Here is a 72,089-nt window from a genome sequence, read left to right on the forward strand (position 1 = left end):
TTGTTTAATAAATTTGCAAATTTCTACATTTGTTTTTCTTTCTGCCAAGATGGGGTGCAGAGTGTACATTAATGAGAAAAAAAGAACTTTTTTAAATTTACCAAATGGCTGTAATGAAACAAAGAGTGAAAATTTAAAGGGGTCTGAATACTTTCTGTACCCACTGTATATTGTAGTGCCCATACATTGTGCCTAGCTTGTGCTTTTGGAGACACACACAATAAATTAAGTGGGCTCTTTTCTCTATAGTACTGAGAAACATGTGGATGCTAACTACGGTTTAGGCACACTGTGAGACTCAGAAGGGAGTGCGGCACTTTGCATCTGAGACCGCAGATTTACTGGATTTCTTTTGGGGGTGGGAGGAAAAGAAGCCATGGAGATTTTCCAGAGCTGTTGTTCAAACTCTCCTATATTTACGTTAACAGTTGATAGACCTCAGTGGGGGTTGTTGATTTGGATTTTTTTTATAGGATGAGTTGAAGCTTTTATTGGGAACATTTTACATAACATTTTGGATCATATTTATCTTGTGCTATATTTAGATCGCTAAAAAAAAAAGGGGGGGGGGTTTGCACCACCATATTTTGAGAGCTATAATTTTTCTGCCAACAATATTGTGTGAGGGATGCACTGACATTTTTATTGGTACCATTTTTGGGTACATAACATTCATTGATCACTTTCTATTCCAAATTTTGGGAGGCAGAGTGAACAATAAGCAGCAATTCAGGGATTGTTATCCCATTCACTGCTTGGTAAACATGCTAAAACAGAGATGAAGAGATGACAATTTCAGATAGGTATATTTTTATTCACATTCGATTTTTTTGATTGTGCTTTATGCCACACTTGTTTGTCAATTTGCTGAAAAAGCAGTTTTTGTCACATTTTTATGGTGTCCATTAAAGGGATAACGTGATAGTTTTATATATTGAGTCGTTCTGGATGTGGTAATATCAAATATGTCTACTTTTTTTGTTTTATTCTTTTCATTTTTTATTTTGTTTTTGTATTTTTACAATTTGTAACTTTTTTAAATGAAATTGACAAAAATAATGAAAATCTTAGATGACATGATCGAACACGGAGTTCATGCGGTTATAACGTACACAACTGTTTGCAACCAGTCTGTGATTTAAGAACTTGACATCTCTATATCTTTAATGTAAATTTTTTCACATTATTATTCTTTAACCATGGCCAATATTTGGGCTTAGTTGCCTTTCCATTAACACAGTTCGCTATGCAGATAGGAAAAAAAATATATATGTATGCAGATATTTTATAGTACAATACTCTATATTTTCATGTTATTTTGCTTTTAATAATGTTGGTGACACTTTTTAAAGTGGTTGTCCACTACTATGACAATCCTCAGGATTCTCCCAGTAAAATAATACCACGTATTCTCACCTCCGATGCCTTTCCAGCAGTTTCACACTGACTATCCCTGCAGCCAAGCACTGGCTTCACGCTCTCCTCCAAACAAATCAGACATCCGGAGAAAGTGAGTGAGCAGCTGCAGCAGTCTTCTCATTAACACGTACTGCCACATTTCGCACCCTAGTTCCCATGTCCTTTGTGGATAGTTGAACAGACACTCTGCCTAATTCACATTAAAGGTATAGTTTTAGTTTGCAATTCTTCCATAAACACCACTTCTGGCCAAAATACTCTAAACAATAGATGGGTGTAGCAAGGTGTCCTAGTTGCTACCAGTTGTGAGCTAATGGACATCTTCCAATTTTGAAGTAAAGTATGAAGTCAGTTAACTAACTACTCAGTCTGCAGTCCTTAACATTGCCCATTTGTTGATGTTCTCAACACTGATAAGTACTGGCAGGTACTTATGCACCATTGAATACCATCCAGGAAGCATCTGATTAACTATATGTTCAGGGTCATTGTACGGCTGCAGAGTAAAGGCCCCGTCACACTAAGCAACATCGCTGCTGAGGCACGACTTTTGTTACGTAGCAGCGATGTTGCTAGTGATGTCGCTGTGTGTGACATCCAGCAACAACCTGGCCTCTGCTGTGACGTCGCTGGTTGTTGCTGAATGTCCTGGACCATTTTTTAATTGTTGCTCTCTCGCTGTCGCACACAGCGATGTGTGCTTCACAGCAGGAGAGCAACAACTGAATGTGCAGGCAGCAGGAGTCGGCTTCTGCGGACGCTGGTAACCACGGTAAACATCGGGTAACCAAGAAGCCCTTACCTTGGTTACCCGATATTTACCTTCGTTACCAGCGTCCGCCGCTCTCACGCTGCCAGTGCCGGCTCCCTGCACACGTAGCCGGAGTACACATCGGGTAAATAACCCGATGTGTTCTGTGGCTAGGAGTGCAGGGAACAGGGAGCCGGCACTGGCAGTGTGAGAGCGGGGGACGCTGGTAACGAAGGTAAATATCGGGTAACCAAGATAAGGGCTTCTTGGTTACCCAATGTTTACTGTGGTTTCCAGCGTCCGCAGAAGCCGGCTCCTGCTGCCTGCACACGTAGCAGAGGACACATCGGGTTAATTACATTACATTATTGTGGCTAGGTGTGCAGGGAGCCAGCGCTAAGCGGTGCGTGCTGGTAACCAAGGTAAATATCGGGTTGGTTACCCGATATTTACCTTAGTTACCAAGCGCAGCATCGCTTCCACGCGCCGCTGCTGGCTGGTCACTGGTGAGATCTGCCTGTGTGACAGCTCACCAGCAACCCATGTAGCGACGCTCCAGCGATCCCTGCCAGGTCAGGTTGCTGGTGGGATCGCTGGAGCGTCGCCTAGTGTGACGGTACCTTAAATTTGGAGCCAATGTCATTAAAAACCAGTTTCACCATAAAGAATAGAAAGGAGTCCTGGAAGTGATATGGCTCCATAGATCCCTGAGCTCATCATCAAGTATGTCTGTAATTTAATGAAAAAAAAGAATTTCCACAAGACTACATCCACTGAAGATTGTTGGTTAAAGGAGTTGCAAGGCTTATCACAAAAGTCTGCAGTCACTATACGTGACTACATACTTTGAATACTCACATCGCGTATGAGGATTCTCCAGGGCTGGCGACGTGACCGCAAGTATGTGATATGCATGCTACTGGCCACACTGACTAGGCGTGCACCTCCTTGTCAATTCACTTGTATTGAATGAGGCTGCGCACATCTAGTCAAAATGTGGCTTGGATTATGCACATCGCATACTTTCGGTCACATGACCACTCGGTCCCACTGCTAGCACCAGAGAAACCTTAAAGTGCGCGGTGTGAGAATTCACAAGTCTGCAATGACATAAAAGGGTTGTCCAGGCTTTTTACAAAAGTCTGCAGTCACTATAAGTTCATCAAGATGTTTAGCAAAACCTCCCTGCCGAGTTCTTTCAAAAGCTGTGCGCAAGTGTACCCAAATGAACCAATGCTTTGATGCTGTTTTGAAGGCAAATGATGACCTTACCAAATATTGACTTGATTTCTCATTTTTCTTTCCCGTTGCATCTTGCTAATAAACTATTAATACTTCTATTTTTCAAAGCATCAAAATTTTGTGGCTTTTTTTCTTCTCACTTTAGTGGTTAACAATTGCCCATACTGTACTCTGGCAATACATAAGAGTTGGGCTGCTTTCACATTGCGTTTTCACCTACGTTCACTGGTCCAGTCGGGGCATCCCGTCGGTTTTCCCTCCACAAAACTTGTTTCAGACGCATACGCCGACGGGGCCATTGACTATAATGGGCCAGTGAACGTAGGTAAACGCAATGTGAAAGTGGCCTTAACGTTTGACCAATCCCAAAACTATTTCAGTTTTACACCTGCTTAAAACCTCTAGGAAGTAGTGTGTGTCTCTATAATATGTATATATTAACCCCTTCACGACCGAACGATTTTTCGCTTTCCGTTTTTTTTTTCGCCATTCTTCTTCCGAGAGACATAACGTTTTTATTTTTCAGTCAATATGGTCATGTGAGGGCTCATTTATTTGGAGAACGAGCTGTACTTTTAAATGAAACCATAACGTTTACCATATAGTGTACTGGAAAACGGCAAAAAAATTCCAAATGCGGAAAAATTGCAAAAAAAGTGTGATGCACTATTGTTTGTGAGATATTTTATTCACTGTGTTCACTATATGGTAAAACTGATGTGTGGGTGTGATGCCTCAGGTCAGTGCGAGTTCGTACACACCAAACATGTATAGCTTTACTTTTATATAAGGGATTAAAAAATGGGAAGTTTGTTAGAAAAAAGTGGCACATGTTTTACGCTATATTCAGTGACCCGTAGTATTCTCATTTTTCGGAATCTGCCGCTCACTGAAGGCTTATTTTTTGCATCTCGAGCTGAAATTTTTAACGGTACCATTTTTGCGCAGATGCTACGTTTTTATCGCCTGTTATTGCATTTTGCGCAAAATGTGGCGACCAAAAAACGTAATTTTGGCGTTTGGAATTTTTTTGCCGTTACGCCGTTTACTGATCAGATTAAATTGATTTTATATTTTGATAGCTCGAGCGTTTCTCAACGCGGCGATACCAAATATGTGTTTATTTTTTTAACCCTTTAATTTTCAATGTGGCGAAAGGGGGGTGGGGGGGGGATTTGAACTTTTAGGATTTTGGGGGGTTTTTTTTAAACTCTTTTTTCTTACTTTACTAGTCCCCCTAGGGGGCTATATGGATCAACAATCCGATCGCACTGCCATATCTGCTGATCACAGCTATGCAGCTGTAAACAGCAGATATGCTCATTTTCTGCCTCACTCAGCTCTGGGCCGAGTGAAACCGAAAGGAATTCATGTGAGCTATAGGAGTCATCACATGACCTTGTGCTACCATGACAACCACCGGAAGTCACGTGATCACATCACGTGACTTCCGGTATCGGGCGGTAAGTAAATGTTTACCGCCGATGCCATTATAATGGAGCTGTCACATATTGACAGCGCCATTTAAGGGCTTAAACGGCACAAGCAGATAACGATTCTGCTCGTGCCTAGCAGGTACACATCTCAGCTGTGAAAACCAGCTGAGATGTGCGCCGATCGCGGAAAGCTGCCGGCAGCGCAGACCGCGGGCAGTAACACTATGACCTCTAGGACGTAATATTACTGCCTACGGTCGTTAAGGGGCTAAACCAATATACCCCCTTTTATGTTACCAGATACATTGCATATTACAAGATGTTAGTTTAGGTGGTTCTGAGATCTATTCCTGGGGGTTCTGTCATGCCGTGTGAATAGGCCTTTACTGCGGTTCCCTTGCACTATCACTTTAGGTAATTAAAGCCATTTATGCCATTCTTTTCTACTCTGATATTTGCCAACCTATAGCCTTTTAAATATGATTGTTTATATGTGGAGTGTTTTTTCCCTCCTCTTAATTTAGAACTCTATATATTACGCTGGGCTTAGCAATGGTTGGACACATATTATATATCCTTAATAGGGGACCCTGCCATTCTCCTTCCAACTATGTGACACTCCCCATGTCTCTAAGTAGCTGTTTTTAATGTTTTATCACGGTTTGTGATTTTTTTTTTTTTCAATAAACTTGTACCTTTTTGCACTAATACTCTGCTTCCTCTTGTTTTGATATTTCAGTTTTACACCTGCTTAAAACCTCTAGGAAGTGTGTGTGTGTCTACAATATGTATATATTATATATATTAAACCAATATACCCCCTTTCATGTTATCAGGTAAATTGCATATTACAAGATATTAGTTTATTAATATAGCCATACCACCAGGTCAGGTCATTTTTTTAGTGTTGATGTAGTTTGGATCAACATGAGTGTACATAAATCAGTGATATTTGTTAGCCAGAAATAAACTCATTCCGTAAGAAATTTACATGACATTTTACTAAAAGTTTTTCATTACAACAGTGATCAGGACATTGTAAAATTAACCAAATTCCTTCTAGATTATATTTTCACATTTTTATTTTATGTGAGTATACACGTTTTAATAAAATCTGAAAACTGTAATTAGTTGAAAAATACAAATTCTAAGTTGTTTATAGCAAGTGTCAAAGCTGCCACATAATCAGAACAAAGGAAACAATCATTTAAAGAAAAGTTAAAGCAATATGCTATTAGAAACGTTACAAAACAGAAAGCTGGTCAACTTCTGCAAATCTCTGCATAACGTCTACTATAAACTCTGCAATGTCTGTAATCACAGGAGGCAGACATGAGAATTTTTAATTCCTATAGCTGCCAACTCTTCGTCATTAGATAGCAGTGTTTCTATCTGCTCATCTACATATGTAATTGTAAAAAACATTCTGTGCAATGCATAGTCTAATACTTCATGAAATGTGTAGTTTCAAAATAGAGAGAATGGTAATAAATGTAATTTTACTGATACATATGAGCTAACCCAGTATAAAGGCATATCCAGGAATATTGTAAATTAAAGTACCTATGGAAAATGTTATAACAAAGCAAAGTTACTCAAGTGCTACCTAGAGCGATAGCCTTGTTGTCCCCTCCATTCTGTGGATACTTGCCTTGCACCAATAACGCTACTGCATATTAACATCAGTAAGCCTAGTTATTGCCTGCATTGGTGCATTTACGGCTTGTCCAGAAAAAAAAAAACAATCCGACCACTGATGCAGAGCTCAACTTCACACATCAGTAATGGCTGTGTTAGAATATTTTCTTCAGTTGCTTTCACTTATTCCGTGGACAATGCATTCTGGTTATCATGAATTAATTTGTTTTGTTTTTATTAAAGAAACCTAATGATATTTACCGTTGTAGTTCATATACACCCAGCTGTCTCTCAGTATTACCCTCAATATGGTAGAAACATAGATAATTACCATCTGACTGTATTACTGAGAACTATAGTGGAGTACTTCTTAAAGGAGTACTTCCATCCTACAATATTCCCAGGATAAATTACTCATGAATTCTATGTAGAGCAGACAGGAACATTTTTGGAGATCTGCTAAGGTTTCTGTGATTTTGATGCCACAAATAATGCTGTATAAGGAGCTGTTCTTGTAATCAAGAGACAGACTACCCAATGAGACTTCCAAATGAGGATATTAATAGAACGGTATTTACATCCTACACATTTATAGAATATCCTCAAGACAAATGACTGGTGCAAGTAGTAAGATTTCTATAAGGCTTCTTTCACACATCAATATTTTTGCACCAGTGTTTTGTCAGTATTTGGATGCAAATACCAGGAGTGTCTTCAAAACACAGAACAGGAGACAATCTTTCAATTATAGTTTTTTCTATGTAAATTTCACTCCTGGTTTTGGCATACAAATACTGATGAAACACTGATGCAAAAAATACTGATGAGTGGAAGTGGCCTAAATCTCAGATTTCAATAAAAGGCTGCAAGCACAATCACTTCAATTACGGTAAATGTAATGGGGAAGGCTGGCTCTTTAAATTGGCAGATGGACTCCTCCTGACAAGATGGGAAAGGTCCCTCGGGCATTTATGGCATATCCATTGTAGGACAGAAATAGGTCTTCACCATGAGACTTGGTCAGTCAATGACTATATTTAAAGTTGTACTTTTTAAGTGTCATTGGCTAGGTATGCTTAGTGTACAAAAGAGAAAAATAACTAGTAAGTAGTGAGGGAGTATACATTGTTATACGTTTTGTTATGTCAACATAGCATATTGCAAGCTACATTTGCATTTGGAAATTATGGTCACATTACAAACGTTGCTGTGCAGCTATCCATAGTGTTTGCACCAAATTTCAAAGTCATCACCTATCCATAAGATAGGTGATTACTTGCCGATTGCTGGTAGTCCCAATGCTGGCCTCAGCCATCTTGGGCAATCCCATACACCATGAATAGAGAGTGGTGATGCACAGGCTTTACCACGACACCATTCAAACAGGGACAACCCTATTCTCAAGATTGGTGGAGGTTCCAGCAGTGGAGCAACCAGTGAGCTAGGCCTAATGCATACAACTCTAGTGAAATTCAGAGATAAATATGGTTTTGTTTGTATCCAATTCATTGTGTAAGTCAGTATTTTTTTAAGCATTTCTAAGAGGTTTTTTTTATTTATTTTAGCTCTACTTTTCACTATTATAATATATATAGTTAGAGATGCAAATAATAAAATGTAACATGGATGTTATGCAAATGTAAAATATGCATCTGTGTAACTGATCCTATGGGTTGTTTTTAGATTCCATTCATTTATAGGGGGAGATGACAACAGTCATGGCATGCGGTCTATGGCATTCTGTGCACTAGGAAACCGCTGACATGAACATACAGATGTATGGATTTCCCCCTGGCCTAACTGGCTCTATACTATTTTGCAATATCTATTATTGTAAATATTATTACAAAAAGTGTATATTCACATATGGTAAACTTGATGCAGAAATTTGTGACTGTGCCATTCATCTTAAAATGGATGTGTAGAAATAATGCAGAAACAACCCCATTAAGAGTCATACAACTAATTTTCAATATAGCATGTGTGAACATAAACGTAACCTGCTTTGTTTTCAGCCAACCACATGTGGGAATAAGTATAAAAGGTAGGACTAATAATATATATTTTTTTTATTTTTACAAAAATGCACAAAAATATGAGTTTTCAGCAATTTGTGTTAGTGTTTAGATCTGTCAACCACTCACCTCCATGCTATTAAAAACAAACAACTGAAATAATTAAGATTGATGGACTACTGACTATATGTTATGATCTGCTCTGACCATTTTCTATTTTTTTTTTATTTTATTTTACCAGAAACTTACTACATTATTGATGGGTTTCCATGCTCTGTTACTCTTGCTGATGATCTCAAGGTGCCGCGAACTTAGCGGCTCGATTTTACAGGAGTCTGTGCATAGTACTGCTACTCCTTTTTCCATTCACGTGCATGATACTGACCAGCGTTACCAGGCACAGTCACACTTGTAAGTTCAGTACTATTCTTCTGTAAATAATGAAGGGGACACATTAATTGCAAACGTACTGCTGCTCCTTTATTTGCTGGTCTTCCAAAGGTCTAAAGATCACCGATCAAACATTGATAGCTTATTAATGTGTATGTCCAAAAGAAACACTTTGGCCCAGATTCATCAAGACTGGCGATTTTCTCATTGGTCTTGATGAGGGCGGTGTGATGGCATCAAACACTCCTTGATTTATGAAGAGGTACATACCTTTTCTTGAATCGGGAATGTCTGATGATTGATATGCGTAATGCACAAATGTTATTCTAGTCAGGGACTGAAGAGTGATTTCTGGCTTAGGCTAAGTTCACACATCCTGTGTTTTCAATCCGTCAGGTCCGTCAGCAACGGATCAGTCATTTTCAAGATGTCAACTGATGTGTTTTTCACAGGATTCCTTTCACAGGAATCCTGTGAAAAAACGGATCAGTTGCGTCCGTTACATCTGCTGTGCGTCCGTTTTTTGACGGATCAGTCATGATCCGTCTGTGTTTGGGACAGCCCAGTGGGCGTGCCAAGCATGCTGGGCATGCTCAGTAGAGCATGACGGAATCCTGCGCTGGATTCCGTTGTAAGACGGATTACGACGGAATCCAGCACCATAGACATGCATTACAAGCTTGACGGATGGCGACGGATTCCTGCGCGGCGCGTTAATTTTGACGGCCCGAAAAACGTTACATTCTGCGTTGCTCCCCGCTCGGCGGTCAGTCAAAAACGACGGACCGCGACGCAGCGGATGCAACGCAGGGTCATCAGTCGCAATCCGTCACTAATAGAAGTCTATGGGGAAATACAGGATTCCTGCAAAATATTTTGCAGGATTCCGTAATTCCTCAAGGCTACGGATTGTGACTGATGCAAAACACAGGATGTGTGAACTTAGCCTTAGGGAGCGCCACTGCTCGTCATGAATTAGAGAAGCTGTGGCGTTTGCGAAGCTGGGAGAAAATGAAGTGAAAATGCCAAAAGTTTCAACATGTTCAAAGCACTTTAAGCCAGAATTTTGGCGAAATTGCTTTGATAAATCTGGGCCTGTAACTTTTAGAGAAAGTAGACAATTTATGTGCGATAGTCCTTAGTAAGCAAAAAACTAAATTACACGTAAATAATAAATACAAAAATGTGTTCTAAAGTACATTATAGGTAGAACATAAAACTTTTTTTTTTTTTAATTCAAATAGACCATTTCTAAGAAAAATATGTTTGTAATCATTGCACTAGTCCTGAATTATAACAACTTCATCCTCATCCTCCTCTGCCAGATCATCTTCCTCTTCATCCAGACATACCTCCACTTCAACAGGTTCTTTACATTTGAAACAAAACCAATCTATTACCTCCTTTCGACTGAGACCAGATTTTCTTATAAGGGAATTTAAGTCTTCTTCTTGAACACAATGATGAGTTTCCCAGTATCTGTCTAGTATTTCATAGTTTTTTTGGGGAGTAGACGGCGTACGGTCCTGATAAAAATGCTCTGACTGTGGAGAAGCTATTACAGTAGAAGTTGATTTTAATTTGCTGTGTGCAGATATTGGTGTCCCTGAAGGAGTTGCATATCTATTAGCTTGTATTTCTGGAACTTTTTGCATAGTTTTTTCCTGAGCATGGTTCTGTTAATTTTATTACTGGACTACAGGCCATAGAATGTTCTGGTGTTTTTGATAACACTTTCACTGCAGGCTGATATTCTGATTCCAGTGCTCCCAAATCAGGAGCCAACGTTACAACTCCAGCTTGTTCTCCAGAGGTATGCTCACTGGGTCTTCCATTCTGAACATAATGTTGTGGTTCATCTAACCATTTGGGGCGTTCATTAGTACTATCACGGAACCATCTCAGCTGTCCATGTTTAAGTGCATAACGTGTATCTCCAAACCACTGGATTATGTCTGCCCTTGGCAGTCCAGTTATTTCCTCCAGTTGTTTGTAGTCTTCACGACGAGCCCACTGACACTGCAAAAAAAAGGATTTAAGTATTGCCAACTGTTCTTTGGTTTTTCGCTGTCGTCGTATAACTCGTGAGTAATAGTCTTCTCTGGGAGTCCCACCACTGTTTTCATTAGACCTATGAGCTTGCACTCCCTGGTAATCATCAATATTCCAAGATGAAGACAACATTTTTCCGACCTCTTCATGAATGGGAGAAGACACCGATGAGTTCATTTCAGGTTCATCTACTACATATACATGACTTGCTGCAGAATGCTTGACTCGGTTTTTAAGTACCTGATTTGGTTCAGGAGCCATGTCAGTAGCTGTTTTACAATGTCTATAAGTGCCTGGCGAGTCAGAGCTTGAGCTTTCCTTTTGTTCATTGGTGAGCTCTGGTGTCCTTTGTTCATGTCTCTCGGGTGTGTTGTCATTTAATTTCAATTTTTTGGCTTCTGGAGCCACATCACTTGAGGATGAACAAGGAGAGTGTGGAAGCATCGCTTGCACTGCATCATGCTTTGGTGAAGTAACTGGAGGTTTTCCTAAATTCCTGAAAACATTAGATTTTGTGGCTACTGCAATCAGAGGCTTGAAATGTAGCTGATCCTGATTGTAGAGTAAACGTGAACGTGCCTCTTCAATTTCCTCTGATGACCAGCTGATACCACAGCGAATGCGTTGTACCATAAACCAGGCTTTCACTTTTTCCATTTGTAGTCCATATCGTAAGCAAAGCAGAGCAATCTCTGGCATTGTAGGATAAGGAAAGTAACTAAAAGTATGGATAAGCTGTGGATGATCATCCAACTCATTAGTAAGCTCTGCCTGTGTCCAAATCAACTGAAGGTCATCGGAAATAGGAGGCAAGCACACAAGTCCTGGAGTGTCTTCTGGGTACACGCCAGAGGCATTAGTGGCTGTGGGAGACATGGTCCAATTAGAAGGGTGGAATCATAAGGCAGGTTGTGATTTTCATTAGAACTGAATCTTCACCAGATTGATTGCTCTTTGGATTTTCTACACAAGAAGAAGAGAGTATGTTATTAGATTGTAAAAACACAACCAACAGGCTATTTTATCATTTCCAACCAATCTTAAAAGGGAATCTATCAGCAAGTTTTTGCTACGTCATGAAGATGTAGGCAAGGACATTCGGACTCTAAGGCCTAAGCCACACGGCGAGAAAATCGGTGCGAGTGGAGTGCGATAAAACATCGCATTCCACTCGGACCAATTCTAGCCTGTGTGACAGCACACATGAGCGATTATTTTCTCAGCCCTAATCGGACCGAGAAAACAATCGCAGCATGCTGCGATTGTAATCCGAGACTCTTTCTCTCGCACCCATTCAAGTGAATGGGGCGAGAGAAAAATCGCACTGCACTCGCGGTACATCGGTGTACCGTGCGTGCAGAGCGAGAATGTCTATAGCCGGCTACACAGGCGAGAGGGAGAGAAATCCCTCCCTCCCCTCCTGAGTGCCGGCCCGCCCCCTGCAGCTGAGGTCTGCTCGCACGAACGGACCTCAGTTGCAAGGACACAAGCATGAGACTCGGCTCTGCTGTACTGCCAGCACGAGCCGAGTCTCATGCAAGGGGATCGCAGTAGTCCCCGTGTGGCCCCAGCCTTACAGTGTTTCACTTAGATTACTGGCTGCAGCCATTCTGACAGTCAGAATTTTTAGCTTTAGGCTATGTGCCCACGGGACAACATACCTGTGGATTTTGCTGCGGAAAACCTGCGGATTTATCTGGATTTTCTAGATAAATCTGCAGGTTCTAGCAAGTACAGACACTCCCCATGTTATCCTATGGGATTTGGGGAATACTGTATCAATGGTGCGGTATGTGCGGAATATGCTGCGGATTTCTCGCAGCTGCACGTAACTGCATGTCAATTATTCATGCGGAAATATCTGCGGATGTCCTGCCTCTCCACTATGGAGATAGAGGGCGGGAATTCCGCAGGTATTTCCGCACTTGTCCCGCAGGTTTACCGCAGCAAAAATGCTCGAATCCCACAGCAATGGATAGCTGCGGATTCCGGGGAGCAGCTGCGTGAAACCTGCGGACAACCCTGCGGAAATGTCCATGGGTACGTTGTCCCGTGGACACATAGCCTTAAGGCCCTGTCACACACAGAGATAAATCTGCGGCAGATCTGTGGTTGCAGTGAAATTGTGGACAATCAGTGCCAGGTTTGTGGCTGTGTACAAATGGAACAATATGTCCATGATTTCACTGCAACCACAGATCTGCCAAAGATTTATCTCTGTGTGTAAAGTGGCCTTTAGTCTTGTAGCAGAGTGCAGGGAGCTATCCCCGCCCACACCAGGCTCTCAATAGAGATTGTTCATTGACAGTGAGGTGTCAATCAGAGGAGGGGGCATGTTGGGCTTCTCTGCACCTAAGTGACACTTTAGAATAACATCATTCATCTTACCACACAATATCCTGAAAAATTGTAAAAAAAGAAAAAAAAAAAAAGAATGAAGAATTTAAAAAAAATAAAATGAAATCTGATACTGATTTTTGGGTTTTGATATTCCAGCGTGTTGTGTGGTAAAAATAACCTTGTCCAGATTTATTTTATTTCGCTTTTATTTTATTATTTTAGTGGTGAAAAAAAAAGTGTAAATTTGTATAAAAAAAAAAAAAAAAAAAAATTATTGGTGGCTTGTGTAGCCATTTTCCAGGACCCTTAACTTTTTTCTTTTTTTCTCTGTCAGTGGAGCTGTGTCACTGCTTGTTTATTGCAGAGCGAGCTGACATTTTTATTGATACCATTTTTAAATAAATAGTTAAGTTGCCTCCTATTGCAATTTTTTTTCGGTGACCCTCCCCCCTCCCAAAAGAATAAAAATCCTGCAATATTGTCGTTTGGTTAAAAATAATCAGATTAACTTTATACTTTGCTAGATCGTATTTTTTTTTATATTTTCAATTGGTTTGAAAAAAAAAAAAAAAAAAAAAAAAGTGTCTTTTTTTGTAATTCTGACTCCTCTTAAGGGACTTAGTCAAGCAAAAAAAAACCCAGTCTCCTTTCAAGCCCGGTGGAACACAGCACTGGCAGAAAGGGTGGTCTTCAAAACACCCCTGGCTGCCAAGGCAATCCATCGGTAGCCTGCAATAGCATCACAAGGAGGTAAAATGACAATATTTGACAGGCGCGTGGAACTGTCCGTTTGACTTAACCCCTTCAGCCCCCAGCCTGTTTTCACCTTAAAGACCCGGCCATTTTTTGCAATTCTGACCAGTGTCACTTTGACAGGTTATAACTCTGGAACGCTTCAACGGATCCTGGCGATTCTGAGATTGTTTTTTCGTGACATATTGTACTTCATGTCAATGGTAAATTTAGGCCGATATTTTTTGCGTTTATGTGTGAAAAGTTTGGAAATTTGGCGAACATTTTGAAAATTTCGCAATTTTCAAAATTTGAAATTTTATGCCCATAAATCTGTGAGATATGTCACACAAAATAGTTACTACGTAACATTTCCCACTTGTCTGCTTTACACCAGCGCAATTTTCGAAACAAAATTTTTTTCCGTTAGGAAGTTAGAAGGGGTCAAAGTTCATCAGCAATTTTTCATTTTTCCAACAAAATTTACAAAAAAAATATTTTAGGTACCACATCACATTTGGAGTGACTTTGAGAGGCCGAGGTGACAGAAAATACCCAAAAGTGACCCCATTCTAAAATCTGCACTCCTCACACTGCTCAAAACCACATCTAAGAAGTTTATTAACCGTTTAGGAGCTTTACAGCAACCAAAGCAATGTGGAAGGAAAAAATGAAAATTTTACTTTTTTACACAAAAATGTTACTTTAGCCATAAAATTTAGCATTTTCACAAGGGTATCAGGAAAAATGCACCATAAAATTAATTGTGCAATTTCTCCTGAGTACACCGATATCTCATATGTGGGGGAAATCAATTGTTTTGGCGCACGGCAAGGCTCGGAAGAGAAGGAGCATCATTTGAATTTTTGAAAGCAAAATTGTCTGGAATAATTAGCAGATGTGATGTTGCGTTTGGAGACCCCCTGAGGTTCCTAAACAATGGAGCTCCCCCACAAGTGACCCCATTTTGGAAACTAGACCCCTCATGGAATTTATCTAGATGTTTATTGAGCACTTTGAACCTCTGGGGGCTTCACAAAAGTTAATAACTTTGAGCAATGAAAATAAAAAAAAAAAAAAATTACCACGAAATTGTTACTTCAACCAGGTAGCTTTTTTTTTCACAAGGGTATCAGGAAAAATTGCAACATAAAATGTATTGTGCATTTTCTCCTGAGTACACAGATACCTCATATGTGGTGGAAATCAAATGTTTGGGCGCACAGCAGGGCTCGGAAGGCAAGGTGCGACAATTGACTTTTCAAACGCAAAATTGTCTGGAATCGTTAGTGGATGCCATGTTGTGTTTGGAGACCCCCTGAGGTGCCTAAACAATGGAGCTCCCCCACAAGTGACCCCATTTTGGAAACTAGACCCCTCATTGAATTTATCTAGATGTTTACTGAACACTTTGAACCCCTGGAGGCTTCACAAAAGTTAAGAACGTTCAGCCGTGAAAATATATATATTTTTTACCATGAAATTGTTATTTCAACCAGGTAGCTTTTTTTTCCACAAGGGTATCAGGAAAAAATGCACCATACAATGTATTGTGCAATTTCTCCTGAGTACACAGGTACCTCATATGTGGTGGAAAGTAATTGTCTGGGCACACAGCGGGGCTCAGAAGAGAAGGAGCGCCATTTCACAGCAAAATTGGTTGGAATTATTAGCGTACGCCATGTTGCGTTTGGAGACCCCCTGAGGTGCCTAAACAATGGAGCTCCCCCACAAGTGACCTCATTTTGGAAACTAAACCCCCATGGCATAAATCTACATGGGTAATGAGCACTTTGAACCCTCACGTGCTTCATACATTGAGGCATAAAAACAAAAAAGTACTTTTTTTTTTCCACAAAATGTTATTTTAGGCTCCATTTTTTAATTTGTACAGGGGTAACAGGATAAAGTGGACTGCAAAATTTGTTGGGCAATTTGTTCTGAGTACGCTGATACCTCATATGTGGCAGAAAAACACTGTTTGGGCGCACGGCAGAACTCCAGAGGGAAGGAGCGTCATTTGACTTTTTAAATGGAAAATTAGCTGGAATCGTTAGCCGCACCATGTCGCGTTTGGAGATCCCCCTGATATGCCCAAACAGTGGAGCTCCCCCACATGTGACCCCATGTTGGAAACTAGACCCCCCCCCCCCCAATACAAAGAAATATTAGTTTGGCATAATAAAAAATAGAGACGTCAGTAAAAAAAAAAATATATATGCACCTGCAACTGACACTAAGGCAAGTGCCACACGTGAGAGCGATGCACGAATCTCGTAACGCATCACGCGGCACAGCCGCACACTCCTGTCTGGAAGAGAGCGACCGTGCCGGATGATGCGGTGTGAGACTCGAGCATCGCTCTCATGTGTGGCACTGGGCTGACCCTTACAATATTCAGTAAAAAATACTGTAGTTGATGATTACTACAGTATAATTTTACTGGCCCTAAACTAAGTTTATTTGTATTTCTTTCTTAGTTTACAGAAAAAAAAATTAGGACGAACGCACGGATGTACTGCAAAAAGGGGAGGGCTAGGTGGGATGGAAAAAAGATGGATGGAGGATAGAAGAGGGCGCAACGGATGCAGGAGCGGCGGAGGATGGGTGAGGGGCCACGGCGGAGGATTGGTGAGGGGGCACGTCGGAGGATGGGAGGGCGTGGCGGATGGAGGAGCGGTTGAGGATGGGTGCGGGCACAACGGATGCAGGAGTGGCGGAGGAAGGGGGGGCGAGGGGAAGGGTGGAAGGGGAGTGGGAGGTGAGATTGGGGATAGCTACCTTACAGAATGGATCTAAGCAGCAGGATTGCAGCAGATCCGGGAGGGGGGAAGAGGGGGCAGAGGATTAAGGGGATGAGAGAGAGCAGGCAGCAGATAAGGGAGGGGGCAGAGGCTGATGGGGGAGTGAGGTGGCAGATGCAAGGGCGCAGAGGCTGATTGGGGAATGAGGTGGCAGATGCAGGGGCGCAGAGGCTGATGGGGGAGTGAGGTGGCTGATGCAGGGGCGGTGGAGCGGCAGATGCTGGGGCGGTGGAGCGGCAGATGGGGAGAGAGCAGTGACTGATGGGGAGAGGGGAGCGGCAGATGCTGGGCGGTGGAGCGGCAGATGGGGCGAGAGCAGTGACTGATGGGGAGAGGGGAGCGGCAGATGCTGGGGCGGTGGAGCAGCAGATGGGGCGACAGCAGTGACTGATGGGGAGAGGGGACGGCAGATGTTGGGCGGTGAGCAGCAGATGGGGCGACAGCAGTGACTGATGGGGAGAGGGGACGGCAGATGCTGGGCGGTGGAGCAGCAGATGGGGCGACAGCAGTGACTGATGGGGAGAGGGGACGGCAGATGCTGGGGCGGTGGAGCAGCAGATGGGGCGACAGCAGTGACTGATGGGGAGAGGGGACGGCAGATGCTGGGCGGTGAGCAGCAGATGGGGCGACAGCAGTGACTGATGGGGAGAGGGGATGGCAGATGCTGGGCGGTGGAGCAGCAGATGGGGCGACAGCAGTGACTGATGGGGAGAGGGGACGGCAGATGCTGGGCGGTGGAGCAGCAGATGGGGCGACAGCAGTGACTGATGGGGAGAGGGGACGGCAGATGCTGGGCGGTGGAGCAGCAGATGGGGCGACAGCAGTGACTGATGGGGAGAGGGGACGGCAGATGCTGGGCGGTGAGCAGCAGATGGGGCGACAGCAGTGACTGATGGGGAGAGGGGACGGCAGATGCTGGGCGGTGGAGCAGCAGATGGGGCGACAGCAGTGACTGATGGGGAGAGGGGACGGCAGATGCTGGGGCGGTGGAGCAGCAGATGGGGCGACAGCAGTGACTGATGGGGAGAGGGGACGGCAGATGCTGGGCGGTGGAGCAGCAGATGGGGCGACAGCAGTGACTGATGGGGAGAGGGGACGGCAGATGCTGGGCGGTGGAGCAGCAGATGGGGCGACAGCAGTGACTGATGGGGAGAGGGGACGGCAAATGCTGGGCGGTGGAGCAGCAGATGGGGCGACAGCAGTGACTGATGGGGAGAGGGGACGGCAGATGCTGGGCGGTGGAGCAGCAGATGGGGCGACAGCAGTGACTGATGGGGAGAGGGGACGGCAGATGCTGGGCGGTGAGCAGCAGATGGGGCGACAGCAGTGACTGATGGGGAGAGGGGACGGCAGATGCTGGGGCGGTGGAGCGGCTGATGGGGAGAGTGCAGCGGCCGCCGTGACGCTCTCCATCTGCTGCGCCACCCCCTGCATCTGACGCCGCTTGCTCTTACTGCTGAGTAGCGGCGTCACATGCAGGGGCGCAGGGGGCGAAGCACATGGAGCAGGGCAGCGGTGGATCGGGGGCTGTGACTCACAGATGGGCGCCTGCAGGGATCGCTCTCCTCAGATTCCACGGAGGGAGAAGCTAAGGAGAGCGATCTCCTACAGCAAGCTCACCCGGTTCCAGAGACACGGTGCTGCTTGGAGAAATCGGTCACAAGGCCGATCTCTCCAATCAGAGCTGGGGGCGGGTGCAGTAAAGCTCACCGAGCTCCAGCCAATGGCCAGTGCTGCAGCTGCACTGACATAGCTGGATTTCAATGCTTCAGCCATTTTCAATGGCTGAAACATAACACTGGCTGTGATTGGCTGACGAACGCCGTTCAGCCAATCACAGCCTCCGTAGGTCCGGGAAGGAGACACCACCCCTCCTGAGGTCAGGTACAAGTCCTCTCCTTCCCGAATCTACAGTTTTTTAAAACCGATCGCGGTGCCCGGTGCTCTGGTGCCGCGATTCCGCCATGACGGATCTAGCCGTCATGGGTCTTTAAGTACCAGGGCACCATGACGGCTAGATCCGTCAAAGGTCGTGAAGGGGTTAAATGCTGTTGTCATACATTGACAGTAGCATTTTATAGGGAGTCTGCCAGCACATGATTCTTCAAACCAAGTACAGGCACACTGGCGTGGCCAAGCAACTGCACCTTCCAACCTACTTGTTTTCCCCTCTATTTCCACCCCCCACCTTTTTGATTGACAGATTTGGCTTTATAGAGCCAGAGAAGGGTGGCGAAGGATGGAAAACAAGTAGGTGGAAAGGTACACTTAAATGGCCACACCAAGAGCACATTGAGAGCCTGTACTTAGTTTATACAGTCCTTCTATGCTTACAGCATCGGGTGGAGCAAATTTCCACCAAAAGCTGTTAGATGAAGATCCTGGCTGTATATCACAGCCATTATTAGTCAGGCATGGGGGGCAGGGTGAGTAAATGTGCTAAAAATGTAAACATAATTAGCAATCTTGCAGCTTTCACACTGGCCACTGTGGCTTTTTAACAGCACAACTCCAGCATTTTTTTTTTTTTATTTCAACATTGTAGTTATGCTTCTAATCCTGCCACTGGTCTTATACTCACCTTATGGTTTGTGAATTGCCAGCTGCTCCAGTATTTCATGGAGCGAGCCAGAGATCACAACTCAATACAAGTCTATGAGGATTGTGCTGACTCTCATACATTTGCATTGAAAGCTTGTGAGGCAACTTCTGACTTAAGTCTAGTCAGAAGTTATGATCATAAGATGGCGCCATGGGACCGAAGCGACGCCGAAAAAAGTGAAAACGGCAAAGGTTGAGTATTAAGGCCCAGTCACACTTAGGCTATGTGCGCACAGTGCGTTTTTCGCGGCGTTTTTGCGCGTTTTTCGGGTGCGTTTTTGGCCTCAAAACTGCAGGACTTTGCTTCCCCAGCAAAGTCTATGAGTTTTCATTTTTGCTGTCCGCACACATCTGTTTTTACTACCTGCGTTTTTGAGTTAAAAAAAAAAATGGACATGTCAGTGCTTTCCTGCGTTTTTCTGCGTTTTCCCCCCATGCAATGCATTGTAAAAACGCAGCAACACGCAGAGATCAAAAACGCAGCAAAACGCAGCCAAAAATGCACTAAATCGCGGCAAAAACGCATGCGTTTTTGATGCGTGTGCGTTTTTAGCGGCCAAAAATGCAAAAAAACGCAGCGTCAAAAAGACGCAGTGTGCGAACCTAGCCTAAACAACTTACCAGCGATCACAACAACGATACAACCTCATAGGGATCGCTGGTAAGTTGCTAGGAGGTCGCTGGTGAGATGTCACACTAAGCGACGCTCCAGCGATCCCACCAGCAACCTGACCTGGCAGGGATCGCTGGAGCATCGCTACACGTGGAGCATGCTGCGCTTGGTAACTAAGGTAAATATCGGGTAACCAACCCGATATTTACCTTGGTTACCAGCGCACACCGCTTAGCGCTGGCTCCCTGCACACCTAGCCACAGTACACCTCGGGTTAATTACCCGATGTGTACTCTGCTACGTGTGCAGGGAGCCGGCTTCTGCGGACGCTGGTAACCACGGTAAACATCGGGTAACCAAGAAGCCCTTCTCTTGGTTACCCGATATTTACCTTCATTACCAGTGTCCGCCGCTCTCACACTGCCAGTGCCGGCTCCCTGTTCCCTGCCGCCGCTCTCAGCTGTCAGTGCCGGCTCCCTGTTCCCTGCACTCCTAGCCACAGTACACATCGGGTTAATTACCCGATGTGTAGTCTGGCTATGTGTGCAGGGAGCAGGAGCCGGCACTGACAGCTGAGAGTGGCGGACGCTGGTAATGAAAGTAAATATTGGGTAACCAAGGAAAGGGCTTCTTGGTTACCCGATATTTACATTGGTTACCAGCGTCCGCAGAAGCCGGCTCCTGCTGCCTGCACATTCAGTTGTTGCTCTGTCGCTGTCACACACAGTGATGTGTGCTTCACAGAGGGAGCAACAACTAAAAAATGGTCCAGGACATTCAGCAACAACCGGCGACCTCACAGCAGGGGCCAGGTTGTTGCTGGATGTCACACACAACATCGCTAGCAAGTTGTCCCTCAGCAGCGATGTTGCTAGCGATGTTGCTTAGTGTGACGGTACCTTTAGTCCATGGGCAGGGGATTTAGTTTTAAAGCACCACTCCAGAAGAGAAAAACAAAACCATTGGAGTGGTGCTTTAAAACTAAATCCCCTGCCCATGGACTAAAAGGTACCGTCACACTTTTACATCCTGTCCTCACATGAAGGGTTTACAGCACGGGTCCATATCATAAGGATGCTTCAAATGACCTGTAACCCCTCTATACACAACTTCCATAGTAACACAGTACCCATCAATTACATTAGGTGATGTCACAGTTCACCCTGCTCTCCCTGCCTTAAAGGGGTACCACTGAGAGAACAAAAAATGTTGTACTGTTCCGGTCCTCATACACTATGAAGCTGAGCTGGCTACTGCAATCCTAGTATCTTTAGATCATTTGTAAATCAATAAAATAGTAGCTGCTCCTAACCCCTCCATTATTATTATTATTATTATTTATTTATAGAGTACCATTGATTCCATGGTGCTGTACATGAGAAGGGGTTACATACAGAATACATATACAAGTTACAATAGACAGACTAGTACAGAGGGAAGAGGGCCCTGCCCTTGCGGGCTTACATTCTATAGGATGTGGGACATTACGTCACAGACCAGTGTAAAGTTCCATGCTGTAACAGACAACAAAGGGGCGTAACGGTGACGTGACCGCTGGCTCTATGATCTTCCTACTCACAGTGCATCCTGTTCTAAGATTGGACAGAAGCAAGTATAAGGGGGCTGTCAGGTAGGAAGAGCATTCTTGCTGGCGGCCACGCCCCCTGTTCTAAGACTGGATACAAGAAGGTAGGAAGAGAATGGATCCTCCCACACCCTCACCACACCCCCTGTTCTAAGACTGGATAGAAGCAAGTTGGCAGGTAGGAAGAGCATTCAGCTGGTGGCCACTCCCCTTGTTCTAAGACTGGAGACAAGCAGGTAGGAAGACAATGGATCCTGTGGCCATGCCCCCACCCTGTTCTAAGACTGGATAGAAGCAAGTTTCATAGGGTTGGCAGGTAGGAAGAGCATACAGCTGGTGGCCACACCCCTTGTTCTAAGATTGAATAGGAGCAAGTATCAGGGGCTGGCAGGTAGGGGCTGGCAGGTAGGAGCCGGCTGCCACACCCCCACCACGCACCCTGTTCTCTGCAGCAGCACAGAGCTTTTTATGTTTTTTTTTTTTTTTATTATTTTACACAGGGGACTACTGCATTTAAGAAGGGGTTGTCCAAGTATTGGACTACCTGTTTTCTACAATAACAATTCTAATTTCATTCCAGCCCTGTACACATTCAGGGGAATATGCCAGCGGGATTTTGCTATGTAATATGAAAGCAGCAAAATGTAACATCCGAGACCTAGGCTGTGATTTGCTCTTTCAATAAAATCAGTGTTTTATTGACAGATTATCACTAGATGACTAGTTGTCTAGTATTATAGAATCCTTTCTCTATAACCCGGCCCAAACCACAGATTGGGAACTTTGTCTTTGCACGCTGTATACAGAAAGCTGCTAATCAGTGGTGTGGGTGGGGTTATACAGCTTAGCATTCAGACAGTTGCTAGATTAGCAGCAGAGAAAACAAAAATGTTATTAAAATGACAGCACACAGGCCAGTAAGTGATATATTGCTGGAATCAGGGTCTCAGTCCCTAAATCATGCTGCTCTCATTACATATCTAAAACCTGCTGACAGATCCCCTGTAAAGTGAATTTGTAAATGGGAATTCTTATAAAAGAGCTTGAGCAAAAACTAGTAGTAGAGGGACTTCTCCATTTCTTTGCACATACCGATTTTGTCAGACCGCTATTGGAGGATTAAGGCTATGTGCACACAGTGCGTCTTTTTGACGCTGCGTTTTTGGCCGCTAAAAACGCACAAAAACGCACCTGCGTCGAAAAAAACGCGGCAAAAACGCACGCGTTTTGCCGCGATTTGGTGCGTTTTGGCTCACTGCGTCTTTATGCGTTTTTTATCAGTGAACAAAAAAAAAGAAGGTCTGATGTCATTTCCTTCTTCAATGTGTTTTTCATTCTCCACTAGTGTATGCAGAAGAGCAGACAACTGCAGAACTACAAGGCTCAGCATCCTCCATCCAATAGTGTATGCAGGAGAGCAGACAGCAGCTGTCGAACTACAAGGCTCAGCATCCTCCTTCCAGGACTGTATGCAGGATTTCTTTGCCCCCCCAAACAAAAAAAATGACGTGGGCTTCGCCATATTTTTGTATGCTAGACGGGTACAGCAGGCAGGTACGGGGCTGCCCCCAACCCCCAGCTGCCTATTTGTACCTGGCTGGGAACCAAAAATATAGGGAAGCCCTTTTTTTTTTTAAAATTATTTCATGAATTTCATGAAATAATTTAAAAAAAAAATGACGTGAGCTTCGCCCAATTTTTGAGTCCAGCCGGGTACAACTAGGCAGCTGGGGATTGGAATCCACAGTGCAGGGTGCCCATGCTTTCTGGGCACCCCCGCTGTGAATTGCAGTCCCGCAGCCACCCCAGAAAATGGCGCTTTCATAGAAGCGCCATCTTCTGGCGCTGTATCCAACTCTTCCAGCTGCCCTGAAGCCGGGTGGCTAGCTGGGTAATAATAATGGAGTTAGGGCTAGCTGTATATTATCAGCTAGCCCTAAGCCCGAAATTCATGGTGTCACGCCAATATTAGACATGGCCACCATGAATTTCTAGTAAAGATAAAAAAAAAACACAACACACAGAAAAATATTTTTATTAGAAATAAAACACAACACAATTAGTGACTCCATCTTTATTGAAATAAACCCCCCCTCCGCAGTAATCCTGGGTCAGGGTCCCGCGCCGTCCAATCCGGATCCAATATCATCTGATCGGTTTGCTGGAAGGCAAAGCGATCAGATGATGTGTCAGGTTAAACTACGTGAATCACATCACACATCAGCTGATTGTATAAAAGCCGGTTATTCAAATAGGCTGATGCATCGGTGCAAAAAAAAAAAAAAAAAATATAAAAAAAATAATACTCACTTATGTGCTGATTACCGGCCGCTCCTGCAGCGATGGGGCGGGAGTCTGATCCTGTCCGATCGCTGCAGCAGCTGCCGGTAATCAGGGATGAAGTCTCCTGACGCATCCGCTGATACCGGCCGGGCGCCCGCGTCACCGCGATACTTACGATCACCTGATGCGTCAGGTGACTGCATCAGGTGATCCATCGCCAGGTCCTGCATCCACCGGAGCTTTCCCGGCCGTCTGCACACAGCCGGAGCGGGGGTGGCGATACCGTGAGAGGAGATGGGAGCGGGCATGGCACCGGGAGTCTGCAGACAGGTGAGTATAACTTTTTTTTTTCTACTGTTAACTTTTGTTTTTGCAGCCGCTTTCACCTCCCGCCCAGACATGGCGCCGCACGGCAGCATACATGCACAGGACGGGAGGTGGAAGCGACGGTGACGGTACCGGGAGGATTCACGCTTCTGTATATACTGACAGAAGGAATCCTCTTCCTGTACACGTCACTTTACTACCCACCTCCTGCGTTTATAGCTGCGTTTTTGGTCTTAGAAACGCACCAAAACGCAGCTATTTGCGTTTCTCATTGTGTCTTTCAACATCCCATTGAACTCAATGGAGGAAAAGCGCAGTGAAAAACGCGGGAATAATTGACATGCTGCGCTTTTGTGGTCACCACAAAAACGCAGCTGAAAAAAAACGCTGTGTGGGGACAGCAAAAATGAAAACTCAGACTTTGCTGGGGAAGCAAAGTCATGCAGTTTTGAGGCCAAAAACGCACCCGAAAAACGCGCAAAAACGCCGAGAAAAACGCACTGTGTGCACATAGCCTTAGGGAAACCGGAAAGATAACAGCACTTTCGGACTAGTTCAGGTACACAAGTTCGTGGATTAAACGTTGTTTTGCAACACACTGCACTAACACTAATTTGAAATAAAGACGTGTGAAAATATAACAAGCGTGATATAATGCTCTTATTAAATTATAGTGTTAAATCTCATTGAAAGGTTACCTTTAAAGGGAATCTGTCAGCAGGTTTTGCTATGTAATCTGAAGGAGCATGAGGTAGAGGCTGAGACACCGATTTCAGCGAGGTGTTACTTATTAGGCTGTTTTATTTCAATACAATATGTTTATTGGTAGGAAAGTATCACTGTCTAGACAACAGGGCTCTTGTTTCTTAAGGTACCGTCACACTAAGCAACTTACCAGCGATCCCAACAACGATAGGGATCGCTGGTAAGTTGCTAGGAGGTTGCTGGTGAGATGTCACACTGCGACACTCCAGCGATCCCACCAGCAACCTGACCTGGCAGGGATCGCTGGAGCGTGGCTACACGAGTTGCTGGTGAGCTCACCAGCAACCAGTGACCAGCCCCCAGCGCCGCGTGGAAGATGCTGCGCTTGGTAACTAAGGTAAATATCGGTAACCAACCCGATATTTACCTTGGTTACCACCGCAGGGAGCTACACGTGCAGAGAGCAGGGAGCAGCACACACTGAGCGCTGGCTCCTTGCTCTCCTAGCTACAGCACACATCGGGTTAATTACCCGATGTATGCGGCAGCTAGCTACATGTGCACAGAGCAGGAGCCGGCACTGACAGTGAGAGCGGCGGAGGCTGGTATCGAAGGTAAATATCGGGTAACCAAGGACAGGGCTTCTTGGTTACCCGATGTTTACTGTGGATACCAGCCTCCGCAGAAGCCGGCTCCTGCTGCCTCGCTGTCACACACAGCGATCTGTGCTTCACAGCGGGACAGCAACAACTAAAAAATGGCCCATGACATTCAGCAACAACCAACGACCTCACAGCAGGGGCCAGGTTGTTGCTGGATGTCACACACAGCAACATCGCTAGCAACGTCACAAAAGTTGTTCGTTAGCAGCGATGTTGCTAGCGATGTTGCTTAGTGTGACGGGGCCTTTAGACCATCCACAACCCCAACACTAATTAGCAGCTTACTGTCACTATACAATGTACACAGAAAGCGCGCAGTTAACTTTCTGAGCCCTGCTGCATCTAAAAACTCCGATTGTGTGACAACTGCTGCACCCATTATTTTAAGTCATACATAGTTGTTAGAATCAGGATCTCTTCTCCTACATCATGACACTCTTAGCTAAGGCTGCTTTCACACTACGTTTTTTTAACATGCGTCATGAACGTTTTTTTGCTGTAAAAGCGGATCCTGTTTTTACAAAGAAAAACGCATGCAAACGCAAGTGTTATTTTGCAGGATCCTGTCACTTGAAGTTTATGGGCGGGCATTGGAGTCATGTGATCGGGAGTGAGAGGAACTGAACGTGACAGACTGGGAGCCGGCATCTGACAGCTGCAGAGGCTCGTAACCAAGGTAAACATCGGGTAACTTGCTTGGATACCCGATATTTACCTTGGTTACGAGCGTCTGCAGCTGCTAGGAGCCGGGCTCCTTGCACAAGTAACCAAGGTAAACATCGGGTATCCAAGCAAGTTACCCGATGTTTACCTTGGTTACGAGCCTCCGCAGCTCTCAGGCGTGGGAGGGGTGGAGAGGGGTGAAGAGGGGTGGAGAGGGGTGGAGAGGGGTGAGACGGGGGAGAGGGTGGCGAGGGGGGAGAGGGTGGCGAGGGGGGAGAGGGTGGCGAGGGGGGAGAGGGTGGCGAGGGGGGAGAGGGTGGCGAGGGGGGAGAGGGTGGCGAGGGGGGAGAGGGTGGGGAGGGGGGAGAGAGTGGGGAGGGGGGAGAGAGTGGGGAGGGGGGAGAGTGGGGAGGGCGAGAGAGGGGAGGGGGAGAGAGGGGAGGGGGAGAGAGGGGAGGGGGAGAGAGAGAGACTGATCATGCCAGGCTGGTTATTGGGCAAGCTCAGTAGAGCAAGCAGGATCCTGTCTATCTGCATGCCAGCGTTCACAGTGTAGTCAGGATGCAGCAATTTGCAGTATTTGGACGCAGCTCCAAGTAGCGTTTTTGGAAAACGTTAAAAAACTGCAAGTCGCTGGATCCTCACTATAACGCACGCAAACGCAGGTGAACGCATGTTGACGCGAGTCCATTGCAAATGCATTGAAATAAAAATGCATTTGCACTGGATCCGTTTTTGCGTTAAAAAAAACGTTCATGAAGCATGCTAAAAAAACGTGGCGTGAAAGCGGCCTAAGAACTCCGATTGTGAGACAACTGCTGCACCCATTGTTTTAAGTCATACATACCGTGTTTTTCCAAAAATAAGACACTGCCTTATATTTTTTTTGCCCCCCAAAAAAGCACTAGGGCTTATTTTTGGAGGAGGTCTTATTCTTGGAGAAACACGGTTGGGGTAAGTTTACCCCCCAAAAAAGCAGACCCCCCCCACTTCCCAGGAGACTCATACTCACCAGACCAGGACGTCTGCGTGGTTCCCAGGTCCTCCTGTGATCTCCGGTCGGTGCTGCACGCCGTCCTACCCTGCTGCTAGCTGACATACTGACACACACAGCAGATCGCAGGCACACACACACACAGCAGATCTCACACACACACACACACACACACAGCAGATCACACACAGATCGCAGGCACACACAGCCGATCACAGATACACACATCAGATCGCAGGCAAACACAGCCATCACAGATACACACATCCGATTGCAGGCACACACAGCTGATGACAGATGCACACAGCCGATCGCAGGCACACACAGCCGATCGCAGGCACACACAGCCGATCGCAGGCACACACAGCCGATCGCAGGCACACACAGCCGATCGCAGGCACACACAGCCGATCGCAGGCACACACAGCCGATCGCAGGCACACACAGCCGATCGCAGGCACACACAGCCGATCACAGGCACACACAGCCGATCACAGCCGATCACAGGCACACACAGCCGATCACAGGCACACACAGCCTGTGTGATACGGTTTTACATTTTTTTTGCCGGATCCTTTGGATCAGGAAAAAAAAGGATTGTGCCTGAATGCAGAAAACTGATGTGTGAAAGTAGCCTTAGGAACAGTGCAATCACTTTCTGTAGGTTTCATTTTTGTGTGCATCTCCAGACTTACCAGTTCCAGATGATTTGACAACCAATACTGTGATGTCATGAGCAAAACAAATCAAGTATGTATCTATTAGATAGCCCTTTAGTGAGAATCATGAGGGAGATCTCCCACAAGTCCAATGTAAAAAATATATTAGATGAGTGTACAGCGTCCTTTTCTTAGGTCAATGATTAGAGAACAAAGGGTTAACTCCACCTCTGGTGACCACCCCCTTATTCTGCTGAAATCCTTTGTTTCCTGACCTTCTTTCAAATGAATGGGATTAACCATTGTGATCTTTAAGAAAGCCCAACACCCCTCTGTCCATCCTTATAAAAGGATAATGAGCATTTTGAGCACTTGGTATAACCATTTAAACGAGAGAGAGAAAAAAAAAAAGTACAATACCACGGAAAACATGCACTGGAAATCCACATGTGGATTCTTCTTTCATTTGTTTACAACAGCACAATGTACAATTTTTTATGTTTTTCATACAATTTTAAACAGATTTTAAAGGCCCTGTGCGCACTAGAAAAAGGATTTTTCTCAAGAAATTTCGTGAGTGGAAGATTAGCGCACTTGCGTTAAAAAAAATGCAACAATAACGCAAGCGGTTTTTTACACGTTTTTCTCCGCAAGTTGGTCCCTACGTTATTTTATTTTACCATTATCTATGGCAAAAAACGCAGGTACCTGCAGAAAATAAGTGACATGCACATTCCTTTTCTCAAGAAAGTCTGCAGAAAGAATTTTCTTGAGAAAAAAAACGCAGTGTGCGCAGTTATTTTTTTTTCATAGGTTTTGCTGGGGAAAGTCTGCAGAAAGGTTACAACCATTTTCTCAAGAAATTTCTGCAGCAAAAACGCAAAAAAAAAAAAGCGGGTAAAAATGCAGTGCACAGTGGCCTTATGGTGTTAACTTACACTTAAAGGGAATGTGTCATCAGTACATTAGCTATTATTAAATCAGATTTTCTATTAAATAGGGAAGCAAAAAAGGTAATGCGCTCATCTTCCAGGGAGGACAATTCAGTGTGAAAACCACTTGTATTCACATACAGACCCTGGTAGACCTTGTTTGGTCAGAGTGTGGTGCAAAGAGGCAAAAAAAAAAAAAAAAGAACAAACGTCCATGAGAACTTTGCTCCAGCCCCAATTTACTACGCAATTAGAAACATGGTAAAAACAAAAATCCATAAGCTTACACATTTTGGGTTAGCAACTTCATAGCTATGAATGAAGTTAAGTGTTAACAGTTTCCCATTGGTGCTAGAGGCCAGTCCTCATGGACCTTTCTTCCATTTTATGTTAAGTGTACTGTATTTAAAAAATAAATAAATATTGAAATAAAGAAAGGTAACACCTTTCTCTAAAAAAATAAAGAAAAATTATGTATAACAAAAAAAAACAAAAACAACCTTCTGCACAGAGGTCTTTTCAGAAGTCTCAATCATCACAGCCATCATTGAAAGGTAAGACCTCTTCTATACAGTAACACAGGATCTACCAATCGCAATATATGATTATCAGTGCTTCCCTCCTCCCCTCCCTTCACTATGACTTTGTCTAGACCAGAAATGCTCAAGATTATTATTTTAAATATAGATTGTGATACTTTTTTTTTTTACTGGTGCAAATACATTTAGCATAAAAACTTGATATAACTATTAGGTCATTTTCTGATTACTAGTGATCAGCGAACTAGTAGAAGTTCGGTTTGGGGGTTCAGCCGGACTTTAGATAAAGTTCAGTTTGAAACTCGGACTTGACCTGAACCCCAATGGAAGTCACTAATTGGGCAGTTCGGGTTTCCACCCACATACAGCCAGCCATAAACCGATTGCTTCCGGGGGTGGGTGGGTACAGTTTTTCCATTTATTGTTTGGTGCACACTACATCCGATCATGCGGCCGTTACCCCCAGTGGGAGCCAAACACTTCAAGTGGCTCGTACCAGAGGATGGCGCTGCTCGCGCGAGTGGTTTGCATGCGTTTAGCACCAGAACCCAAACTCTACTGTCCACATATTCCCGTTGAACACAAAATGAATTTCACCGTGCCTTAAGAACATCATCAGTGGTATATGTGTGGCTGATTTTCAATGTGGTGAAATCCATTGTAACACATGCATTGTGTAACAATACAGTGTTAAAAGAAAAAAAAAAACAAAAAACATTTACACCAATGATTAAAGGGGTTGTCCACAACTTGGAAAACCCCTTCTCATTCCCCTTGCTCGCTCCCATAAAAATAAATAAGCCTATAATTATCTCTGGTGCGGCCGCGGTTCCAGCGATGTCTAAATCAGTGTTCTGTTGTTGTGACACGCAAGCCAAATCAGCACCGGCTGCCTTTTCCCCGCCTTTGGAAGTTTGAGCGGGAAGTGCAGCTCTAACATCCTGCTCAAATGTCCTAAAGCGGGGAGACACACGCCAGGCGCTGATTGGTTGCGGGGCTCGCGTGTCATAATGTCACATTGGCCGGAGGAACACAACTTCAGACTTCGCTGGAATTGCGGCTGCATCTCAGGGGGGGTATAGGCTTATATATTGTTACAGGGGCAAACAAGGAGAATGAGAAGGGGTTGTTCAAGTAGTGGACAACCCCATTAACGTACCACTCGGATTTCTTCTTCCCCACAGCTTAAAGGGGTTTTCCCACGAAGAAAGGTAATTTTAATCAATAGCTCTTGGAAAAATAAAAAGTTCCACAATTGGATGAGTTTTAAAAAAAAAAAAAAAAAAAATAAAAAAAATGTTCCTGTGTAGAGATATGTACTGTATAACTGCCATGTCTGACCGTGCAGAAACATGGTCTGATTATACTACATCTCCTGGGCCGGGAAGTAAAAAAGTATTCAGATATTACAGTACACGGTCGCAAAAAAAATATTTGAGGTAAAAAAATGTATAAAAACAGAACCTGCTGCTGACACTCTGACACACCAAGTTCAGTGGCCCCTTCCGTCTGAGAACATCCTGCTTGAATTGTTAGGTGTGGTCTTGGTCTCATGTTGTCAAAGTGTGATCAGCATGATAAGGAGGACTGTTTAATTATCAATTCCAATTGAATCTTGTTAGAGAACGGCAAGTTGTTCAAAAAGTACTGAAACATGGAACAGTTGGACATGTGCATTCAGAAGTCTAGAGAAGGTCACCTGAAAAAGGTGAGTGCATTTTAGGATCATCTTGAAATTTCTACCGAAAGCCAAATAAACCTAACTTCTTGCGAGTAGTGTATATAGCAACTCAGGATAGGATGTTTTGTTTTTATTAAGCACATCCAATTGTGGAACTTATTATTATTCCAAGATCTATAGATTAAAATTAACTTTGTTTGTGGGGGAAACCCCTTTAGGCCCTGTACGTACACTGCGTTTTTGCTGCAGAATTGGTGCAGTTTTTGTTCATAAGCTTCATGTAGTCCTTCCCCAGCAAAGTCTATGAGAAATCCAAAATGCTGTGTGCACGTTGCGTCAATTTTTTTGCAGGTTTTGCTGCAGAATTTCTGCAGCAAAAAGTAGCATGTCACTTCTTTTCTGCGTTTTTCCCTGTGTTTTGCCATTGGCAATGTTAAGAAACCGCAGGGACAAAAACGAAGGCAAAACGTGGTTAATCCGCACCAAAAACATTGTAAAACCGCATGCGTTTTTGGTGCTGTTTTCCTCTGGTATGTGCGTTTTTCTGACAGAAGGTGCAATTTTCGCTGGAGAAACAAATCCGCAGTGTGCGTACGTAGCCTTAAGTGGCAAAAGGATGTATGTTTCATTTGTGTAGTAAAATACTTACCAGTCACTATCTTCTACCATTTCCAGCATCGCTCCAGTCTTTTAGACAGCGTAACCGCAGTTGTGACCTGTTTGCTGTATGGAATGGATGTCACTTCTCAATGTGAGTCAGAACAAGGCGCTCAGACTTAGGGTACCTTCACACTTAGCGATGCAGCAGCGATCCGACCAGCGATCTGACCTGGTCAGGATCGCTGCTGCATCGCTACATGGTCGCTGGTGAGCTGTCAAACAGGCAGATCTCACCAGCGACCAGTGAACAGCCCCCAGCCAGCAGCGACGTGCAAGCGACGCTGCGCTTGCACGGAGCCGCCGTCTGGAAGCTGCGGAGACTGGTAACTAAGGTAAACATCGGGTATGGTTACCCGATGTTTACATTAGTTACCAGCGCACAGCTGTGTGTGCAGGGAGCAGGGAGCCGCGCACACTGAGCGCTGGCTCCTTGCTCTCCTACCGTAGCTACAGTACACATCGGGTTAATTAACCCGATGTGTAATGCAGCTACATGTGCAGAGAGCAGGGAGCCGCGCACACTGCTTAGCGCTGGCTCCTTGCTCTCCTAGCTGCTGTACACATCGGGTTAATTAACCCGATGTGTACAGCAGCTACATGTGCAGAGAGCCGGAGCCGGCAGCACAGGCAGCGTGAGAGCTGCAGAGGCTCGTAACTAAGGTAAATATCGGGTAACCACCTTGGTTACCCGATGTTTATCTTGGATACAGCTTACCTCAGCTGTCAGACGCCGGCTCCTGCTCCCTGCTCGCTTCATTTGTCGCTCTCTCGCTGTCACACACAGCGATCTGTGTGTCACAGTGGGAGAGCGCCTTTGAAGAAAACGAACCAGGGCTGTGTGTAATGAGCAGCGATCTCGCAGCAGGGGCCAGATCGCTGCTCAGTGTCACACACAGCGAGATCGCTAATGAGGTCACTGCTGCGTCACAAAAAGTGTGACTCGGCAGTGAGCTCGCTGTGTGTGAAGCACCCCTTACATTGAGAGCAAGCAATGGAAAGTTACATCCAGATGGTGGGGTGGATACAGACCAGAGTGACGCTGCAAACAGTAGAAGATGGCCACTAGTAAGTATTTAACTACACATGGAACATACATTACTGATACCTGAAGAGTGGTGAAAAGAAAAAAAAAACAACCATGCTGGAGTGGTACTTTAACTTACCCACTTATAAACATTTTGAACACTTAGTCCCTCTATGCTGAATGAAAAGGAAAACTTTGAATTAAAATACATGGAAATGTCATTTATTTAGATGGTAAGCCCTTATGCAGTCCTTACTCCAAAAGTATGTGACGGATGTGATTTTTGTCTAAGGCCGGCTTCACACTTGCGATTAACTCGCACGAGTCTCTTCAATGCAAGTCTATGGGTGCATACGGACCATCCTAGTGACATGCGTTTTTCACAATAGATTTCTAGCAAGTAGCAGAGAATAATGTAAATGCTTCTGTACATAACAGTACATGAGTAGCAGCTGCTGAGGGTAAAAACTGATTGCACACTGACAGCATACTGACAGCACACTGATGAAAAGTGAACTAAAATCGTCCGACTTTCTGGTATGAGAATCGGACCGATTTTACACTCGCAAGTGTGATTCCAGCCTAAAGCCCAGACACAGCCTACTGAGCAAACCCACTTGAACTCGAATACATATGAAGGCCTCCAAACTGTCCTTTTTGGCAGATTTAAGGCAGGAACGATCTGCCGTGGGATAAGGCAATGTAAGAAGAAATTGTCGATGGCACATTTTTCTTTTCCCACAATCCAAAAATCGGTGTTTGATCAGCTTTCTCCATTGGGAAATAAGATTAGGCATGTTGAAGCGCATGTCCGATTCTTCCTTCTCCCAACAGCTTTTACTGGGGTAAATTCTGGAGACCTCATACACATTAAACATTTGTCTAGTCCTGCCAAAATTGGGGGGGTTCAGGTAATGTTTCTGCAATATATATGGCTATTGATAATGACAATGATTAGCAATACAGTACCGACCAAAAGTTTGGACACCTTCTCATTCAAAGAGTTTTCTTTATTTTCATGACTCTGAAAATTGTAGATTCACATTAAAGCCATCAAAACTATGAATTAACACATGTGGAATGAAATGCCAAGAGTGTGCAAAGCAGTAATCAAAGCAAAAGGTGGCTACTTTGAAGAACCTAGAATATAAGACATATTTTCAGCTGTTTCACACTTTTTGTTAAGTACAAACCAGGCCATATTGGCACTACAATTTTCTGAACCATGAAAATAAAGAAAACTCTTTGAATGAGGTGTGTCCAAACTTTTGCTCTGTACTGTATATGGGCAAGCATAGTAAACATCATTGATATTGAGGAAATAAAATAATTTCTCCGACTGCCCAATGAGTATCCAGTTTTTTGTTTTTCTTTAAAGTGAAGGTGAAATTGTAAAAGTCAAATACATTTTTTTTGTAAAATCATTTCATGGATATCCATGCTATATTTTTCTGCTACATCATTTTAACATTTGCACAAAATATGTAGGTTCAAAAAAATTAAGTAAGAAAATTTTCCCTTTTTTTTTTCTCTGGATTCAATTGTATTTGTGCATTGTTCGTTGGGTATCAAATTTTTATCACATATGCTATTCCATCATTTTTAAGGAACAGGGCAATTAGAATAATGCATCTGTATTGTGATACACTCTCTTTGGTAATGATTCATACCATTCTGATTGTTATATATTCATGTATTTTTCATGTAACCTTTATTATATGAATATTATGATATAACTCAAGTAGTGTCTTTTGTTATGAGAGTACTGTTATATAATGTGCATATCTCTTGTTTTCTTTATATTGTATTTGAACCCATGTACCTGTAATGTGCTGTGATACATCTGGAGCCAGTGGATCATGGGTTAACTCTGAGGATTTCAGCAAGAATCTACACCTGTTTGTTTGGAGAACTTTCCCATGTATGGGTATAAAGAGGACTCAGTTCACATAGTAAAGCCACTTGACAAAGGCTACACTCCTGTAGCCGAAACGCATTGCTGTTGTGTCATTATCCATGGAGGACTATGTCTTAACTGTTCATATGTTTATATGACCGTTTTTATTGGAAACCAAGCAGAATAAAGCACCTGGAAATTTACTGACGTATCTCTCCTTCTTGCGCTGGGCAGAACTCTTCCCTCTTCATTATACACAGGTAACAGCACCTGCAGCCCGAGCAGCAGAAGGATATCTGAGCACATGGAATGGGTGAGCTGAAAGTTTCTCTTTTTGTCTCAAAAAAATTAAGTACTCCTTAGGCCTTGTGCGCACTAGACGGAATTTCCTGCGGTTTTGCTGCATGTTTCGCTGCTTGTTAGGCCCCTTTCACACGTCAGTGATTCTGGGACGTTTGTGCTTTTTTATAAACATCCATGAATCACTGACATACGCAGACCCATTATAATCAATGGGTCTGCTCACACGTCAGTGATTTGTCACTGCACGTGTCTCCGTACAGCGTACCCGCGTGTGCGTGATTGCTGCACGGAGACATGTCCATTTTTTTCTGGCATCACTGATGTTCCATGGACCACGCAGTGGTGTGATCCGTGAAACACGTGCCAGAAAAAAACGTGCTTTTAAAATAAAAACACATTTTAACTCACCCGGCGTCCAGCGATGTCCTCTGCAGCCCGTTCTCCCTGCTCCTTCTGTGCCGGCTGATTACTGTCGCGCATATTCATTATGCGCGACACAGCCGACCCGGAAGCAGCTCCTGCAGGGGTCACCGCCGGCCGGATGCTGCGTCGCGGGAGCGATCAGCACCATGGACAGCGGGAGCAGGTGAGTGACTCTCTAAGTGCAATCACGGGCCACGGAGAACGGAGCCCGGATTGCACTTAGACAACCCACGTGTGCCGTGATTTTCGGCACACACAGGGACATGTGCGTGTTTTACACGCCAGTGAAAAAAGTCTGTTTTTCACTGACGTGTGAAACGGGCCTTATGTTCAGAACATTTCTGCAGTGATTCACCAGCAAATCCTATGGGAAAAAAAAAAAGCTGTGCGCACTAGACGGATTTTGACAGCTGCATGTTTTGCTGCGGGATTCCCGCAGCAAAAACTGCATGTCACTTCTTTTCCGCAGGTAGCTGCGGGACTGGCTACTGGAGGAATCTCCAGTAATACCAGGCCTGGATTCAGTTACCTGCACTGAACTCCGGAGCTGTCACCTGAGCTCCGGAGTGCAGCATAGACTAAACTGCGAGTGCTGAGTGATCGTTTCCCCAGCGATTGCAGTTTAGTTCAGGCCGAGCTGATCTCCGGAGCTCAGGTGACAGCTGTAGAGAGGCCGGGCTGCAGTCCGGAGCTGTCACCTGAGCTCCGGAGATCAGCCCAGCCTGAACTAAACGGCAATCGCCGGGGAATCAATCGCTCGGCACTTGCAGTTTAGTCTAGGCTGCACTCCGAGGCTCAGGTGACAGCTCCGGAGTTCAGTGCAGGTAACCGCGGCCAGGCCTGGTATTACTGGAGATTACTCCAGTAGCCAGTCCCGCAGCTACCTGCGGAAAAGAAGTGACATGCAGTTGTTTTTGCTGCGGGAATCCCACAGCAAAACATGCAGCTGTCAAAATCCGCCTAGTGCGCACAGCTTTTTTTTTTCCCATAGGATTTGCTGGTGAATCCCTGCAGAAATGTTATGAACATAACATGCAGCGAAACATGCAGCAAAACCGCAGGAAATTCCGTCTAGTGCGCACAAGGCCTAAGGAGTACTTAATTTTTTTGAACCTACATATTTTGTGCAAATGTTAAAATGATGTAGCAGAAAAATATAGCATGGATATCCATGAAATGATTTTACAAAAAAAATGTATTTGACTTTTACAATTTCACCTTCACTTTAAAGAAAATTCTTTTACAGTGCACACAGGGCCTTAGAGGAACACACCAAAACAAATCAATGCAGGATCTCAATATCAGGAAATGATGCAACAACTGGAGTTAGGCTATGTGCGCACTAGGCGTTTTTTTCACGCTGCGTTTTTATGTGCGTTTTTGTCTAAAAAACGCACCCGCGGCTAAAAAACGCGGCAAAAACGCATGCGTTTTTGCCGCGATTTGGTGCGTTTTTTGCTGCGTTTTTGCTCACTGCGTTTTTAATCAGTGCACAATGCCATTAAAGATTGTTGATGGGAAAAAAAAAAAAAAAAAAGGTCTGATGTCATTTCCTTCTTCAAAATGTTCATTGTATGCAGGAGAGCAGACAGCAGCTGCAGAACTACAAGTCTCAGCATCCTCCATTCACTAGTGTATGCAGGAGAGCAGACAGCAGCTGCAGAACTACAAGTCTCAGCATCCTCCATTCACTAGTGTATGCAGGAGAGCAGGCAGCAGCTGCAGAACTACAAGTCTCAGCATCCTCCATTCACTAGTGTATGCAGGAGAGCAGACAGCAGCTGCAGAACTACAAGTCTCAGCATCCTCCATTCACTAGTGTATGCAGGAGAGCAGGCAGCAGCTGCAGAACTACAAGTCTCAGCATCCTCCATTCACTAGTGTATGCAGGAGAGCAGACAGCAGCTGCAGAACTACAAGTCTCAGCATCCTCCATTCACTAGTGTATGCAGGAGAGCAGGCAGCAGCTGCAGAACTACAAGTCTCAGCATCCTCCATTCACTAGTGTATGCAGGAGAGCAGACAGAAGCTGCAGAACTACAAGGCTCAGCATCCTCCTTCCAGGACTGTATGCAGTTTTTTGCCCAAAAAGAAAAAAAAATGACATGGGCTTCGCCATATTTTTGTATGCTAGCCGGGTACAGCAGGCAGGTACGGGCTGCCCCCAACCCCCAGCTGCCTATTTGTACCCGGCTGGGAACCAAAAATATAGAGAAGCCCTTTTTTTAATTATTTCATGAAATAATTAAAAAAAAAAAATGACGTGGGCTTCGCCTAATTTTTGAGTCCAGCCGGGTACAACTAGGCAGCTGGGGATTGGAATCCACAGTGCAGGGTGCCCATGCTTTCTGGGCACCCCCACTGCGAATTGCAGTCCGCAGCCACCCCAGAAAATGGCGCTTTCATAGAAGCGCCATCTTCTGGCGCTGTATCCAACTCTTCTAGCTGCCCTGATGCCGGGTGGCTAGCTAGGTAATAATGGAGTTAGGGCTAGCTGTATATTATCAGCTAGCCCTAAGCCCGAAATTCATGGTGTCACGCCAATATTAGACATGGCCACCATGAATTTCTAGTAATGATAAAAAAAAAACACAACACACAGAAAAATATTTTTATTAGAAATAAAACACAACACAATTAGTGACTCCATCTTTATTGAAATAAACCCCCCTCCGCAGTAATCCTGGGTTAGGGTCCCGCGCCGTCCAATCCGGATCCAATATCATCTGATCGGTTTGCTGGAAGGCAAAGCGATCAGATGATGTGTCAGGATCAAGTGCCTGAATCACATGACACATCAGCTGATTGTATAAAAGCCGGTTATACAGTCAGCTGATGCATCAGTAGAAAAAAAAAAAATAATAATACTCACTTATGTGCTGTGGTGATTACCGGCAGCTCCTGGAGCGATCGATTGGACAGGAGTCTGATCCTATACGATCGCTGCCGGAGCTGCCGGTAATCAGCTGATGAAGTCCCCTGACGGCAGGATCAGCTGATAGCCGGCCGGGCGCGAAAAAGCCGGCGACACCGCGATCAGCTGATGCGTCAGGTGACTGCATCAGGTGATCAGCGCCAGGTCCTGCAAGCAAGGTCCTGCCGGCCGGGGAGACTGCATACAGCCAGAGCGGCGGGACCGGGAGGAGATGGGAGCGGGCATGGCACCGGGACCCTGCGGACAGGTGAGTATATGACATTTTTTTATTTTTCTACTGTTCACTTTGGTTTTCGCCGCTGCCTCCACCTCCCGCCCAGACATGGCGCCGCACGGAGCTGACATGCACAGGACGGGAGGTGGAAGCAGCGGTGACGGTACCGGGAGGATTCATGCTTCTGTGTTTACCAACAGAAGGAATCCTCTTCCTGTACACGTCACTGTAGTGCCCACCCCTTGCGTGTATAGCTGCGTTTTTAGTCATAGAAACGCGGCTATATGCGTTATTCATTGCGTTTTTAACATCTCATTGAATTCAATGAGTGAAAAACGCAGTGGAAAACGCAGAAATAATTGACATGCTGCGTTTTTGTGGTCACCACAAAAACGCAGCTAAAAAAAAACGCTGTGTGAGGACAGCACTTCTGAAAACCCATTGACATTGCTGGGGAAGCAATGTCACTGCGTTTTCAGCACAAAAACGCGGTAAAAAACGCCGCTAAAAACGCGGCAAAAACGCCTAGTGCGCACATAGCCTTAGCGTGTTCAATTGAAACAAATATCGTCTCAAAAGAACTCAGAGCCAGGTTGCAGCTGGCATTTCCTTTCCCTCTCTCCATGATGCGGCCATGTTTTCATTGGCCAGTGTCTTAGAGGAGAAACAAATGTTTAAATTCTTTAGCGCCACCATATTTCGCAGCACTTTCCATTCCAGAGGGAACATGTACAGACAAAAAAAAAAAAAAAGAAGGTCCACGAGAGGTTCTGTGACATACCCCTCAGTCAGTGGAAAACAAATCTTGCAAAGAAATCTTAGGCTGCTTTCGCACTACGTTTTTTTAACATGCGTCATGAACTTTTTTTAACGCAAAAACGGATCCAGTGCAAATGCGTTTTCATTTCAATGCAGTTGCAATGGACTCACGTCAACATGCGTTCACCTGCGTTTGCGTGTGTTATAGTGAGGATGCAGCGACTTGCAGTTTAACTTTTTTCAAAAACGCTACTTGTAGCGTGTTTGAGCTGCGTCCAAATACTGTTTTTCACTGAATCCTGACTATACTGCACGCAAACGCATGTGAACGCTGGCATGCTTATAGACAGGATCCTGCTTGCTCTACTGAGCATGCCCAGAAACCAGCCTGGCGTGATCAGTCTCTCTCCCCCTCCCTCTCTCCCCCGCCTGAGAGTGGCGGACGCTGGTAACCAAGGTAAATATCGGGTAACCAAGCAAAGCGCTTCGCTTAGTTACCCGATGTTTACCTTGGTTACCAGCGTCCGCAGCTGTCAGATGCCGGCTCCCAGTCTGTTCAGTTCCCCTCACTCCCGATCACATGACTCTCAATGCCCGCCCATAAACTTCAAGTGACAGGATCCTGCAAAATAACATGCGTTTGCATGCGTTTTTCTTTGTAAAAACAGGATCCACTTTTGCAGCAAAAAAACGTTCATGGCGCATGTTAAAAAAAACGTAGTGTGAAAGCAGCCTAACAGAAGTAATGCAACAGCAGCAGCTGAAGGATGTTCGCAATTTAAATTAAAAAAAAAAAAAATAGAGTGAAAGGTCCTGAATAAAGCTAACAAACACTCCCATCAAAGTTTTTATCCTCTTAATGTATTGCAATCATCTTATTACATAGCACGGTGTACATACAATTGCTCATTTTAGGTTTGTACTCTGTTAATCTTCCCTTTTCTCAATATAAAAGCAAGGTGTCACTGCCGCTTCTGTATTGTTCTGATGGTGGACTAAAGCATATGAATATTAGCTAATGTAAAAGAAGCGTTTAGGTTCTTAGAGGCTCAGGTTCATTTATGGCATCATGGACTTTTATAGGCCTTGCTCCTGAAGTAACCTTTATTGGTCAACCAATGGTAAAGAGGGTAAAAATGGTCTTGAATTTCATCCATTGGTACTCCGTGCTGGAGAGGAGAAGCGGGGTTCATGCCACGCTGTCGCCAAAAAGGAGGAAGATTGATTAACAAATTATTTTATATTATAGGTCTACGCGTTTCACGGCTCAAGTCCCCTTCTTCAGGACCACAAAAGAAAAATTAAACATTTGATTTACTTTTGTGGTCCTGAAGAAGGGGACTTGAGCCCTGAAACGCATAGACCTATAATATAAAATAAATTACATTAATGAATCAACAATCTTACTCCTTTTTGGCGACAGCACGGCATTAACCCCACTTTTCCTCTCCAGCACTGAAGATTTCTGCCCGTGGATCTGCGGCAGCTGCCATTATCTTGGCATAGGGGTTTTGACTTTCACAACTCCATAAGGTGAGTGTAATCTCCTGCACATTACACTTTTAATATCTGGTAAGACCCTATTTTGTACGCTTTGTTCTCAGCTTTTACATCCATTTGTACTCAGTGACTGTGTATTGCTGCAGTCCAAACTTTTTAGAAATGGATTTGGAATCTTTTTCAGCAGAATCAACATCAGCAACTCTCCTTCTGAGGTCCTCAGAAATCTGTTTGTTCTAAGATACGCTTCAACAAATGAGGACCAAATGATCCTTGTTCTTTAAATAAAAACAGGTAGTTCACTCACACCTGATTGTCAACCCATTGATTGACAAGAGCAGATGCTAATTTCACCTTTAAATGATCTGCTAATTCTAAAGCACTCACAGACATGCGATACTGGATACTTTCCTTTCTTTAAAGGGGTTTGTCCACTACTAGAACAACCCCTTCTCATTCCAAATGTTTCCCTTATTTAAAGAGAACCCGGTCAGCAACATTTTATTTTATGAAGTACAGACAGGGCTATTCTGGCACTGTTATTCTAATGAAAAGGATACCTGAGGTGAGGAAATTAGTTTTGTATATTTTCTTTAGGTCGGGGGTCACACAGCCATACAATACGGACGAGGATCGCATCAAAATGCCCAGACTGGCTGGCTGCTCTCCTGACCTGAGCATGAGAGCTGCATAGAAAGACATGAAGCTGTTATGCTCGGGACAGGAGAGCTGCGGCCAGTACGGGCATTTTGATGCGATCCTCATCCGTGTTATATGGCTGTCTGACCCTGGCTTTAATCTGTGTTTGACATGTTCTTCTATTCATATATTGTTGCATCAGGGTGGACCAATAGATAAGGAATGTGGGTAGGGTCTTCAGCTCTTTTCCGGCCCCTCCGCTGCCTCTGGGTGTCTTTTCTTCATACTTATTTAAATTTCTGGTGCAGTCTTTGCCCGATCATCACATGTATAGATTGATCTCATGGTGGATTTCAGTAAAATGGTGCCAGGGTCACTGAGCAATCTGTGTATGTGTAGCTGCCTGCGCTATTTTCCAGAAGACCGTCAAGACATCGATCTGCGCAAGCGCTGCAGAGGCTGGAACAGCACCAGCACAAAATTTAAATAAGGATGGATGGTGCTTGTGCAGATTGATCTCTAACCGCAATCTCTCCCCAATAAACACAGATTAGAAAAATATACAAAAAGGATTTGTTCAGCTGAGGCATAAGTTTAATCAGCATGGCAGCGCCAATATGGCCCGGTTTGTACTTTACTTAGAAAAATGCTGCCGATAGGTTCTCTTTGGAATAAAAAAAAGCCTATACTCCCTTCCGGTGGTGGTGGCGCCGTTCCAGCTTGTATTCCCCAGGCTCATGTGAGGTTATGACGTTATGTGAGCCCCACACCCAACATCTGCGGCCTTCTCTCTCCCCACCTCAAGAGCCCCGGGAACACGAGCCCAGAAAACGCTGGAACTGCGCCACTAATAGGGGTGAATATAAGCTTTTTTTTTATTTTAAATGGGGGGGGGGGCATGTAGAATGAGAAGAGGTTGTTCTAGTAGTGGACAAGCCCCTCAATTAAAATGACATAATATTTTTGACTCATTTGTTTGATTTGGTTCTCTATCTTTTTTTATGTGGTGTGTGAAAGTCTGATGTACAGTAGTTTTAGCCCAAATGTATACAGAAATATGGAGTATTCTGACGGGTTCACATACATTCAAGCACCACCATATGTACTGTGAATGAAAAAGCCTACATATTTGAGTTAAAATGCCAGCTGTTTGCCATGTAAGAATCATTCCCCACAATTTCTTGGAGCTTTTCCCACCTTTTTAAGGGGTTGTTTACTATTCAGGTAACCTGTTCTCATACTGTACGTTTCCCCCTTTTAAAATAAGAACACTTATACTCACCTCCGATGCCATTCCTGCCTTCGGATAAAGAAAGAGAAGGCAGCAGCACTCACTTCCTCTGGATGTGAGCAATTTGTCCAATGGCGGGGATAGTGAAGAGGATGCTGATTGCCAGCTACGATCACTGTTGCGCGATCCCGGGAGACTACGTGCTGACACTGCTGGAAAGGGGGTGGGGCCGGAGTATATTATTTTAAATGGGCAAAAGATACATACTGAGAAGCGGCTGTCCAAGTAGTCACCCATAATCTGTACAAATCCATTGAAAAATATACAAATCATTTTGAAAGCGAAAATAAAAATAAAATGTGGTTGCATAAGTGTGAAAACCCCTTTATAAATGGGGCAGAGGTTGTGTTCAGAATTAACCAATTACATATAAACTCATGTCAAATAGTAGTCAGTGCATGGCTGCCATCAATTACAGTGATTCTGATTAACCCATACAGTTAAGCTGCTCTTGTAGGATTCCCTGGCACTTCTAATTGGAGGTATTTGCCAATATTATTATTACACCTACTACATATTGGAATAGGGGGAATAGGATCTTAGAGATGGGAATAGCCCTTTAAGATAAAGTGACAGTAGAATCCTGGTGATTTCCTTTAAAATGAGACGCCACTGTACTAGTGTATTGATGTTTTTCTTTTTGTGTATCTACACCTAACATTTTAAGTCCAGCTTTGCAAATAACCTAAAAAAAATAAAATATTTGGATTGGCTGAGTATCAGAGTGTGCAAATTGATTTACAATGCCCGGTCCAGAAGCCAAGTCAGTAATGCGTTGATGCTAAGCGGAAGTCTTGTGAACTGACTGTTTCCTGATGGCATCCCCGACTTGTCTTGATTAGCCATCCTGGCACAATGGCATCCTTGCAGTGTGACATTGCACCAGGCCGGCTAATCAAAAGAAGAGCTGCCAATGCTGGCAAGTGGGAGGCAGGTGTCAGCCCCTCATCCGACATTACTGTTGTGGCTGCTGGATCTGGTGCTGATTTGCATCATCTCTACAGACGGTACTTATTTTAGAAGACAGAGCAAACTACCGTATTTTTCGGACTATAAGACGCACCGGACTATAAGACGCACCCTGGTTTTAGAGGAGGAAAATGGGAAAATAAAACTTTAAGCAAAAAATGTGGTCATGACACACTGTTATGGGGCGAGGATCTGCTGCTGACACTGTTATGGGGGTAATGTCCCCAAATTCTCTACTAAGGTACCCCATCCTGGTAATGATCCTCCTATAAACCCCCATCCAGCCTGTTCACATACCCCCCCCATCCAGCCTGTTCACATACCCCCCCCATCCAGCCTGTTCACATACCCCCCCCATCCAGCCTGTTCACATACCCCCCCCATCCAGCCTGTTCACATACCCCCCCCATCCAGCCTGTTCACATGCCCCCCCCCCCCATCCAGCCTGTTCACATGCCCCCCCCCCCCATCCAGCCTGTTCACATTCCCCCCCCATCCAGCCTGTTCACATTCCCCCCCCATCCAGCCTGTTCACATTCCCCCCCCATCCAGCCTGTTCACATGCCCCCCCCATCCAGCCTGTTCACATGCCCCCCCCATCCAGCCTGTTCACATACCCCCCCCCCCCATCCAGCCTGTTCACATACCCTCCCCCCATCCAGCCTGTTCACATACCCCCCCCCATCCAGCCTGTTCACATACCCCCCCCCATCCAGCCTGTTCACATACCCCCCCCCCCATCCAGCCTGTTCACATACCCCCCCCCATCCAGCCTGTTCACATACCCCCCCCATCCAGCCTGTTCACATACCCCCCCCATCCAGCCTGTTCACATACACCCCCCCATCCAGCCTGTTCACATACCCCCCCCATCCAGCCTGTTCACATACCCCCCCCCATCCAGCCTGTTCACATACCCCCCCATCCAGCCTGTTCACATACCCCCCCCATCCAGCCTGTTCACATACCCCCCCCATCCAGCCTGTTCACATACCCCCCCCATCCAGCCTGTTCACATACCCCCCCCCATCCAGCCTGTTCACATACCCCCCCCCATCCAGCCTGTTCACATACCCCCCCCCATCCAGCCTGTTCACATACCCCCCTCATCCAGCCTGTTCATACCCCCCCCATCCAGCCTGTTCACATACCCCCCCCCCCCAACCAGCCTGTTCACATACCCCCCCCCAACCAGCCTGTTTACATACCCCCCCCATCCAGCCTGTTCACATACCCCCCCCCCAACCAGCCTGTTCACATACCCCCCCCCATCCAGCCTGTTTACATACCCCCCTCATCCAGCCTGTTCATACCCCCCCCCATCCAGCCTGTTCACATACCCCCCCCCAACCAGCCTGTTCACATACCCCCCCATCCAGCCTGTTCACATACCCCCCCCCCATCCAGCCTGTTCACATACCCCCCCCCCATCCAGCCTGTTCACATACCCCCCCCATCCAGCCTGTTCACATACCCCCCCCATCCAGCCTGTTCACATACCCCCCCCCCATCCAGCCTGTTCACATACCCCCCCCCCCCCATCCAGCCTGTTCACATACCCCCCCCCCCCCCCCATCCAGCCTGTTCACATACCCCCCCCCCATCCAGCCTGTTCACATACCCCCCCCCCCCCCATCCAGCCTGTTCACATACCCCCCCCCCCCCCCATCCAGCCTGTTCACATACCCCCCCCCCCATCCAGCCTGTTCACATACCCCCCCCCCCATCCAGCCTGTTCACATACCCCCCCCCCCCATCCAGCCTGTTCACATACCCCCCCCCCCATCCAGCCTGTTCACATACCCCCCCCATCCAGCCTGTTTACATACCCCCCCCCCATCCAGCCTGTTTACATACCCCCCATCCTGCCTGCTCATATACTCCCATCCTGCTATATGCCCCCATCGTGCTCATATACCATCCTGGTATATGGCCTGTATCCTATAGCACAGAGAAAAAAAATAAACGTTTATACTCACCTTTTCCTCACTCCCTGCAGCCGATCATCTTCCTCTCTGGCACGCTGATCTGTGTGTGTGGAGCCGTTCCCCTGCTGCATCGCGATGTCTTCCTGTCTGTGCCGATCAGCTGACCAGCACAGATCAGGTGACCGGCACAGACAGGAAGACATCACGTGCAGCAGGGGGACGGGTGAGTGCACTGATTCACTGCACCCCGCGCTGGTAATGACGCGCGGGGGGCAGTGAATACAGCCGCACATGATCACTCCAGGCTGTAATTGCCAGGGGTGATCATGCGGCCGGCTCTTTACTATGCGCGCGTCCCCGCTCATCCTTCCGCCCACCTGTCAGTGCCGGCTTCAGCGCTGAGAGATGGGCGGGAGGATGGGCGTGCATATGTAATGAGCGGGCCCACGTGGTCACGAGCAGGCGCTGCTGCTGCCTGCTCGTGCCCCCGATGACCTGCAGCACCCTCATTCCCAGCCGCAGCCCTATAGTCAGACCATAAGACGCACCCCCAACTTTCCCCCAACATTTGAGGGAAAAAAAGTGTGTCTTATGGTCCGAAAAATACGGTAAACCATAGCACATATCTATTGGGGGAACATGACAACAGGCACAAGCCTACTTTACACATAAGAAGCCACCCAAAAGCCTTTAATAGTGGTCAGTTAAATTCTCATTTAGCTAGCAGCTATTTCTTCTGCCTTCTCCCCCAATACACTCAGGCTATACTGAGTGTGCCGCAGTTTCATTTGCCAGTGGAAGGAAAGACAGTGCCAGACTAAGGCTATGTGCCCACGCTGCGGAAAATGCGCGGATTTCTCGCGGAAAAGCCGCGGATTTTCCAGAAATCTGCAGCACAGCTACTCCCCAGCCATTTCTATGGCATTTGGGAAATGCTGTGCCCACGCTGCGGATTTTTCCGCAGCGGAAATCGTGCGGAAAAATCTGCAGCATGTCAATTATTGTTGCGGATTTTCCCTATAAAAAAAAAACAAAAAAAACCCGCAAAATCCGCGGCAAATCCACACCTATGAAAGAAAAGGTGCGGATTCAGGGGAAAGCTGCGGATTGTGATGCAGAAACATCCGCAGATACAGAGTCCCGTGGGCACATAGCCTAAAGGTACCGTCACACATAACGAGATCGCAGCTGAGTGACGGTTTCTGTGACGCAGTAGCGATCCCGTTAGCGATCTTGTTATGTGTGACACTTACCAGCGATCAGGCCCCTGCTGTGAGGTCGCCGGTCGTTGCAGAATGGTCCAGGCCATTTTCTTTAAAGGCGATGTCCTGCTGGGCAGGACACATCGCTGTGTTTGACACTGTGTGACAGGGTCACAGTGACTGCTGAGATCGTTATACAGGTCGCTACTGCGACCTGTATTGTTCCTGCATCGCTGGTAAGATCTGACTGTGTGACATCTCACCTGCGACCTCCCAGCGACTTACCTGCCATCCCTATCAGGTCGCATCGTTTTCGGGATCGCTGGTAAGTCGTTGTGTGTGACTGGGCCTTAATGGCAGCAGCTTATCTACCTAGAGAGCAAAAGAATCACACTGACATTCGACATACCGATTCTTGTTCCCCCCACATCTGTCAGGAGAGGGTCCCAAGTCCCCTATAATAGACAATTGGACAGTCAATTTTACATTGTCATCACTTTTTTTTGTTTTTTTTAAATAAAAACCTGACTTTAATAGGTGGCTATACACATTAGATGTCAGCTTGACCTGCCGCTTTCAGCAGGACTAGCCTACGATGTGATGATTCCTGACCTTTCTTCAACGGCAAATGTCGCAAAAGGGAAGAAATATGAATGTTGGATGGCCACATTACCAAATCCTTTGTTCCTACCAGGGCTGTGGAGTCGGTAAGCCAAACCTTCGACTCCGACTCCGACTCCTCAAATTCTCTTGCACCGACTCCGACTCCGGCTCCGACTCCGGCTCCGACTCCGGCTCCTACATATATTGCTTAGTTAGGTGAAAAATTTATTGTAGTACATGAATATGTGTATGTGAACATCAGACATTTAATAATTTTTATGATACGATAATCAAGATATTTGGATAGAACATAAAATATATTTATTGGAATACAACTTTAGAACACAAAAAAAACTGTAATAAATTGTAAATATGTAATACACTATGTAATATACAGTAGATTACATATATATCTTGTGTGTGTATATACACTGTGTATATATATATATATATATATATATATATATATATATTACATATTTACAATTTATTAGTTTTTTGTGTTCTAAAGTTGTATTCCAATAAATATTTTTATGTTCTATCCAAATATCTTGATTATTGTATCATAAAAACAATTAAATGTCTGATGTTCACATTGTACTACAATAAATTTTTCACTTAAATATAAGCATTATACTAAATGTTATTATTTAGTAAAATATTCAGCACATTCTGCATTGCACTCCTGTCCCCAATTTATTATATATTGTCGGAGTCGGTGCATTTTATACCGACTCCACCAAAATGAGCTCCGACTCCGACTCCGACTCCACGACTCCGACTCCACAGCCCTGGTTCCTACAGATGAAATACTTCCGTGGTGTGGGAGTGTCTTATACCCTCTCCCCATTGAGAACACACTACACACGGGGAGAGGGAGAAGACACATTGTCTGCCTGCTAGATAACTTGTACATTTGGGCATTTTCATGATTGGGTTAAAGTGGAACTGTCAGCTCTCCTGACAATTGATTTTAAAGTACCACTCTGTTTTTTTTCAGCGCTGGAGTGGTGCTCTAATTCTAAGTGCCCTGTCTTATCCTCATCCTCCGACGTTTTCATGCTTTTTTTGGTGCCGCTCCTGTCCCACTGACCTATTTTGTGCCTAGAACTTCTGACTTGTTTCACAAGTGCTCAAGATAAGCTAAGAGAGCAAGAACGAGGCTCTCATAGACTTGTATTGAGTTGTGACCTCTGGCATGCTCTGAAACACTGGAGCTACCACAAGGTCACAAACTGCAGAAAACTGACCGGAGCAACGATGGAAATACATGAAGACGGCGGAAAGTGGGTATATGGCGCGGGACTTCGATTTAAAGCACCACTCCAGCAGCAAAATAAAATAAAAAGCTGGAGTGGTGCTTTAAGATCATTCTGAATCATCTTTGAATAGAAATCCCATTGTATTTGTCATCTGTTACTCCTCCTTGAAATAAATGTGATATCATTAGAGTATGCTCACAGTGTGTTTGATGTGGGTTGTTTTTTTCTGCTTCAGTTGATTCAGAAGTCAAGTTTGGAGCATTGCTTTCAGGCATGTTGTGTCTTTTTCCACATGGAATAATACAGGCCCTATGGGTGAGCTTAAAGTGACAACAATAGGAAAAGTATTCAAACAATTTGTTTTTGTTTGTTTTTTTTTACATGACTCTTTGGAATAAATTCTGCTCCAAAATCCACATGGAAAAAAGCTTCAGTGTGAGCATACTCCATTGTACGCAAGGCTATTGTACCCCTTGTCACAAGAGCGTGCCCTACCAAAAGTAATAGTATCCGTGCTGCTCGGACGTACGTGTGTGGGGCAGCTCCACTTTGACAAGAGGAAATCCAGAGCTTCAATGCAAAGTTACTTCTCCATGAAAGCCGCTTGTGGTATGGTCTGATGAGGCCTTACCCCACGTTCCCAGCATGCCGTCACTTTACATCAGAAATGGATCCACATCTCAACTGTTGTGGCAATACATTATATATGGTTAGTGGGGTGGAACCACTGGGCCCCGCCTACCCCGAATATGTCCTTTCAGGACCTTTACTGCCAGGGATGCTCCTCGCCACCTGCTGTGCGGAGATTTGCAAAACAGTAAATGGGGCAGAGGAGCTGAATGCACGGCGGGGGCCAGGAGACAATCATGAGGAGCCCCATATTGTGAGGATTACCGGGGTCTCTGCAGTACTGGACATAGAACTTCTCCACTACAAGGTCTCCATGTGATAACTACTAATTGAAAGCGCTGCGGAATATGTTAGCGCTATATAAAAATAAAGAATGTGGTTGGCTGCTGGGCACAATGCTTGGACCCCCTGATGGCCATCATCCATAGATATCTTTATAGTAAAGGGACTATCAATACACACTGGGGTATGAGGATTTTCTGCCCCTCCTGGGTTTCCATCGCACAGGTGATAGGGGCACTTATACTTTTAATCATCCCACCCCACGTATAATGGCAATTAATGGAAGGGGAAATCCGCATTCCCCAAAATCATCCTACAATAGGAGTGATAGACTAACACACTATAACTGTCCCCTGCCCCCGAGGCCTATGATAAGTGACCCTGGAGGCAGCACACCTGTGCACACATATGGGATACACGGGGGTGCTGCCACCCAGGGGTATACAAGGTGACTGGCAGTGGGGCGCAGCCTGGTGAGGAGCGGGCGCAGGGCAACACGTGGAGGAAGACAACACACACGTAGCCCACGGCGGGCGGGAGGGCGGCTCACGTGACCGATACATATAGCACGCACTCACCGTGTGCCGGGCTGCTCCTCAGCTCACCTCACCGGGCACAGCAGCGCCTGTACCGGCCGCCCCCGCTAACATCGCCGCCGGCGGAGAGATTGTCCGTACACAGGGGGTTCTCGGTCGGAAGCCGCGTTGTTGTGCTTGTTCGGGATCAGACTGGGAGGGGGTCGTTGCCAGGATCAGCACACAGGGACACAGATTGGTGCATCAACAGGAAGGGAGGGACGGACTGAGAATGCTGGGAGCTGGCAGCAGTGGGACTGGGAGGAGGAGGAGGTGACACCAGCATCTGAGCAGTAATGGCCGCTGCGTGATGTAGCCGAGCACTGGGGGCAGTCAGCTCTGCACGGGGTCATTCCTGCGGAGTGCTGTCAGCAGTAATAATGGGCCAACTGCACAGAATGGCTGGAAGGTGAACATGGCCCTGCCAACATGGTGCCCACAATCTGTACCCAGTCACACATGCACTGGCCCCTGGCAGTGTGCTGTGCCAGGCACTATTGTTCTGTGAATCACAGCACGCTTCATTGCTCATGATCCAAATGGCCCCTTACAACACACCAGCACACTGTCCCCTGTTATAAAGGTCCATTTACACTGCAAGATTATCATGAACATGGGCTCCTAGGAACCCACGTTTCTGTAATCACTGCCACTCACTCAGCAAAACTGTCATTCAGGTCAACTAACTTTCATTTTGCCCCAAAGATCACTGTTGTCATTCTGTGGACATTGCTCAGTGGCAGCCTGTGGGCACTGATCATGGGGCATGCATCTGAAGTGCGGTCTTCCTCTACAATCGGGGCATTAAACAGTCGCCTCCAGATAGTTGATCGGGGGTTGTCCAGCCGCCAGACGCTAGGTGTTAATGCGCCTTAAGGCTATGTTCACACTAGAAAAATGATTTTTCTTAAGAAATTTCTTAAGAGTGAAGGATTAGTGCACCTGCGTTAAAAAATGCACCAAAAACGCACCTGCGTTTTTGGTGCGTTTTTGGTGCGTTTTCACCGCTGGTTGCTCCCTGCGTTATTGTGCCAATTATCTATGGCAAATAACGCAGTTAGCTGCAGAAAAGAAGTGACATGCTCATTCTTTTTCTTAAGAACATCTACAGAAAGAATTTTCTTAAGAAAAAAACGCAGTGTGCGCACAGCTAATTTTTTTGCCATAGGTTTTGCTGGGGAATGTCTGCAGAAAGGTTACAAGAATTTCTCAAATTTCTGCAGCAAAAACGGACCAAAAACGCAGTGTGTGAACATAGCCTAACTCTTGTGCAAATCAAGAAAGAAAGAAAAAGAATTGCTGTATATAGGGATCAACCAATAAGATTCTGTTCAGATCATCAAAAATATACTTTATTGGCCCCAATTTTAAACATACAAAAATATCCAAACAGTGAAAAATAACAAAAACAGTCAACAAACACCCCAGTACATAGTTCCACGTTAGGAACCCAGCACCAAGATCCCGAATGAAACTCCACTAGACGTACAAATCAATAATATTCACAGGCATAATGCAGGACCTGTGTGCAAATTGTCCCTGCAAACCCTATGCCATATAGTACTCGAGAATCATACCCCATCTGGCACCACCATCAATAAATCAAATATAATAAGTACAAAATACTGGCAAAAGAAGGGGATGAAGATAACCTTATAATGAAATCAATACACCCAATTCAATAGTTAAACCAGGTAAGTCACAGACTATCCAGAATAATCCAGAAAGTCATCACCAAGATGTATTACCCCTTGCTAGAAGTTCAAGTTTAAGGTGGTGTGAGGTCTCAGGATCGGCGCAAGTATGGGGTGTTGCCCACGCATATCGCCACTGGAGATGTGGCTTCCTCAAGGGCCAAAAAATTAATGTCTTATTGGTTGATCCCTAAATACAGCAATTCTTTTTCTTTCTTTCTTGAAATGGACTATTGTTGCTGGTGATGATCCGAATAGGGGAAAGGTGCCCCCTTATTTTCTATGATGTTAACTCTTGTGCAACTAACAGTATGGCTTCAAGTGAAGTGATTTCACACATTGGCCCCAATGCATTTTTCTGCCAGGAGATGCAGATTTGGTGCAGAACTTTCTGCAAACAAATACTTAAAGGGGTTATCCGGCTTATTTTGACTTTTTTTATTATTACCCTATTGGGCTACATTGGGGCAGGTAAGTAGAAAGTGAGCACTTACCTGCACTGCTGTCAGCCCCTCTCCCCCAGCTCAGAGCGGTCATGTGACCGTTCCTGCCGCGATTTTGCTGCTTCCGGTCATTTCATGTCAACATGGGCAGAACCATGTTGACATGCAAATCTGTGAACAGCATGTTGCCGCCCTGCTGGGCGGGTACAGTGCGTGGAGTCCCAGCACCCCTCCCTGCATCCTCCCACACATTCCCCCGCACCCCGTACTCTCCCCGCCCACGGTGTCACCGCCAGCACCGGGCCCCCTGCTCAGGATAGCAGGAGTGCCCGTGCTGTCTGTGTCCCGCTCCAGCCCCGGAGTGATGATACTGCAATGCACTCCTGCAGTATCAGCAACGTCTCACCCTGCAGAGCGGGCAGCCGCGGGGATGATGAGCGCTGCTGTCAGGGGGTTAGATGAGATCATTACCTGCTATGACGATCTCCTGCAGTGCTGACGTCAGCGCTGTCACTGCCTTCTATGCCCGCTGCGTTCTCATGTCACTAGCGGTGACGTCACGAGCGATACTGCTGAGAACGCGGCGGGCATAGAAGTCAGTGACAGCGCTGATGTCAGCACTGCAGGAGATCGTCACAGCAGGTAATGATCTCATCTAACCTCCTGACAGCAGCACTCGTCATCCCCTGCAGTGACCTGGGCTGACCTATTGATGTTAGCTCAGGTCACTGCACTACTCTCCCAGCCAATGGGGAACATTCTGTTCTTCATTGACTGGGACAGTGACTGGTATGGATTGTCATGGGACCCCCTTATTGGATTACGCCGGACCCGGATTTGTTTTTCTTTTCAATAAATTGGTGAAAGAGGAAATGTTTTGGGGAGTGTTTTTTCAAATAAAACTTTTTTTGTTGTCTATTTTTTTTTTTACTGACTGGGTTGGTGATGTCGGGTATCTGATAGACGCATGACATTACTAACCCCAGGGCCTGATGCCAGGTGACATTACACATCTGGCATCAACCCCATATATTACCCCATTTGCCACTGCACCAGGGCAACGGGATGAGTTGGGGCGAAGCACCAGGATTGGCACATCTAATGGATGCGCTACTTCTGGGGCGGCTGCGGCCTGCTATTTTTAGGCTGGGGAGTGTCCAATAACAGTGGACCTCCCTAGTCTGAGAATACCAGACCCCAGCTGTCCGCTTTACCTTGGCTGGTGATCCAATTTGGGGGGGACCCCATGGTTTTTGTTTTAAATTATTTATTTAATTTAAAATAACAATGTGGGGTGCCCTCTGTTTTGGATTACTAGCCAAGGTAAAGCTGCCAGCTATGGTCTGCAGGCTGCAGCTGTCTGCTTTACCCTAGCAGGATACAAAAAATCCCCCTATCTTTTCCACGTCGTTTTTTTTCATTATATTTTGGCTAAATACAAGGCTAAGCACCCTTTAGTGCCACATGAAAGGCACAAAAGGGTGCCAGCTTAGAATATGCAGGGGGGTGGGACATTATATGCCTTTCCCATCTATCATCTCTCTATCCCTCCCTCCATTCATTCATCCATCCCTCTATCTGTCTCTATATCTATCTATTCATCTCTATATCTACTCATCTATTTATCTTTCTTGCTGCTTCCGTTTTTTGCGGTCCGCAAAAAAACGGAAGGCACACGGATGACACACGGATGCATCCAAGAAAAAAATGGACCGTTTTTTGGGGACCGCAAAATCGGAACGGTCATGTGAATGTAGCCTACATGTGTTCCCTATCAAGGTAAAGTTCGGTACAGAACGATGGTGAGGGGGGGTCGGTGCAGAACGATGGGGGGGGGTCGGTACAGAGCGCCATGTGTGTGCGGGGGGGGAGGTTGCAGAGCCTGGTGTGGTGTGGGGCGCAGAGCCGATGTGTGTGTTTGTGTGTGTGTGTGTGTGTGGGGTGCAGAGCCCGATGTGGGGCTGGTATTTCCATTGCTAGGGTGATAACAGGTCAGGTGCTGGGGCAGAATACTGACAGGGAATATGTGTGCAGAGGGCGGGGCTAGCAGGGGGCGGGGCTGGACACTGAGGCTGGGCGGTGCCATCTCTGACTGGGAGGTTTTGCACAGGAAGTGGTCAGTTTGCTGGAGCTGAATGTAAACAAAGAGAATAAAGTCATAATTCAAGAGGAACAAAAGTTAGAAAACAAAAAATAACAATGTAGGGGTGTTTTATATGACAATACAGCACAGATAAACTCAAAAATTTTTGGTAAGCTAATGTCGGACAACTCCTTTAACATGCGCACATAGTCTAATCCAGCATTTGGTTTACCTCAGGTAACAGCTAGGGTACCTGGGAACCAACAGCTGTGACCTCAGGTGAACTGACATCAGCACTCTCACAACTGCGGCCCCGTCAGTGTGTCCTCCCAGCCGACACTGATCTGTCACGTTTTCTAATGTGACCTTGCACTACGACCTGAGGAAGTAGCAGAGCCAGGATCGTTTTGGTGGTGTAGATTATGTCAGACCCGCAGGTGTGTTTTGGGTGTTAATAAATTGGAGAAAGAGGGCATTTTGTTGTTTTTTTAAATACAGGATTTTTCTCTTTGTTTTGTGTTTATTTCTTTTTCTCATAGGCACCTACCCATTACTAATCCAGGGCTTTTTGGCAGCTATGATTTTTTGTCAAAGCACATCTGTCATTAACCCCTTATCTTATATAACCCCAATTGACACTGCTCCAGAGCAATTGGGATGAGCAGAGTAAGCACCAGGATTGGGCCATATAATAGATGTGCCAATTCTGGGACAGCTGTGGGGTGCTATTTTTAGGCTGGGGACTGCTCAATAACCATGGGCCTCTCCAGCCTGAGAATACCAGCTGTCTGCTTTTTTAAGGCTGGGTATCAAAATTGGTGGGACCCCATGCCGGTTTATCTATTTATTTAAATAATTTAATAAGCCAATGGGGTGCATCGTATTTTGATACACAGCTGAAATAAAGCGCACAGAACTGCAGTCTCCATCTGACTGCTTTATCTGCGCTGAGTATGAGAATACAGGGAACCGCAGGGCTGTGGAGTCGGTAAGCCAAACCACCAACTCATCAATTTCCCTGATTATGACTCCAACTCCGACTCCCTCAAACAGGACATGTTTGTGATATATTTACTGTAGTAAAATGGTAACATGCGTCTTTTAATCATTATTGTAATGCAATAATTAAGCTGTTTAGATAGAACATAAAATATATTTATTGGAATGCAGGTTTAGAACACAAAATACCTTTAATAAATTGTAAATATGTAATAGACTATGCAATAAGTGAAAAAAAAACAATTTTCAACAGAAATGTACAGAATAACATTTGTGCAGTCTATGAATTTGTTCTGAGAAATAGTATCACCTCCATCAGATCCTCCTTCATACATAAACTCAAATCTGATATTATTTTAAGGCTAGAGAACAGCTCTCTACAGTAATGGGTTGGTGGCAAAGCGGTGACCAAATGGGCAATATCTCTAAAATTTTCAGGGTATAAAGGAATTGCCTCATGCAGTCAGTTTTGATGAATGCTTGAACTCTTCTACTTCTTTGAGAGCAAGTGAAAACGTTTGCTGAAATACGGTCAATCTGTTTGCTATGGGAGTGGAATCTTTTTCCCTGTGGCAGCGCTTTGCTGTCCATGTCGTCTAAATACTTTTCAAAATTAAACTCCTCATCTGATGAGGCTGAAGATACAGCAGCAGTAGCACTAGCAGGATCCAAGTTCTCTTGCTCTTGGCAGTCCTGTAGTCGCTCATCCTAACTGCTACCTCTGTCAGAGCTTTGTTTCCTTTAGGCCTCTGCCACACTTCCGCAAAAAACACGTACGTGTCTCACGTTCCGTTTTTTGGGCCCATGTTCCGTTTTTTATGGGCGTTTATCCAGTACGTGTGACATCTGTGTGATGGTGTATGCTCACCGTGTGTGTGTGTGTAATGTCTGTGTATGCGTGAGATACGTACGTGTAATGTCCGTGTGGTGTCCGTTTGAAATGATCCGTGTGTGGCAAAATGTCGTTGCAACATTCTTGCTGACAGCCGACACAGACAGAGACGCGCGATGAGAATGAACTTGGATGAACTTCACCCGACTTCATTGTCATACCACGGCTCTGTCTGTGTGTGGCGTCCTGATTAGCGGTCACCCGTGAAGGACTAACCGGTGACCGATAATCCCCTGAGTGACTGAAGTTAGTGGCGTGATTATCGCTGCCGTCACTCAGGCTACCCGCGGCTAGCTGGAGTCCTCCACCTGAGACCGCAACTCACCTGTGACTTTTTTGCAGATCGCTCAGCTCACTTCAGTCACTTGGGCGCCTTGCTGTCACAGTTGGAGGATCCAGCGGTGGTCGCGAGTAACCTGAGTGACGTCATCGCTGATTGCGCGGCTCACCTCAGTTGCTGCGTGGAGCTGACAGAGAGTGGTCATGGTATGTGGCCGCTCCTGTCACCTTCATGTAGCAGAGCTGAGAGCATCGTGGGACCTCAGTGGATTACGCCAGACCTGGATGGGTATTTGTGGCTTAATAAAGTGGTGAAAGAGGGTGTTTGTTTTTGTGTATTATTCCAAATAAAATTTTTTTCGTTGTGTGTGTTTATTTTCTTTAACTTACAGGTTAATCATGGAAGGTATCTCGGGGTAACACCTGTCATAATTAACCCCTGATTACCTCGATTGCCACCGCACCAAGGCAATTCGGGATGAGCTGGGTAGAGTCCCGGAAATGTGGCATCTAATGGATGTGTCAATTCTGGGCGGCTGCTGGCTGATATTCGGGTCAAGTCCGGACTTTTTTTTTTTTAAAAGTTCGGCTTAATCCTTCGAACCCGAATATCTGCAGCTTCGGCCATCTCTAGTGGTGTGTGACTCAATGCTCTTCTCCAGATCTGTTACTTCAGTCAGGGAGTGGAGTTGCCCAAAAGTAGGATGAAAACATCAAAAGGTGTTACTGTTTTGCGCAACTTTGTAATGTGGGAAAAAAAATTCAGTGTTTTGTGCTAGTTTTCTGCATAAATATTTTGATGTATTAGTCTCATTGTTCTATAGATACATGACTGCCAGGATCATGTGCATGACAAATTATCATAATTTCCTTGAGGTCTGCAACAACAATCATGATCTGAACACATACTTGTCAACTTTGTTTTTTTTGCATCGATTACGGCACTAGAAAGACTTTTACTGTAAGACAGTTTTGATAAATGATACCCATTAAACATTATCTTGTACCAACCACACAAGTAACATAGGGCTATATATAGTGTGTACACAGTGGGGAAAATAAATATATATACATACACTGCTGATTTTGCAAGTTTTCCTACCTACAAAGAATAGACTGATCTGTAGTTTTTATTGTAGGTACAGTTCCGCTATGACAGACAAAATAAAAAAAAATCCAGAAAATCACATAGTATGATTTTTAAATAATTAGTTTGCATTTTATTGCATGAAGTAAGTATTTGATCACCTACACCTCTCACAGACCTGTTATTTTTTCTTTAAGAAGCCTTCCTACTCTGCACTCATTACCTGTATTAATTGCACCTGTTTGAACTTGTTACCTGTATAAAAGACACCTGTCCACACACTCAATCAATCACTCTACAACCTCTCCACCATGGCCAAGACTAAAGAGCTGTCTAAGGACACTAGGGACAAAATTGTAGACCTGCACAAGGCTGGGATGGGCTACAGGACAATAGACAACCAGCTTGGTGAGAAAATGCAAGAAACACAAGATGACTATCCATCTTAAGCTGGTGTCACACATAACGACAACGACGTCGCTGCTACGTCACCATATTCTGTGACGTAGCAGCGACCATAGATGATCGTTAGTAAGCTGTCAAACATGTTATATAAAGCAGCGACGGAGCAGCGATCATAGCGTCGTCGACGGTCGTTGTGTGGTTTCAGACGTAGCGTAGCGATCGTCGCTGCTGCGGTGTCAAACGCAAGGATTATCAGCTTATCAGCATGGCGCAGCGGGATAGCAGCGATCAAAAAATGACCTGGAACATTCAGGAGCGAGCAACGATTTCGCAGCAGGGGTCTGATCGTTGTTATGTGTCACACACAGCAACGTCGCTGTTGAGGTCGCTGCTACGTCACAGAATATGGTGACGTAGCAGCGACGTCGTTGTCGTTATGTGTGACACCAGCTTTACTTGGTCTGGAGCTCTATGCAAGAGGACACCTCATTGGGAGAGATGATTCTGAGAAAGGTCAGGAATCAGCCCAGAACTACATGGTGAGACCTGGTCAATGACCTGAAGAGAGCTGGGATCACAGTCTCAAAGATTACACTTAGTAACACACTTATTGAAGGGAGGATAGATGGGGTCATGTATTATTAGATTTTGGACAACAACCTCCATCCCTCAGTAAGAGCATTGAAGATGGGTTGTAGCTGCGTCTTTCAGCATGTCAGTGGCCCAAAACACACAGCTTTGGCAACTAAGGAGGGCTCCGTAAGAAACACTTCAAGGTCTTGGAGTGGCCTAGCCAGTCTCCAGACCTGACCCCAATAGAAAATCTTTAGAGGAGCTGAAACTCAATGTTGCCCAGTGATAGCCCCGAAACCGTCCGCCACTTCCGTTGTCCTCCATGTCTGTCTGGCAGGACCCTACCCCCCTAACACTTTCAAGACGGTTTGGGGGGCATCCACACAGAGGGACAGGCGGAAGGTCCTTGCCCCCCTCCCCCTGCACGCTCGCCTTCCACAGCCGGCCTGATCAGGGAGGGGAGACGAAAATCCTACAGGCAGGACGACCGATGCCCGTCTCCCTATATCTATTCCAGGATCAAGGAGGGACTATCAGCCATCGGGACAGGTACCCTCCCGCTCCCCAGGCCATGGGGGGCTCCGTTTATAAAAAAAAAAAAAAAAGAGGATCCATGACATTAACCCTCCTTACCCCGGGTCAGTTCCCCTCCATGCAGGCTGTGTGCTCGCCCTCCCTCCACAATCCCGGCCCCGTCCTCGGCGCTGTCCACCATTTCCTCCTGCGGCCTCACTTCTAATTTAGTCCCCGGCTTCTCCCCGGCCTAGCTCCCATCCGGCCCACGCCCCCTCCTGGCCAGCCTATCGCGTGAGTCCTCGCTCCCCAGCAGGCCCGCCCGCTCCAGCAGCCAGTCACAACAGGCCCTTTTCCGGCTCCTCCCCCGGTCCGGATGCTCTCAGCCTCTCCAGCGCCATTGCAGCCCTGCTGTTACTCTGTGCGGCGGCAGCGTTCCACGTGCAGCCACCGGCCTCATACCCCTGCAGCTCCCCGGAGCCCCCACCTCTGCTCCCTCTGCCTGCAGTCTGACACACCAGCGGGACACAGCGCCAGCAGAGACAGGACGCCAAAATCTGGGTAAGCCCTGCCACTGGGAGGCAGCTCTTTCCCCAGTACTCCATCCACCTGGCATCCTCCGGTCTGTTCTCACTCTCTCTCCCTTCTGTCCCATGTCCAGCACAAGAGCCTCCCGCTCTCATCCACAGGCCATAGTCCTACACTTCGCCTGCACCTCTTGTTTAAAGAAGTTTCCCTCAGGGCAGTCCTCTCCCATCTGCCAAGCCTGCAGCACCCCCAGCATGACTATTACGGAGCCCCCCACCGCCCGTAACGAGGACTCGACCCCCACACCTGAGTGGGCCGCAGCTCTCTCACAGTCCGTGGACAACCTAACTAAGGTATCTCAAACCTTGGTTTCAGCCATAGAGCGTCTGCCCGCCTCCACCTTTGGAGCCCCCCGGTGGCCCAGAGCGAGTCTGAGCCCGCAGCGCTACTAGCCCGGCAGGGCAGGACGCACAAGAGGTCTAGGAAGCGGTCCTTCTTGGGATCGTCTTCCAGCTCTCCTAACCCGTCCACGGCCTCCAGAGTGGTACGCTCTCCCTCTCCTACCTCATCTGCGGCAGCACCAGATTCGGACCAGGACCCTGATTCAGACTCCGATCTGGACTCTGAACATATCTCCAAGCTGACCAGTATGATGGACAGTCTGGTTATTGCCGTCAACCAGACCCTAGAGGTAAAGGATGTAGATCCGACCCCTACCAGTCAGTCGGTTCCTTTCAAAAGGGCCAAAAAACCGCCAAGGATCTTTGGCAACCATAGGGAATTTGAGGACATTTTTCTCTAGACAGTGGGAACATCCCGACAAGCGTTTCCAGAAGCGCAAGCGGGCACAGGTCCTTTACCCCTTTGCACCGGAACGTCTCCAGAAGTGGTCAGCGTCTCCTTCAGTGGATCCTCCAATCTCCCGACTTTCATCTAGTACCACCTTACCACTCTCTGATGGTGCCTCCCTTAAAGACAGCTCTGACAGGACCATAGAATCCCTTGCCAAGTCGGCCTTTGAGGCCTCCGGTTCTGCCATCAGTCCAGCCTTTGCATCCACCTGGGTCTCCAAGGCTGTCTCCGCTTGGGCAAAGCTACTCCGGCGCGGTATCCTGGCTGAAGCTCCCGGTCCTGAGCTGGCGGATCTGGCAGATCAGATCGCCCATGCCGGAAAGTATCTAGTTACTGCGTCCCTCGACTCCGCTGCTTCTGCAGCTCCGGCAGCCGGTAACATTGCCGCAATCCGCAGAGCCTTGTGGCTTAAGGCGTGGAGCGCTGACTCAGCATCCAAAAAGTCCCTCACCAGTCTCCCCTTTTTCGGGGCCAGACTCTTCGGAGACAAGGTGGACAAGATCATTTCTGACGCAACAGGGGGTAAGAGCACCTTCCTTCCCCAGCGAAGGGTTCCTCGAGCCCCTCCCAAACGACGGGCTTTTCCCTTTCGTCCCTTTTGTCAATTTACTGCCAACAGCAGCACCCGTCGAGAGTGGTCGCCAGCACGTCAAGAGAGACGGAAGCCCTCCTTTAAAGCAACACCCCACTGGCGTTCCTGGCGTTCCCGTGGTCAGCAGTCCAAGACCTCCAGATCCAACAGATTCTCCTCCGCATGACTGGGCTCCCATTCCCGGATTCTCATCCAGGGTCGGCAGTCGCCTCCGGCTGTTCAGAAGCGTGTGGCTTTCCGTGATAGACGACGCCTGGGTCCGAGACGTCGTCTGTCACGGCTACAAGATAGAGTTTTCTTCTCTCCCACATTCACGCTTCGTCAAGATCAAACCCCCCAAGGATCCTTCCGTCACCAAGGGTTTCTTCGCGGCCATCCAGTCCACGCGAGATTCTGGGGTCATCACCCCCGTCCCCCCTCAAGACCGATTTCGGGGTTTTTATTCAAACCTTTTTGTTGTTCCAAAGAAGAATGACACCGTCCGCCCCATTCTGGACCTGAAGCGGCTCAACAAGTGTGTCCGTCTCCGTCACTTCCGCATGGAGTCTCTGCGCTCAGTGATTGCATCCATGGAACCCGGGGAGTTCCTTTGTTCAGTGGACATCCAGGATGCCTATCTTCACATCCCGATCTTCCCAGCTCATCAGAGATTCTTACGTTTCGTGGTTCAGGATCAACACTTTCAATTCACAGCCCTCCCATTCGGGCTCTCAACGGCTCCCAGAGTCTTCACCAAGATAATGGCAACAGTCATAGCTATTCTTCGGACCCGGGGAATTCTAGCCATCCCGTACCTGGACAACATTTTAACCAAAGCGCCCTCGGCATCGGAGTGTCGCGAAAGCCTCAGCATCACCCTGGATACTCTAGCCCGTCTCGGCTGGTTGATCGACAGACAAAAGTCATCTCTGATCCTGGCACAACGCATCTCATTCCTTGGCATGGTCTTCGACACCGCACAGGCGAAGGTTCTCCTGCCCGAGGACAAGCTCTCGGCAATTCTCAGGGGAATTTGGAAGCTCCAACACGCTCCCCTTTGCTCTCTCCAGTATTGCATGAGCATTCTCAGGAAAATGGTGGCGTCAATGGAAGCGGTGCCCTATAGTCAATTCCATACACGTCCTCTTTAGGGTCTCCTTCTATCAAGATGGGACAAGTCCCTTCACTCCCTGGATCGCCCAGTCGCGCTCCCTCCACGAGTCAGAGAGTCACTGGAATGGTGGAAACGCTCTCCCCTCATCCTCCAAGGGAGATCATTTCTTCCCCCTCGATGGAAGGTCATTACGACAGACGCCAGTCTACTAGGCTGGGGAGCCACATTCCAAGACCTTACAGTTCAGGGTCGCTGGACCGAGCCGGAAACGAACCTTCCCATAAACATTCTGGAGCTCAGGTCAGTTCGATTGGCTCTCCTACACTGGGAGACCCTGCTCCTAGGACACCCAATTCGGGTACAGTCCGACAATGCGACAACTGTGGCCTACATAAACCACCAAGGCGGAACACGCAGCCGAGCGGCAATGAAGGAGGTGTCTCAGATCCTCGACTGGGCCGAACAGAACATTCCAGCGATCTCAGCGGTCCATATTCCGGGAGTGGACAATTGGGCCGCCGACTTCCTCAGCCGAGAAGGCCTCGACGCGGGAGAGTGGTCCCTCAATCCCAGCATCTTCCAGCAGATCTGTTCCAGGTGGGGGACCCCCGACGTGGACCTCCTGGCCTCCAGGTGGAACCACAAGGTGCCCCAGTTCGTGTCCAGAGCAAGAGATCCACTGGTGGTCGCAACGGACGCCCTAGCGATCCCCTGGTCGCAGTTCTCTCTGCCGTACCTCTTCCCTCCGCTTCCGCTCATCCCCAAATTAGTCAAGAAGATCAAATCAGAAGGAGTCCCGGTGATTCTCGTGGCCCCGGATTGGCCCCGTCGTCCATGGTATGCAGAACTCATGCACCTTCTTGCCGACGTCCCGTGGAGACTACCAGACATCCCGGACCTACTCACTCAGGGACCATTCCTCCACCAGAATTCACAGTCGCTCAATTTAACGGCATGGCTGTTGAAGCCGCAGTACTAACTTCCTCAGGATTCTCAGAAAGGGTCGTCCAAACAATGATTAGAGCACGGAAACCCTCCTCCTCCCGCATATACCACCGTATGTGGAAGGCCTACTTCCGCTGGTGTGAAGCTAACCAGGTTGCAGCCATGACCTTCTCCTTACCAGTTCTGCTGTCTTTCCTGCAGTGTGATCTGGATGCGGGGTTGGCACTCAGCTCTCTTAAGGGGCAGGTGTCTGCTCTTTCCATTCTCTTTCAGAAGAGGATTGCCTCTCGCTCACAGGTTTGCACATTCATCCAAGGGTCCGCTCATTCTGTTCCCCCCGTCCAGCCTCCAGTGGAGCCTTGGGACCTCAACTTAGTTCTGTCCGTTCTTCAGCATCACCCCTTCGAACCTATTCAGGAGGTGTCTCTACTGTTCCGTTCTTGGAAGGTCGCCTTCTTAGTTGCCATCACGTCAATCAGGCGTGTATCTGAACTAGCGGCGCTTTCCTGCCGCTCCCCCTACCTCGTCATCCACCAGGATAAGGTAGTCCTTCGGCCGGTACCGTCCTTTCTTCCGAAGGTGGTCTCCTCTTTCCACCTTAACGAAGACATTGTTCTTCCCTCCTTTTGCCCGAACCCGTCTCACCCTCGTGAGATTCTTCTCCACAAGCTGGACTTGGTCAGAGCCCTCCGCCTGTACATTTCCAGGACGTCTCATTTCAGAAGGTCAGATTCTCTATTTGTGCTTCCATCCGGTCCGCGCAGAGGCCTCCCCGCTTCCAAGTCCTCCATTGCGCGATGGATCCGTTCTGCCGTACTAGAAGCCTACCGGGTAAGGGGCAGAGCGCGCCCACTCAGGATTACGGCCCATTCCACCAGGGAAGTGGAAGCCTCTTGGGCGGTCCGCCACCACGCTCCAGCGTTGCAGCTTTGCTAGCCTGCAACCTGGTCTTCGCTCCACACTTTCACGAAGTTCTACAGGGTTCACACTTTCGCATCCTCTGATGCGAGCCTCGGTAGACGCGTTCTGCAGGCTGCAGTGGACCGAGGTCAGCCCTGAGAGTAACAATAGACTCACCCGTGGGACTGCTTTAGGACGTCCCATGGTCTCTGTGTCCCCCAATAAAGCGATAAAGAAAAGTAGATTTTGGGTACTAACCGTAAAATCTCTTTCTTGGAGCCTTCATTGGGGGACACAGCACCCACCCTTGTGTTGGACACATGTTACTGTTGAATGTTGATTCTAATGTTCACTTCTGTAAGATTGTTCGTTCTTTCTTGTTGTCTCCTATTGCTTTCTCACTAACTGAGGAATGATTGCCAGTTGGTGGGTGTATACTGCATAGGAGGAGTTTACCTTTTTTTGCTTAGTGTCGCCTTCTTGTGGCAGCAGCATACAACCCATGGTCTCTGTGTCCCCATGGTCTCTGTGTCCCCCAATGAAGGTTCCAAGAAAGAGATTTTACGGTGAGTACCCAAAATCTACTTTTTGTAACTTCAAACAAAGGTTTGTGTACCAAATATTTAGTTCTGTTTTTCTATGGTATCAAATACTTATTTCATGCAATATAATGCAAATCAAATAAATTATTTAAATATCATACAATGTGGATTTTCTTGATGTTTTTTGGGGGTATTCTGCATGTCACAGTTGAAGTGTACCTACGATAAAAAAATTACTGACTTCTCCATTCTTTGTAGGTGGGAGAACTTGCAAAACTGACAGTGTGTCAAATACTTATTTTCCCCACTGCATATATATATATATATATATATATATATATACACAGTATATATATACACACATACACTGCTCAAAAAAATCAAAGGGAACACTCCAGTAACACATCCTAGATGTGACTGAATGAAATATTCTCATTGAATACTTTGCTCTGTACAAAGTTGAATGTGCTGACAACAAAATCAGTTAAAAATCATTGATGGAAATCAAATCTTTTAACCAATGGAGGTCTGGATTTGAAGACACACACAAAATAAAAGTGGAAACAAGACAAAATGAAAATCAAAACAAGACAAAATTAAAGTGGAAACAAGTCAAAATGAGGCTCAGTATTGTGTGTGGTCTCCACGTGCCTGTATGACTTCCCTACAACACCTCGGCATGCTCCTGATGAGGTTACGGATGGTCCCCTGAGGGATCTCCTCCCAGACCTGGACTAAAGCATCCGCCAACTCCTGGACTGTCTGTGGCACAACATGACATTGGTGGATGGAGCGAGACATGATGTCCCAGATGTGCTCTATTGGATTCAGGTCTGGGGAACTGGCGGGCCAGTCCATAGCTTCAATGCCTTCATCTTGCAGGAACTGTTGACACACTACAGCCACATGGGCTACAACTGTCGCATTCGTTGTGTCAAGTCACTCATGACCAATAGTCAACGCCAGAAGCGTCTTACCTAGGCCAAGGGGAAAAAGAACTGGATTGTTGCTCAGTGGTCCAAGGTGTTGTTTTCAGATGAAAGTAAATTTTGCATGTCATTTGGAAATCAAGCTCCCAGAGTCTGGAGGAAGAGTGGAGAGGCACACAATCCAAGCTGCTTTACTGTAAGTCTAGTATGAAGTTTCCACAATCAGTGATGGTTTGGAGAGCCATGTCATCTGCTGGTGTAGGTCCAGTGAATTTTATCAAAACCAAAGTCAGCACAGCCTTCTACCAGGAAATTTTAGAGCACTTCATGCTTCCTTCTGCCGACAAGCTTTTTGAAGATGGAAATGTCATTTTTCAGCAGTATATAAGGATAAGGCTGCACATCAAACTTGGATAATAGTATAATGCCTCAAGCATATGGAAAAATATTGGAAAAATACAATGAAAAATGCTACTTGCAAGCTTGAACATGTGAATAATGAATTGCATACCTGCCATGAATATTAGGAAAAAGGAGATATTTAGCAATCGCATTGATCAATGTAACTGAGCCCCAAAACCTCGTCAAGGTATATCTCTATATTGGGGTCCCTAGCTCTGTGACCCTAAGGGCGGCTTTGCACACTACGACATCGCAGGTGCGATGTCGGTGGGGTCAAATTGAAAGTGACGCACATCCGGCATCGCATGCGACATCGTAGTGTGAAAAGCCTAGATGATACGATTTACGAGCGGAAAATCGTCGTAATCGTATCATCGGTGCAGCGTCGGCGTAATCCATAATTACGCTGACGCGACGGTCCGATGTTGTTCCTCGCTCCTGCGGCAGCACACATCGCTGTGTGTGAAGTCGCAGGAGCGAGGAACATCTCCAACCTGCGTCACCGCGGCTTCCGTAGAATATGCGGAAGGAAGGAGGTGGGCAGGATGTTTACATCCTGCTCATCTCCGCCCCTCCGCTGCTATTGGCTGCCTGCCGTGTGACGTCGCTATGACGCCGCACAACCTGCCCCCTTAGGAAGGAGGCGGGTCGCCGGCCAGAGCGACGGTCGCAGGGCAGGTGAGTGCATGTGAAGCTGGCGTAGCGATCATGTTCGCTACGCCAGCTATCACACAATATCGTACCTGCGACGGGGGCGGGGACTATCGCGTGCGACATCGCAGCATCGGCTTGCGATGTCGCAACGTGCAAAGCCCGCCTAACTGTGTGTCATCTCATTGCAATTAAAAACTGCTGTGGATGGAGAGGGGTAACTAAGGATTTTCTTATATAGGAGATGGAAAAAAACATGGCCGAAAGGGGCGGAGCTGTGTTCACATTCAGAAAAAAACTACATATAACAATAGAATAACTGAAGTGAGCACTAATATATATATTATGAGTGCAAGCCAAAAAATACATACTATCAGCAGGACTTGGCACCTGTCCACACTGCCAAAAGTACCAATAACTTGTTTAATAACCACATTATCACTTTGTTTGATTGGCCAGCAAACTCGCTTGACCAAAACCCCATAGAGAATATATGTATCTCGTATATACACTATATTGTTCAGTGCACATAGGCTGTGTGAGTCCTGTTTACATAGGGTGGTGCACCACTGAGAATAATTATTTTAATATGCAGCGCAAAAAAATAATTTCACCTGATGACCGTTTTACTCATTTATTGGATGATTAGCAGCTGGCTTAGACGGCAAGATAATCGTGAAATGAGCATTGTTAACATCGCTCGTCCACTTATCTATACTGATCCCCTATGCTCCCACTTATCTATACTGCCTCCTTATGCTCCCATTTTTCTATACCAGTGGTTCCCAAACTCCAATCCTCACTGGCCCCAACAGGTCATGTTTTCAGGATTTCCTTAACATAGCACAGGGAATGCCTTGATAACGATTCCATCACCTGTTCAATAGTAAGGAAATCCTGAAAATATGACTTGTTGGGGGCCATGAGGGCTGGAGTTTGGGAATTACTGATCTATACTGATCCCCCTATGCTCCCACTTATCTATACTGATCCACCTATGCTCCCACTTTTCCATACTGCCCCCCTATGCTCCCATTTATCTACAGTATACTGATCCCCCTATGCTCCCACTTATCTATACTGATCCCCTTATGCTCCCACTTATCCATACTGATCCCCCTATGCTCCCACTTTTTATACTGATCCCCTTATGCGCTGAGTTATCCATACTGCCCCCATATGCTCCCATTTGTCCATACTGCTCCCTATGGTCCCACTTATCCATACTGCCCCCTATGGTCCCACTTATCCATACTGTGCCCCCGAGTTCTTATCTCTCCTTACTGTTTCCCCCTTCTTTATACTGTTTTTTCAGTTCTTAATACTGTGGTGCCCCCCCGTTTTCCATGTGAGCCACCCACCCCATGATGCTCTATCTCTCACGCTGTCCCTCAGTGTGTACTCACTGTCTCTGCAGTCTGACACCAAGTCACTACAGCCTCCGCAACACAGCAGTAAGCAGTGATGGCCGTTAAACAACACTGCTAGGCACCGCGTGCTGATAGCTGTTCCAGGCACTTAGCAGTGACGTTTAATCGGCTGCCGTCCTATCAGAGACTGCTCACAAACATGCGCGACGGGCCGGTGGCCATTAAACGTCACAGCTATGTGCCCGGAACTGCTATCAGCGCACGATGCACAGCAGTGACGTTTAACGGCCATCAATGCTTACCGCTGTGCCGCTGCATGCTTGCGTCAGTGCTCGTTGCATAGCAGTAAGGTTTGATGGCCCAGAGGCCCGTTCAAACAACCGCGGTTACCGGCGGCGTTGCCTTTTATATCAAGCACAGGGGGCCCGCCGAGGACCCGGAGCCCACGCTGTCTAGCCAGGCCATTTACACCTTGGTTATGAAGGGGGTCCCCTTTCATCTCTGGACCCCTGTGCAGCCGCTATATGTCTGCCAGTGAGCCAATGTCAGACATGTCTGGCTGCAGCTTATCTACTTTAGGAATAAAACAGTCATTAAAATTCAACATACCTGATTCTTGACTCTACGAACATCCTATATTATGGTTGAATCAGGAGTCCCCATACATATTAGATATTTAACTGATCCAAACAACATTTATCAAATTTATATGAGGGAACCAAGCACCCTGCTTACTCAAAGCAATGTGGGTAGATCTAATGCACACAATAGACTTTCAGCCCCTGAAAAGGATGGATACAAAAGACAGAAGAGCTTCCTGCTGGGAGACCCCATATTTTATTGTTCTTGTGGGGAAATACAATGTTAGTTTTAAAGTATGACAGTACAACCATTGATCTCATTGAGCATCCTATAGCATACAAAATGCCTTGCTAACTTTACTGGATTACCATGCTTTTTAGAGTGGTCTCACATATAGGCCCAAATTCACAAAGCAGTTTTCTGGCGCAAAATGGCTTGAATTGTTGCACCATTTTTCATTGTCTCACAGTTGTACAAGAATTATGTGACTGTCCAGGTTTGTACTTCAGCTGCACCATCTTGTTGCAAAGTAGGGGACGTTTAATGAAAAACGGGGTGGCTGTGTACAGATTCATCAAAATGTACGGAACAAAGGTGGTTTAAGCATCAACAGAAATGTACTTCAAACCCTGCCTACAGTTTATTTCTCACTATGGCGCACAAGTAATTAACTTATTAAGGGTCCGCATCTTACTTCAGCGGACCCTTAATGAAGACCATGTAAAACTTCAGTCTTTATTAAATGAAGCCATTGAGCCTGATTCATAATTACTTTTGTGCCTTTGTAATTATTGGGGTTTGTCTACCTGTTTTTCATTTACACATTTGTCTTGTTATTTTTGCCTTTTTAAAAGCCTATTTTATTCGTTTTCACTTTTTTTATGTTTGCCATTGTGGACTTGTTTGGGGGTTTTCAGATGGTTTTAATTGATGAATAGTGACTTTTTAAAAGTTTTTCACCAAACCGCACCTGGAGTGATTTTATGGACGCCAAATATTTTGGCACAAATTTTGCAAACGTTTTGCAATGCGTGATTTATTTCACTCTTTGTTTTCTTTTTGGGGGGGGGAGGAAATGCCAAATTTTTAACATTGTAGAACATCTGTTAACGATATATATGGTAATAGCTTTTTGTGGCATATTTATTAGAGGAATGTCATTATAGCTTACAGATATCTGTCTGTGACAAACATGGCATCCATCACCCATTGGCATCTGTGAATACTTTAACTCTTATATGGCGCCAAATTTTCTGCAGCGCTTTGCAAATATTGTCATCACCGTCCACATTGGTTCAATTTCCTATCAGTATGTATTTGGAGTGTAGGAAAAAAACGGAAAATCTAGAGGAAACGCAAACAAGGGGAGAACATTGAAGCCTCAAGCAGATATAATCTCCAAAACAGCAAAGTAACAGTACTTAGCACTGAGCCACCAGGTGGCCATCATGCACACCTCATGAAAGCTCAATGAATGCTATTATAGTTAGTGTTCAGTTAAATGGGTGGATCACCCCTTTTCATTACTGGCCACATCAATATTATGTTGAGAAACAAGGTTTCTCTCAAATACCTTGTGTTGCCAATAGTGCCTGTGATCGGCGCTATTGCGGTCCACTCACCCCTTCGCATGACTCCCGGTCTCCGTGACCTCTGATGTTCGGTGATGTCACGTCAACTGAGACAGGCTCAGTCTTCCTGAATGACTGGGCCATGGGTGGTGTTTCAACGCTCATCACAGCCGAGCGTCACAGCCCAGTATCTCCCTGCTCCCTTCTTCACTGAAGAGCACCACAAACAGGAGCAATGCTGGGCTGTGAGAAGCGGTGAAATGCTGCCCACAGCCCAGTCACTCAGGAAGACTGGGGCTGGCCGTGGTGATGTTAGGTCAACATTACATCATCAGACATCAGAGGTCATGGAGCCCTTGGATCACGTGAAGGGGGACCGCAATAGTGCTGTTCACAGACACTATTGGCAGCACAAGGTATTTGAGAGAAACCTTGTGCAGCACAAGGTATTTGAGAGAAACCTTGTTTCTCAACATAATATCGATGTGGCCATTAATGAAAAGGGGTGAACCACCTCTTTAACTTATATGTTTGGAATTTTCTGAAGCCGCAGTCTCTGCCAACAATTTATACTCTACATACACAGGTTTGCACACTTTAGAAAATTAGTGAGGCTGATAAGGTTCATAAAGGAGTTTGTATGTTCTCCCCATGTTTGCGTGGGTTTCCTCCGGGTACTCTGGTTTCCTCCCACACTTCAAAAGTCATACAGTTAGGGATTTTAGATTGTGAGCCCCAATGGGGACAGTGTTCCTGATGTATGTAAAGCGCTGCGGAATATGTTAGCGCTATATAAAAAAAAATATAAAGAAAGAAAAGAAAAAAGAAAAAGGACAGTTGCAGTTTGGATTCATTTTATTCTTTTCTCCATGTTATTTATGAATTGTGCGGGGGGGGGGGGGGGGGGGGGAGCACTGGAGTGCAGGAGGGGATGCAATAAAACTTGTGCCAGGGAAAACTAGAACAACCAACTATAATGCTGCTTGTCTGCATACCCTGAAATGTTAGTCAGTGACAAAAGGTCTGGCTCCATCCCACCCCCCACTCCTTTGCACACAGCTGTTGCAGTTCCATTGAATTTCATCAATGAAGCAAAGGGCTGTGGGGGATAAAAAAACAAAACCTTCTTGCAGCCAATACATTTGACACGCGGTGGTTTCTTTTTCCAGTGATCCCTCACAGTCAGTGAGCAAAGTCAAGAGCCTCCTCGGACCAAGAGTTCTGGCCCCAACCACCAACCTCAGCACAGATGACCTGGCCAATTATTTTAAAGAAAAAATTGACCAAATACGCCAGGAAATTTCCTCCCAGCCTCATAACACCACACATTGTCTGCCCTCCTACACTTCATCTAGCTCACTTTCATTCTTTGATCCAGTCACAGAAGAAGAAGTCACCAGGCTCCTCGCATCTTGTCGCCCTACTACCTGCACCAGTGACCCTATTCCCTCACATCTCCTTAAATCTGTCACCCCAGCTGTCACCACTCACCCAACTAAAATATTCAATCTCTCTTTCCTCTGGTGTCTTTCCCTCCTCCTTCAAACATGCCAGCATACACCCATTACTTAAAAAACCATCCCTGGACCAAAATTGTGCCGCTAACTACAGACCTGTCTCTAATCTCCCCTTCATGTCAAAACTCCTGGAACGCCTTGTCCACTCCCGTCTAATCTGCTATCTGTCAGATAACTCTTTCCTTGACCCTCTACAATCCGATTTCCGCTGCTTAAATTCTACTGAAACTGCACTTACTAAAGTCTCTAATGATCTACTAAGGCTGCTTTCACACTACGTTTTTTTAACATCCGTCATGAACTTTTTTTAACGCAAAAACGGATCCAGTGCAAATGCGTTTTCATTTCAATGCATTTGCAATGGACTCGCGTCAACATGCGTTCACCTGCGTTTGCGTGCGTTATAGTGAGGATCCAGCGACTTGCAGTTTTTTAACATTTTTCATGTGAATTCTGGCATGCTGATAGACAGGATCCTGCTTGCTCTA

The 72,089-nt window shown here is 46.0% G+C and overlaps 1 protein-coding gene across 1 annotated transcript; it reads right to left on the bottom strand.

Annotated features, from left to right (window-relative positions):
• Positions 1-5,836: 5,836 nt before the first annotated feature.
• On the bottom strand, positions 5,837-50,363 carry HOMEZ (homeobox and leucine zipper encoding). The gene is given in 3 exon segments (XM_075319114.1): positions 5,837-10,552; positions 10,554-11,906; positions 50,163-50,363. Coding segments are annotated over 2 exon segments (1,647 nt in total). The 5' UTR covers positions 11,820-11,906; positions 50,163-50,363; the 3' UTR covers positions 5,837-10,171.
• Between the last annotated feature and the right edge of the window lie 21,726 nt (positions 50,364-72,089).

Source organism: Anomaloglossus baeobatrachus, chromosome 1, assembly GCF_048569485.1.
Source record: "Anomaloglossus baeobatrachus isolate aAnoBae1 chromosome 1, aAnoBae1.hap1, whole genome shotgun sequence".
NCBI classification, from domain to species: domain Eukaryota; kingdom Metazoa; phylum Chordata; class Amphibia; order Anura; family Aromobatidae; genus Anomaloglossus; species Anomaloglossus baeobatrachus.